We start from the raw sequence: 72089 nt of genomic DNA on the forward strand, positions 1-72089 counted from the left end.
ATTCAATTACATGACTAATAAAATTCTGACAAAATCTGGTTAGAAAATCATAAAGTGCTAATAAAACTACAGTTGCAATAATCAACTCCCATTATTAACGATACAACATCTCTCATGCACTCATATGTTTGACAACCCAAATCAAATTTTAGCGTTATAAAATGAGTCCAAATTGCATGTTGATGGGCTCGTATAATTGTATAAAGGTATAAAAATGCAGATAGGTTAACATAGGGAGTCTTGTGTAATCTCATTCCCACACAAACCGCCACAGGGTTTCTGTCTGTTGGCCACGGTGCTGTCTCTGGCTTTCATTTGATTTAGGGAGCCGAGCTTCTCACCTCGAGAATGTCTTTATATCGCACCAACGTTTGAGACTATGCTTGCAGAAATATAGACTGACACATTATTGATATTCTGTTGCGAGGAAATACCCCTAAAATTAAATGCGGAGAATGTGTTCTCCATAAATGAGAGTTGAGTCAACTGAAAAAAAAACAAAAAAACAGATTGCATATTTTTTTTTTTTTTTTGGCCTAAAATTTATGTAAAGCCCCTACATGCTATCATGTAGCATTCATTATTTATGAGGTAGTGACATAACAGAATGGCATTGAGGAATGCCTTTGCAGTCCAGGCGATACCGTTTCTCTACTGTAGACCCGCTGTGAGTAAATAAGGCTGATGTCCTCCATAACTTTTGGTTAAACTCCTTAGTTGTGTATTTCACAAATTAGAAGCTACATTTATCTAGTTGTTTTTGCTATATAAGTATGTGTTGCAAAAATATTTTGGCAGAGCAGGTTTAATTTGATTCCAACTTAAACTAAAGTAAGGGGGAAAAAATATAATAATAATAAATCCTTTCAGAATCAGAATCAGAATCAGAATGAGCTTTATTGCCAGGTATGTTTACACATACGAGGAATTTGTTTTTGTGACAGAAGCTCCGCAGTACAACAGAATGACAGTGACAGAACATAAAACACACAATAAAAGAATAAAAAATACAAACAAGTAGATAATTTCAGTTATTCTATCAATTATGCTACATGAAAGAATACTTATAAGATATTTACTCTAGATTTCCGTGAGTTAGGACTATTCAATACTTAATTCCCATTGCTCAGTCACAGGATGACTTCATCTTTCCTGCCTGAAGGTATATTTCAGTAACTACAATAGTGTCAGTCAATCTCGCAATTATAGATGATTTTCTGGAGGATTTAGAAGAAGATTCTACTGCCGAACTTTGATGTTTACCTGAAGTAGAGATGAGGTTGCATCAGTGGCTATAGTGTTCAGATCTCTCCATCATAACCGTTCAGGCTTTTCTGAGGTCATGTTTTCATCTAAATAGTGTATGAAGTCACGAAGCAAGTCTTTTTTATTACATGATGACACTAGTTTAAACTCGGCATGATATGGAAGTAGTGATCAACTTCATGTTGTGATGTACTTCAATCCAAAACAGCTGCAGAAAAAAAAAATAGTTAGTTCCAAATGTTCAAAATGTTACATTATTACATTGTTAGTGTGTGTGAGTGTGTTTATACATATATATATATAAATATGTGAAAAATGTAATTTCATTCTGATCTTCATCCACAAAATTCATCCTATTTAATTTCTTTAGGTTTTCTTGGAATTATTAATTGTGATTCATTAGTGCACTATTCCAAATTGTAAAAGTCGGTCATCTTCATTCTGTGATACTTTATCAGTATAATGTAATAATAACATTACATAGCATGTTATATATAATATAACAATGTAATATTTGTGCCACCTCTGAAATTCCTTTCTGATATGTAACACCCACTTTTCAAGATCCAGTCAATTTCAATGGATAGCATCAGATAAGTTTTTTTTTCCTTTTTTTTTTTTTTTACAATTTTATTCAGAAAGATCATGTTACAGTAAAATAAACTGAAAAGCTAATTTCATGTTGACTTCTCACCATACTACTACTACATAATATACAAGATACAGAGATAAAGTCATTAAAGATCATCAGGCTTAACATTGTAGGTCTGACTTTTATTTGTCCAAGTTACTTAATGCATTTCCTCCCAGTGAAGCACAGTCGACCGATCCAACCCGAGCAGTGAGCATCGTCACATGACCTAGTCGCCCTTCTGTGGTTATGAAAGGAAGCTTGGCTTTCTCCACTGCCTGCTGGAAAGATTCCTGGACCTTGGAACTGCCAAGGTCTTGAGCTTATCATGAGTACATTCCCAAGTTACAAAGAATAAATTAAGGAATAAAAAAAAGTTTCTGAAATTGTACATATGGTTGCCTTGGTTGTGGAAACACCAGATCGGTCCCTTAGACGCGTCTGAATCTTGAGATGTCAGGGAGGAATGATGGACTTGAATTAAACAGGGAATGCTGTTGTCAAACGTGAAGGACACGCTTATTGTTTTCTCAGAGACAGATGTTGATTGAAGCACAGACTGTGCAAAGAGAAAGCACTCAAAGCTTTTTTTTTTTTTTTCACACAAGCAATCTTTTTGTTTTAATAATATATTTCTAGCTAAACAGAACATCTAGCTTGTGAATAGAGCAATGTGTATCTGCTTTGATATATATATAATATATTATATATAAGCGTGATATATATAAAACATAATTATATACCCAAAGCAACTAGCAAGCATGTAATTTCAAGTCTTAAATAATGCTATTTGAGAAAACAAAACAAAAAAAAGGTCTGCTTTTCCAATGCAGGTGCTGAAATCAATTAGTAATTAATTAGAGCAAAGAAAAGAAGCATAATAAATGGCATCCACCTGGACCAAGCCAAGGTATTTGGGCTGATAATTATCAATCATGAGAAGGGAGCTGACTCTGAACGACTATGCTCCGGTCTGCTCACACAACATGGTGTTTTCTGCATAACTGTAGTCGCGAATCTGCCATGAAGGATCATTTTTTCCTGTCTAATACAATATGTGCGTATTTTCTGGTTTATGCATGCATAACATGCATGTGTATCTATTCAGTATTTCTCTTTTCAACATAGCAACCTCTAACGGTTAGCTAAAGAAAGTATTTGATGTTATAATCCATTATGGTGTCATATAAAAACACTGCTCCGTGGTAATTACTTTTAGAAGGGGAAATATAAAATGAATACATTAACATAACATTTAATGTTGTTTATGTTGAATGTCAACAGTAGCAACAGCATTTAACTATTAGTCTGAAGCACACTTGGTTATGAATCAAGCAAGGATTTTGCTTCACAGAAATTTATATATATAAAATAATAATAATAATAATAATAATAATAATAATAATAATAATAATAATAATAATAATAATAATAATAATGTAGGATAACGTTTAATACATTTGGATACAGTTGGAATGTGTTTTTTTTCATAAATGTATATATGATTTTAGAGAATGTATTATCTTGTAATAATATAGTAATTACTATTGTATTACTTTTTTTGTTGTTGTTGTTGTTGTTTGTTTTTGTTTTTGTTTTTCCTAAAATGACATGATCCCCCCTTTCAAAAAAAATGGATAGATGGATAACCTGTAAGCTATTTTCAGGATGGAAGCAGTTGATATTCTTTATCGAGGGAGGGAGGGCGGTCGAAAGCACTTGTTATTATGGCTCCCATGTAATGCAGACTATGAATTGTGAAATTCCAACTCTTGCTATGCCAAATTATGGAGAAGTGTTGTGACACGTGCAGCAAGCAGAAATAAAACATCTCTATCCAGCTTGTCCTCTAGTCCTAGAACATGAGGAAAACATACTGTGAAATAAGATGAACAGAGCATTTCATGAACACTTGGGATAAATAGCAGAACTCAGGAATGGGTTCATCACACTTGTATGTACAGTTTGCCAAAATAATGTTTTCTCTTCGGCTTGAAAGATATGGTATATGATCCTTTCTCTAATGTTACAAAAACTTTGTATTACGACACACAACACAATGGTTAGGGAACGTCAGCAGATCCAAAGACCACAGAGCCATGCCGAAATGATTTATTGAGATTTTTGACTTACCTTATTAGTCTTGTTTAGATAGTGTGTGCTCACCCCGATAAATGAGGTCATCAGAGGAAAAGATTACTACATTTTTACTAACTACTCTGGAGTTTCCATCACTGATGGTGATGTGTGTGTGTTCTGCTCTGAAGTTCTTTTTCCTCCAACACTGACTTGAGCGATTGTTGCTCTTTTAAAGTCAAGGCTGTAACTTATGAGTCCAAAACAAAAGCTCAGTGTAGATACATCTGCATTCTAAGTCGTTTAATACAAAATTAGAATTATTTGCCAGAGCATATAATATAAAGTTTATTTATTTTTTTTATTTTTATTTTTTTTTTTATACTCTATATGGCTAGCATTTAACGTGCAATTGGAAATGAAAATGTTTTATGGTCAACAAAGTTGGAATGCATGAGGCAGCCATCAAATGCTATTGATTTAATCAGTGGTAAACCAATGGCAAACTATTATATTACCAACATCTCTAGGACATGACAACAGAGGGTTGCGCACTTTATTTATGACCTCTAACGTTCATCAAGTAAACACACAGATAGTGTGAGATTGCGTAGTGTCGTGTAGTGCATTTCAATAACTTTTGTCTACAAACATTTTCCCTCCAAAATGAGCTTCTCTGTGTTATATTTATGCCAAGGTGTGTTTGATTTTCTGAACAACTGTTTCCAAGATGCAAACATATCTTTGTATTTAATTACAAAGAGCCCAAACTTCCCTTCTGTGGTTCAATGCACAATATTAATGAGGTCAATGATTATGTTAATTGGGGAGCATTCTACAGCATGTTTTAATTAGTTCTCTGTATTCTGATTTAATGAAGAGCTTTCACTGGATGCTTGAAATGCATACAGTTCTCAGCATACACTCTTTGAAAAGACATTTAAAGAACATAGTTTGCTAAAATTATTTAAGATATTGTTTTTGTTGTTGTTGTTGTTGTTGTTGTTGTTGTTTTTTTAAACAAACAAAACCCCTCACAAAATGTCCTTCTTGCAGTTTACAAGCACGATGTGTCTTATATTAAAAAACACGTTTGCTCACAGAAATTTTCCCAGATGTGATGCTGTCGGTCTGGCCATCTAGTTTTTCATTTGGAAACATGCACTTTCTTATGCTCAGCCTTTAATGTCTGGCCCATGAAATGCAAAAAGACCCGATATTGGGCTATTTTATAAGTGCATTAAGTTTACAAATTACTTCTTTAATGAATAACCTTCTGAGACTCCATTTGAAGGGCCATTATCTGAGTGTTCCAATCTATTTCCTCACCTCTAGACTTTAACATTTATTATACTGATGAGATGCAATTAAAAGAGCAGATGTCCACAAGCTGCTCTCATCTGAGACGAGTAAATAAAATACCAGTCCTCCCAATAACATAACTCATAAAAAGACTTTGCCTAGCCCCACGACAGGTAACCAAAGAAAAAAAAAAAAAAAAACGTATTTATTTATTCTGCAAACGTGCAGTCTACTGATTTATTATTTTGAATTCATATTTAAACTGTTATTTAAATATTTTGAGATTTATACATTTCATATATTTAGTATTTGCCTGTCCTGTATGTAGCCGTAGTCTTTTAATTTAAGCTTGAATGTTTTATGTCTGCGTGGACACATGCGACAGTGGATAATGCTCTTTAAATTAAATACATTGATTTTTATGGATTTCCTATTTTGTTATTTCCCCCCTAGACTCTGGGACAGTGTGTGAGCATCCCTGAAGAAGTCCAGCCCTGTCCCAAACAACTAATTGGAATGACCCCATTTAGCAACGTGTCAGGGGAACACAACAACATAGACAAAGTCAGTGCCTCCACAAATCTTCTGTGGTCCAAACTTAATAGCATGTCATGGTGTCCACAACTAATGCTGGAGGGGTCACAAAAACCCTTATGACTCATGTTAGTTGACGGCTCTTTCTTTAGCAGTGTGAATCCAAGCTGTGGGCAGAGTGAAGAAAACACAATATGGCGTGTGCATAGCACATATACTCAAGAAACATTTGGCTAGGTTAACCAGACATCTCTTGTTGGATCCCAACAGAATACATTTATTCGCTAGCATTCCTCTTACAGTGTCCATGTCACACGTGTAAATATAGAATGATTAAAATAGTTATAATGATGATAACACAGGCCTATATATAACGAATGCAATTATAAAAAAATTTTAGCTACATATAAGAGTGCATTGTCTATGCAGGGAGACTAAAATTATTATTATTTTCAAATGTTTACTTTTTAGAGACTAATTTGCGGTCGCTTAGTTAATGTAGCTACTGTTGCATTATGATAACATATGTTAGATTTCTCTGCATGCTCCCCTGACATATCAACACAAGAAAAATCACCTATTCGCATGTCTTTGTACTACCAATATATATTGCTTTCTTTACAAAGCAATGATAAATACTCTTAAAATAATCATCCATCTCAATGCGAAATAGCAGTCACACTCCACAGACTTTTTTTTTATATCCTGCTCTCATTGTAACATTTACCCGAACAAGACAGCGCTGAAGTCAGAGAGAGGTCAAGCGCATATGAATGAAAGCGAAAACTGTCAACTACTTTTACATTACAGAGAAAGAACAGCGATGCATCCATCTCTAGACAACAGCTGTGCAACAATCACAGAAAGTTCAGCAGTGAATGTAAAAGCAGCTCAATATCTGGCTATGGAAAGCACACTGAGAGGCTTAAAATTATGGAACTAACTGTTATTTAGGGCTGTAGAAGTGCAGGTTAATGTTAATAGTTATGTAAGGCTCGCCTTGACTGTTATGTAACTTGTTGGAAAGTAGCTACATTGTCATTTTTCGTTCTCAAGCGAGACGCACAGGAAATAACACGGCTAACGATGACATGAAGGTTCACTCCTTGAAGAAATATACAAGAAGGGGATTTTTGTTTATTGTTCAAATGTCGAAAAGCTTTGACTTATTGATTTTAATCGCGCTTTTACGTTCAGGCTGCATTTCAAAATTAGACAAAACTCCTTAGTCTTGCTCAAATTAAACGGTAATTTCATTATATGTTTTACAAGCAATGGCATCGAAAAATGCAGATTATTATCAAAATATTCCGTCTTCTTCTTGAGTATTGACGGAGAATTCCTTTTGTTTTCCAAGCAGTCGGCAAGTTATATTCAATAATTTTCAATGTATATATTTTTGTGTTGCCCATGTGGTATTATTATTTTTTTTTTTTTTCGTAAAAAAAATATCAAATATTTATTCTTGAGACAATGCATACGCCTCTGCATTATGTTAAAATCGTTAAATATTTCCTAAAGTATTTTTTTTTTTTTTGTGCTATAAAACAATGAAAAAAGAGAGAAAAGATATAGCCTACGGCTATAGCATTTTATATTCTCTGTGCGCCTTTAATGTGGTGTTATTAGGCATAATACGTGTGTAATACCTAAATGGATTTTGAGTTCTTTTTTTTTTTTTCTTTTTTTTTTTATAGCTATTTTTTCTTAAAGTAAATTTGAATATTGGGGTTGCCACAACGGGTTAACTGACAAAACAGGCGCAGATATCTTAGTTAAAAGTCATATCCATCAAATAATCTAACATAGCCACATTGTAATGGCGTTTTTCCATGGATTTGATTGTTGTGCTTTTATTTTCTGGGGGAGATGGGAGTAATGAGGATAACAGGCGAGTGAAACGACTTCCTTCAAAAATGTGCATTCCATTGTACGGATCAATACATAACACTTTCTACTACTACTCTAACGGTGCATGAATGAAAATGTACCAGAACGTTTGAATAGATAGAGTGTTAAATAGAGTCGAACAATTCATTTTATTACCATCATTCACATATCTCAAAACCTAATAACCCGTAGAAGGAGAATATGAACATATTTCGAAAAAAAATAATAATAATAAAAAAAAAAAAAAAAACTCAGACATAATGCATTCCGTATTCGCCCCCACTGTTTGATGTGCCAATATGTTTATATTTTCCCGAAGTCAGTATCTCCTCCTGTCGGTGGGCTATTTCTCACGCGCATGCATGCACGCGCACGGCAGTCTGCCCTCGCGCCTGCACTTGTGCACACCCCCAAGAGGAACATGTAAACATTGTAGCGTATATCGCATTTTCCTTTAAGCTCTAAAGCACCTCTTTGCAACTAGCATGTCGTCGGATCACATTTGAAAACAAAAATACATCCAAATGGCCACGAATTAGAAACACTGCAATGCTCGATTCATTAGTTTCATAGCCTTGGGGCACAGTTTAAATTTGCACATGCTAATGATCTTGTGTTATCTGAGACACACACACAAAGTTGCATGCATGCATAGTAGGCTACTCCTAATAGTACAGACCGCGTGCTTGCCTGGACTTACTAGTGCTCAGATGGCCCCCCTCCCTCCATATGTAGAGGTCTCCTCTCTTTTTCTGGAAAACGTTGCAGTTTCTGACCGTTAAGAAATGCACAATGGTGAAACGATTTATCATTTTTTAGATTTTAATACCCAAACAGCATTTTTTGCAGTTCGCAAAAATCGCTCAGGGAGAATTGTGCACTGGCGATGATCTTGATGTGCCTAATGGGGCGATCAAGCAAGTTGCAACCAAGAACAAAAGCCCAACAGTGACTCCCTTCTTGGACTGAAGTCCTTTGCTCCTACTATATACTGGTCCCAAACAAGCATAATTATGTGAGGCCGTGAATAGAGTTAAGTACTGCAAACTATTTAAATAAGACCATGTAGAGAAGCGATTTCGTCACGATTTGACATTTTAATGCATTAAAACGATACTCTGGGGACTTGGTTATTTTATTTTTTATTTTTTTCTGACAATAATGAGGGGTACAAAAGTGAAATTAAATTACTTAGACAATAATTCGTCCCGCTGAATTAGTGGGGCAAAATCTAAAAGCAGGCGCTGGTTTTATTTAGGGCTGAAATGTCATTTTGATTTGTGTAATTCACATTTCCTTCTTTAAGCGTTAAATCCTGACTCTTGTTAACACCAGGGGTTATTGTTGCTGTAGTTATGCAATGATTTAATTTAAACTCAGTTTATTTCGAAATGATAAATACATAGAAATAATAAATATGTTAACTTGTGGAGTCTCCCCGTTGGTATTTCTCAACCCTTCAATTCAATTGTTAAAACCATAGTCAAAAAATAAATATTGAAGGCATTTTGTTGTTGTTGTTGAACGTTTAATTCTTTAATATTGTACGAAAAGTAACCAAACATTATTTTGTGAACTAAATTTTACATACCCTACGAACGCATTTTCCATAAATACCGATTATCTCTAACATGAGTTACCGGTCCTTTACATGCGGATAAATATGGGAAATTGAATTATATACAAGTAATAATTTCTTGCAATTGCCAAAAGCAATAGACAGATAGTTTTATATTTTATCACCTACATAAACAAGATTGACACGGAGCTTCAGGCTTTCACTACACGGTTTATCGACATGACATTAAATAACAACAACTGTGTGCTACTCAGACTGGACTGGAGACGAAATGTTGCACTGGATACAAAAGCACATTAATACTAATCGGTTAGGTAAACGTGTAGACTGTGGTAATACTGGGTAATTCACATTTGGTACACATAATCTATAACATTCTTTTCAGTCAAGACTATTCATCGCAATATTCGTAAAACCATTTCATTTTCCATATATCTAGGGACCACATTTTTTTTTTCTCACAAATTCCCTTAAACTGTATTATGACTATTTACAAAATAAAATATTACATTTTAAACTAGGTGAATCTTTATGTACAAAAAAAAAAAAAAAAAAAAGTCTGTGACCTGCTGGTAGCATGCAATTGGAGTTCTCTGTGCAGTCTTCCGAAAATATGAATAATAATAAAAAAAGACATAAAGAAGAAAATTGCAAAAGAAATAGAGGGCAAAAATCAGAAAAAGGCTGTCAAGAGCGTTGCACACCCCGTCCATGCACTGCTCTCTCTAGACAGCGGTTTCAGAAAACCTCTCAGATTCTTCACATCGTGTGTGTGTATGTAGGTCCACGCGAGAATAGGCTGACTTTTGAGTCTTGGTTCCAAAGCAGTCTTAATTCTGCAGTCTTTTGAAAATATTTACACGTACCATTCATTAAAATTTGACGAAAGGGTGCTGTGGCTGCTCGTGTGGTGAACTGTGGATGATGCTGGTGATATGGAACTGCTGCTCTGGTTTTCTGTGGAAGGGGACACGATGGTGGGCGGCGTGGAGGACTCGTAGCCGGAGCTGGCTGCCGGGGAGGGTTGGGATCCTTGAGACGACGACTCGTGAACCTGAGAACCATAAAACTATACTTTTACATGTGCCTCGTCATTTTACATCTTCAACTGTGCCAACCGATTGCGCCCGAACATGTCTGTCAGATTGTATTCAGCTTTATGTTTAGATTATGGCGGCAGATTTAGCGTTAGCTTTTATATCAAAATCACATATCATTTTGGTGCATATTACAACATTATCCAACACATTAAAAACATTGCATAAGATGCCATAAATAAAACTTTAAAAGCAATGCAGAAATGAAATGAAAAAAAAAAAGAAGAAGTAAAGAGTAAAAAAATAATAATAATAATGCACAATAATGCTTTTGTTACCTTCATGTGTTTCCGGAGGGAGCTGGGGTGTGTGTAGGATTTGTCACACATTTTGCAGAGATATGGTTTGTCAGAAGTATGGACGTGCATGTGTTTCTTGCGATCACTGCTGTTCGCAAAGCGTCTGTCACAGCCTTCAAACTCACACTTGAACGGTTTTTCACCTAACAGAAACAGAACAAACATCTCTTAAAATACGCATTTGAGGATGCCAGCACGTTTTGTTATTATTATTGTTTACATATATTGAAATAGTTACATTTAGAAATACATAAATACACCAAATAAATATGAGCAAATATAAACGCGTTGAAAAAAAAAACTTCCTTTCCATATTCCACTACGAAACACGACTCATAAAAAATATATATCTTTAAATTTCACCCGAATTGTTGAAGTTATTTTGCAACGGTTCTGTAGCCTACTTCAACGTTTAATTTGTTAGATATCATATAACCTATATCGAATAGAAATAATAATTCGCGTACCGGAATTGTGCTTAGCATGAAATTTGTCAACAGGACAAAGAAACAAATAATGAAATAATTACAAAATAATACTATCATTATTTACTTGCCATTTTAAGGCTCATAATTACAACATATACACACAAAATGTTACCAGTATCATATCAATGAATGTACATGGGGGGAAATGCATTTCTTACCGGTGTGTGTTCTTTTATGGATTTTCAGATTTTCCGATCTGGCAAATACTTTTCCACATCCGGGGAACGGACACGGAAACGGTTTCTCTCCGGTGTGCACTCTGATATGATTCACAAGTTTATACTTTGCTTTAAACGGTTTCCCTTCCCGGGAACATTCTTCCCAAAAGCAAATGTGATTCGACTGCTCTGGTCCCCCAACGTGCTCCACCGTTAGGTGGGTCACGAGCTCGTGCATGGTGCTGAAAGTTTTGTTGCAGGACTTTTTCGGATTCGTCAGCTGCTCTGGTTCGACCCATTTGCAGATGAGCTCTTGCTTTATGGGCTGTCTCATGTACCGAAAGAAGGCCCCTGCCCCGTGATGGGCAGCCATATTCATGTTCATGGGGCCATAGCCGTGCAACTGCGTCGAGGCGTAATGCTCAGACCTGGGGCTCGCGACGTGACCGTATTGCTCGGCCCTCCCATACATGTCCCCGGAAAAGCCCAGGCGCATCTGACTGTTCACCACGTTGGAGGACGCGTGCGTGGCCGCTTGCTCGTGCAGTCCCGGGAAGAGCAGGTGCCCAGCGGCGTCAGTGTGTCCATGTGGTCCGGCGAAACTTCCTGCGGCGGAGGCGAACAGACTGTGTTGCGCGCTTGTGGCGTCTCCGAAGCCCCGATTGCGAAAGAGAAAGTCCCGAGTGGAGTTGAAGGCGGCGGTGGAGTATGAGCTGACATGAGTGGGGTGATGATGGTGTCCCAAGGCAGCGGCGGCGGCGTAACCGGGCGCTTGCGAGGAAAACGCCGTTTGCCCAGAACCGAGGTCGTGGGAGCTGTGGTTGATTTTGAAAGCGCCCATACCGTCGGCGAACGGATTGATACCCAAAGCCACTTCTCTGTCTGCAACTTCGCCTGTTGAGTGATGCCTGGTGGAGCCGAAAGTAGTCACTCCAATGGTGGGATACTGTGGTCCTGCGTCCAAGAGCATCTTCAGTCTGCAGCGGAGGAGACTGAGAGAGGAAGAATCTCTAGCAACTGTCTCTGCTTGCTATTTCTCTGACTTAAGTCTGTGCGATGCGAACTCCGATCCCCTATTCCTATTTACTTTTGGTGGAGAGGAATTTCCCTCACCTGCTCATCCGATGCGCACGCAAATCATGTGCAATATTGTCTTTTGCGGTTTATCTTCCTGTGGCGCAACTTTCACCTCCTCAGTCAGGCGGTGAGCTTCAGACTGATAGTTGCAATCATTCCTGCAGATAAATGAATTGAAAAGACAACACAGTCCACCCCTGATGAATGGGGAAGGAGGGGGGCAGCACGTGACCCCGTGCTTGGACCATCATTGGAGAGGGCGCTCTACCCCTACTAACATTCACTCACCAAATAACAGCCCGCCATGCCTCAGCATCAGTGCGATTGGTCGGTTTACATCATCAATCTGTGGGATTGTCGGGAGGTTGCTGACTGGGATTTTGCTCTGGATGTTGAAATTCAGGAAACAGAGTTTAGTGAATGCATGACCGAATAATAGCTTTTGTCCTAGACGGAGTACTTCCACGTTTGGCCTACTTACGTGTAAGCCTGATGCTCTGAGAAGAACCTGGCTCGCATCTAGTAAACACTGGCGGAAATGTGATAATAGTGTAGCAGGTTCTTGCATGCATGGAACTCGTGCGTTTCATCCTGAAAAATGTTTTTCCATGCTATTTTGAGAAAAATAAAAAATAAAAAAATAAAATCTATGCTTCACTTTTCTTCTTATTCTTCATAATCGTATACGAGTAAAAATTGCACCCAGCAATATTCATGCTATGTGCAATTCATTCATTCATTAAGTTGAAATCACTGGCATGCTATTTGCATATTAAAAAGAGAGAGAAGAGAAAGAGAGAGAGGGAAAAAAAACTTGTCAACGGTGCAAAATAATAAATATAAAGCTATTTGTTTTTGAAGATGCAATGGATGGGGCAGCTGGGCTAATGTCATGAAGTTTCTGCCTACTTTAGCAGTTGGCATTTCATGTTTGTTTGACTTTCTTTACGTGCATCTTTTAAATGAAGTTTCCACTTCAGAGATGTCTGAGAAAGTCACAGATCTTATGCAAAACACTTTTGTTGTACTGTTGTTGTAATTTAATAATTGCTTTGACATTTACATTAAATATTTAAACGAGAAACTCCATGCCTTCCAACTATATTTTTTTGTGTGTTTCTTTTTTTCTCCCCCTTGTGTGTGTAAAAGTTGTGGGTTGTGGAAGTTGTGAAGTGGGATCTCTCTCTGCAGGAAACTTCGGCGGCTGGAGTTCAAAGCCGCATGAACACCCGAACCATTAAAATATCATCCAGACTGCAGCCTTCAGCTCCATACACAAGCGAACTCCTTGTGTGTGTGTGTGTGTGTGTGTGTGAGAGAGAGAGAGAGAGAGAGAGGGAGAGAGAGAGAGAGAGAGAGGGCCAGGCAAAGCCGTTGAGTTGAATGTTTTGTCTGAAGGACGTTATCTTTATAAAAGAAATCTGGACGATGTCTTCAACAGGTGAAAAACGGTAAGACTCGTAGCGTGGGGACGAAATAATTTTGGAGGCTGGAATCATTGGGAAATATTTTCCGAGCACCATTTTTTTGTTATTATTATTATTATTTTTTTTTTTTCATTCACAACAATTAAATACCTTAAAAGTCTGGACACATTGAAGTGGTAGGTGTAATACGGAATAATGTAGTATTTTTAGTAATAATAATAATAATAATAATTATATATATATATATATATATATATATATATATATATATATATATATATATATATATATATATATATATATATATATATATATAATATTAAATAAATAATTAATTTATATCTACTAAAAGCATCAACATGCCAAGAATGTTCCACGAGAGTGTGTAAAATAGTTATTTTAACTGTCTGTTAATATGTGTTTGAATTGACGACAAAGAGAATTTCTTAGAAATTGGCCTTTTGACTGCATTGGAATGTTTAATTAATGTCAATGATTTTGGGCAATAGCTGACTTTCATTCCCGAGTGTTATGTTCTATTGTCTTTCTTGTCAAATTAAACTCGCTTTGTATCTTGTCATACGTTCCCCTCTTCCCAGCAAAAAGTAGCTGAAAATAAACTTTTCGTTACGTGCTAAAGAAATGCCCCAAGAATGCAACTGCGACCCATTCGACCCTGAGCCCGAACCACTTGACTAACATCTTCACTATTCTTCATAGTCCACACAATGTTTACTTATTTATAACACGGATGGTGTCTGACAGATCAATTCATGACCGGTCTCAAGGGAATACCAATTTACTTGCATCAATAATTGAATGCATCTTGACCCCGATTAAAATAAATCCGCCTAAAGTTAAAGAAACGTCCAAGGTCACGCTTTTATTTTTTTAATAGATTACAATTATGGGTTTTAGACTTAAGTTTTGTGTTCACGTGTGATCGTAAAAGGCCTGTGTGAACATAAAACGGTCACAATGGCCTTCAGATGAAGTAGTGTTTCCGTGAAATGCTTTTGCAGACTTGCAATCACAAACTAAAAAAAAAAAAAAAAAAAAAAATGAAGTTACAATACAAAGTAAAATGGGGGTGGGGGTGTTAACTGTTTCCATTTATCATGGAGACACATGAGCACCAATACTATCTAAATGTCTCCTTACTCTTACATATAATCCGCCTAATCCCAGTGGAGATTGAACAGATGATTTTTGACATCTAATACTAACTGTCTGACCTTTTTAGGTCCGTTCATCCAACACTTCCTAATTGTGTCCGGCTGGTTTGATTAGATAAAGCTTCAAACGGTTGCAATTACGGTAATACTTCTCTATTTGTATTTTGAATTAAAACGTCTATTGTGCAAGGAGGGAAACTTTCACTTCACCAATACTGTAAGAAACACATTGCAATTCACCAAAGCTTATTTCGCCTCCTCATGATGGTATAAACTGCTTTGACACAGAGACTTTTTATGGCTTATGTCATTGCATATTGGAAAATTACGTTCAGTGCCATACAAAGAAACAAATAAAAGCATTAACTGTTATTTACAAGGTCAAAGAGTTTTGAGCAACACTATAATTTATGCTATTTTTTTTTTTTTTTTTTTTTTTTTGATTAAGAAGTCATATATTTTTTTTATAAAACTGTTTGGTTGAAAAAAAAAAACGGCAACATGGACACAATTGTTTAAACATTCTTCATATACCGGGAAAAACAGAAGTTAATTTATTGTGGAAGATCAACACTCTTTAGTCTGTTTTCATGAGGTGGCCACTGTCCATTTGCTTCCAAGCTTTCTATAAAAGACAAACGCAACAGCCGTTTGTTGAATCATGGTTGTACTTTATTTGTAACAGGTGCACTGTCAACAGAATGTTTATTAAATGTCGGTGGGTAATCTGTTGTGATAAACTTTTACGCATCAGAAAGACTGGATTAGATCTGTATTCAGATTTATATTTAGCAGCTACTCAGCTATTTTGTCGAGACTTCTTTGCTGCCCTGTACACGTTTGATGAAGCACTACTTCCTCCGTGCCTTATCCGCCGCCGCTAAACAACTGAGGCCGAAAATTACCCCGGATCATAACAACAGGTCTTTGCGTTACTTTCACCCCCTCCGGACAATAGGCGACCTTCGCGCTTTTCACAAGACACCGATCCCATGTCGACGAAGAAGCACCGTAAAGACAAAAAGGAGGCGCGAAAACTTTTTTTTTTTTTTTCTCGACAAAAGGGTTAAATACAGAGAAATCAGATTCTGAACAAGCTGCATGCAACTGCAAACTTTACCTTTTTGCTAACCGCCGTTTTCGATGTTTATTATGGAGCCCCTTCAAATGTGCTCTATAACGGACTACTAGACAGAACCTATGTCGCATTTTTATCGCATGCTAGTCCATCATTGCGGTAAGCGGCTAAAAGCGCAGTCGCTGATTTTCCACAGCTGTAATATAAAGAAAGGTTACATTGCTTCGATGTAACTTCGACATTGCAGTTAAAAGTACAATAACCTTTGCATAACAAAAACATTTTTTTTTTCATCCGCTGCCCGAGGCTCGGCGCATGCGCGCTCTCTGTTTGCTGTCACTAAAACATTTTTCTTCGCATTGGAAACTGTCACGAGTGACGTCAATCACAGAGCTCTGACCAATTAGAGCGCTCGGTGATTGTTTGGCTCCACGGGCTGCAGCGCCTACCATGAATCTCTATTCAGTATATCAAAGCGTCCTGCTGCTGCCTCTCAACCGAATGGGATTCCACGTAGGCACTGAGATAGCAACTAAACTTTAGGGGAAGTTTATTATTATTTTTTTTTTCTTTCGTATTCTTCAAAGCGATTAAAATATATTTGTCATCATCATTATTATTATTTTGCCTGCTGTCAAGTTATTCTAAAATTAGGAGTAATGAGCGTGGATGCTTTGGGAAGCCCTGTGATGGACCCCGCGTTTTCCAAACGGAACACGACGCTGAGATTAGTTGACTTGGCAGGGGCTCACCACCATCACCATCATCACCACCATACCCCTCAGAGCGTGACAGGCTTCCCGGGGTTCAGCAGCCATCCACACTCAATGGCTCACTCGCACCCTGGGGAGATGACTGCGGAACCCCGCCTGGGGCCGAGTCCATTCGGGCCAGAACACATGGGGCACTCCGCGGCCCTCAAAATCAGCCCAACCCATCATTATCCCCACCACCATCACCACCACAATCATCATATTGCAGGCCACAGTGAAGTGGTCTCCAGTCAAACGGGAGCTTTTGGCCCGGTGCAGGCGGCAACGGTCCCGTACTCTATGTCTCACACGGCCCAGGCGCTATCCGCAGGTAGGGACTTCCTCATTCGCCGAGATTTGACAGCTCAAGCCATGCCCGTGCTGACCGATCAGACATCTGGTTCAGCCTCTCACCACGGAATGTTTGTCTCAACAACAGGTAGCTATCCGGGACACTATGGTCATCACCCCGACCCCGGGAACCATACGCTCTTCCCTGGACTTCATCACGAGCAGCCATCTACCGGAGCACCAGGTGGCCAAGCCTTGAACGGACAAATAAGGTTAGGAATACCTGCCGAAATGTACGTTCGGTCTGATCATTTGAGTCAAGTAGCAAGCTCCAGGGCAGACCCGTTTGCCGCTTCTCCTCTGCACGGATACGGCGGGCTGAATCTGAACATGAATCTCAGCGCACATCACCACCACGGAGCTGGCGCGTTTTTCCGATACATGAGGCAGCCGATCAAGCAAGAGCTCATCTGCAAGTGGCTGGAGCCCGAGCACTCGGCGAAAAAACTTTGCTCCAAAACTTACAGCACCATGCACGAGCTAGTGACACATGTGACGGTGGAGCACGTCGGAGGACCGGAGCAAGCGAACCATATCTGTTTTTGGGAAGAGTGTCCGCGAGAGGGAAAGCCGTTTAAAGCAAAGTACAAACTTGTGAATCACATCAGAGTGCACACCGGAGAGAAACCGTTTCCGTGTCCGTTCCCCGGCTGTGGAAAAGTATTTGCCAGATCGGAAAACTTGAAAATACACAAGAGGACGCACACAGGTTAGTGGCTTCATTTCTCGTCCCTTAGGACAATTTGGTTAAATGCTAAGGCTTGTAAAGCTCCTCTGTCACTAGACACATCGCAATGAAGCTGGAGTGTAAACGGGTCGATGCACAGCAACTTGTTTATTAATGAAGTGAGCTAGCTTGCAAGCTAAACTGATGCACGGTTTCAAAAAAAATCCGCTTTTAAGAAGACTGGCTTTTAAGATATTTTATGGAATTTATTCGCAGAACACTGTCATCATTAGCATCGTTGTCACTGTTATTTGGTGAGTTTTAATAGGCTACTTGTATGTAGTTTACGCTAACAGAATTTTATTTCAACAGTAAGTCGTATTTTCAAAAAAGAAGGGGAGAATATAATGATGGAGCACCGTGGACTGTTACTGTTTCTGATTTCTGGCTTGCTTTTTCTAATCGTGTGTTGTAAAAATAATGTATTCCTTACTTCATCAGATTGCTTACAGCCTTGCAGCACATCCATATGTTTGGGGCCTACTGACTCCAGTTTAGTCGGCTGACGAATATAATAATATGATAATGATAAATAAAAGATGAAGCGGTAGGGTGCTGCCTTATGTTAAAAACCCAAATTATATATTTTCCACAATAAATCGTTTATGGACAGAATCTGTTTGTATTACAATTACTCTAAGTTGTACACAAGTATTTATGGTCACATTGCAAACTGCTATACCCTACTCCTTTGCTACATTTTGGAAACCACAAACACTCGTTAAAAAACAGCACATTTGTTCAAGTACACAGTTATCCCCTCAGAGCGATCTAAAGGCGCATGGTAAAATTTTAGATAAGCTAGTGTCTTTTTTGCTTACACTGCAGCTTTTTGTGTCTTCCAGTTAGCCTACCCTTGGTCCGAAGCCTTTTTTTTTAACCCCTAAAGCAGGCTTTAGAAAGAAACTGTACAAATTAATTGCACAAAAGGACCCGATGTTGTAGTTATTTCCATGTATTTCTGAACTGTAAATAACTACGCATAGACTGTTGACAAAACTTGCAGACTCACCGCATGCAACAAGTTCTGAAAGAGTAAATCAGGCGTGACTTAGGATACACTTTACATGTTACTCAATGCAACATAGTAATAAAATGCATTAGGTTTGAATAGTTAGTTTTACTAATTGTAATGCTTTTGGGGCTATACGCAACTAGCAGCGACTGTGATATATAAATCTGAAATGAAAAAAAAAGTGTATATATATATATATATATATATATATATATATATATATATATATATATATATATATATATTGTTTTTTTTTCTTTCTTTTTTTTTTTTTTTCATTTCAGATTTACAAGAGAAGGTCGATGCACGCCAGTAATATTGTTCTTCTTTTTTGCTTTTTTGCATAATAAGTAAGGCTGCTACGTGTAACGTTTGACTGGAAATTGCATCTAAGATAACAGTTTTTCAGTTCTGATGTGAAACCAATCACATATATTTTCTTGCTTGGGCGGTATTCGAATCTTTGGTTATGGATGTGGTTTCCCAAGGGTCTCTTCCTTGCTGCTTTCTTGTAGTAAACTAATATTCTTGATTGGCTTTCTCGGCCCAACAGCTGAAGGTCAAATTGATATTCAGCAAGCAACTGTAATTAGACAGCAGCAATTACGTCTTATAAACTCTTGGAGCTTATGTCCTTCGGAAATAAGCGTGATGTGATTAAATGTAATTAATTCAAACATTTCTATTGCCTGGCTGCCTTCTCCAGCAGCTATTATGGTTACAGAGGGACGGGCCTAATAGCAGTTTAGATGGTGGGTCATATGTATTTTATGAGATCTTCATGCTCTACATTCCAAAGGTAAATGAAACTACTACGAGGGCACACGCTTTAAAGGACGGATGCCAAATGATCTGTAATTGTGAAAAGAAATCATTGCTGAGAGTCCAAGTCACAAGGGGCCTGTCATGAGAGGAGACAGAGCAGTAAAAAGATAATCACGTCATGGGGCTCATGTGACGTGATTTGCCCTGTACAATTTGATATGCGTTCGACTGATGCAAATTATATTTGCTTATGTGCTCAATGTGTAATAATGTGCTTTACCTGTATTGACCATTGTCACAACTGTTTTGTTGTTTTAGGTGAAAAGCCTTTCAAATGCGAGTTTGACGGCTGTGACAGACGGTTCGCCAACAGCAGTGACCGGAAAAAGCATTCCCACGTACACACTAGCGATAAGCCGTACAACTGCAAAGTCAGAGGTTGTGACAAATCGTACACTCATCCCAGCTCTTTGAGAAAACACATGAAGGTGCACTGCAAGTCTCCACCTCCGAGTTCGGGTTACGAATCATCGACTCCATCTCTTGTTTCTCCTTCATTGGACTTGGGAAGGGAGCCAGCTCCCTCTGCGCTCTCCGAGCCCCTCTCATCATCGTCCCAGCCGGCCAATTTAAGCGAATGGTACGTGTGTCACAGCTCCGGTGCCAATGGCCCTCAGACCCCACCCAGCGGTTCATCCACACCGGGCCATACAGAGGGGCCAACGTACGGCAATCCTGAACGGAGGGACGCCTTCTAGCAAAATGTAATCTTATTTTGGCAAAGTGACTAAAATGACTTTCACATCTTATATTATTTGGACAGTCCGTTTTGGACTGAATGCTCGCAGGCTGACGCCTGTGGAAGTCAGTTCAAAGAGCAGGCTTGTTCACTTTTACTGCCTTACTGAAGGATGCACTGGCCCTTTGACAGCTAATGTCACTGCCTAACCACCAGTCGATATAAAACACGTCCCGAGTGTCCATGTTTCTAAATAGTGTACCGACCGTACGCATGTCACTGTATTATTTTGTAAATTCTGCTTTGATTTCAATATCTTTTTTTATTTATTTTTTAATCGGTAAATATTTTTTTTTTCTTTTTTTTTATTACTGAACCAAAGTGCTTAATTATTAAACATGTACAGTTAATGTCTATGTGTAAACAGTAATTTTGTAAGGTTTTGTCGTTCAGCAGTTTTTAAATGTTTGCTACTATACTTTGTACAAAAGTAATATTTGGGATATTTTGAATTTCATAAAGACGTAGACTCTTTCCTCCTTTTGTGCTTTCACCAGCCAAGCCAATTTGATGGAAACGGTGTTATTGTATTTGATATGAAGGTTCATTTATGATTAGTCATTAATCAATGTGGTTATTTTGTGATTTTGTAAAACTTGTCAGCAATCCATTTTTATGAAAAAAATATTAATTATCAGAAGAGACCTTAAAATGTGTACCGAAATGCCTTGTAAGTTGTCAGTATTTTGAATAAATTGTGTATGATTCAAAGCTAAAAGAGCTCCTACATTTCGCTTTAGTAGGAATATATATACAGCAACTCTTATATATATATATATATATATATATATATATATATATATATATATATATATATATATATATATATATATATATATAATTTTCAAGTTATACGTTATTTAAATTAGGCATCGTCTAATAGAAAACACCTAAATGATTACAATATACACGATCCTAAGTGACTCAAACGTAATAGCTATTAAACACCAGCCAACTTAAAATGAATTTAATTATCTTAGCGATAACTTGTTTTTTATCCTTTTGTATTGCTTATGCACACAAATATACTCCAGCTTTACACTCCAATTACATGGGCAGCAATTGATGAAAGAGTTGCATATTTTCACACAGACTTCAAAGAGGCTTTTATACAAAGCGACATTTTTTTTCACGACGGTGAATCTTCATGGTGAGTTAAGAATTCAATAGCAAAAGCCGAGTCAAATTTAAATAATATGGGCGAAGGGACGTAGATCCCGTTTTCTCAGAAAGAAATGTAATATCTCCTCCAAAGAAAAATAACAGTAAAATACGCTTTACTCTCATTTAAATTGATATTTATCAGTTCGTTCATTAGTTCGGTCGGTTTCATTTTATTGGTTTGACAAATATCAACAAAGACCAATGTAGGCTATATATAACCTAAACGGATATTTGTCTTTATTTCCACTTGATGCACAGAACGATGTTCATTGTTTTACAATAACCTAAACTATATGGTTGTTGCATAACTGAGCAAGTGCGCCATTTAAAATCAACAAATGGCTCGATCAATAAATATTTCTTCACGTTGAGTCCTCGTCCAACGAATGCAGAAATCTACCATTACGAGCAGCCTCAGAACTTCCTTTGTATGGTTATATTCTCATGTGGCTTTAAAACGTTAACCTCAGTGTTAAGCACCAGATTTGCTCAAGGGTGTGTGTGACTGGGTATATAGCGCGTTTAGCTTTCCAACTTTTTTGTTGGATATCGAGTCAAATAAATACAGCGGGAAACAGCCAAACAGTGGCGAAGTATAGTGTCAGAGGGTCTATCAGAGGAGAGAGATAGTTTGGTCTCAATTGAAACAAGGATCCTTTGAAGTGTTTTTATTATCAGTGGGATTCTTGCATGTCGTCTAAACGACGCTGATGACACGGAAAGGCCTCTCTGTGTCACCATTTTGATCGCGCAATCTTTTCAATCGTGTTTGAAGCTTTTCATTCAAGTATACAGATGTATTTGACCAGAATCAAGTACTTCCAAGTAATACAAACTATCCACAAGCTGCCTCTCTCGGACTCCTTGTGAGTCACTCTAGTCCGTGTGTCAAAGTATTATTCCCATTCTCTTTCCGGTAAACCAAGCATTCTCTAGTTAGTAGGCCTATAAACTGTTGCATCCAGCAGCGTTTAACTTTTTTGGAAAACACGATTACACATAAGGAATTAACCATTTCACAAAACAGCCTTAATCATCTCCCTTAAAGTAACTTGTTGTAGTGCAAAAAATACGACAATTAATATCATAATTATAATAGGCTACTCGTATTATTTATTCTTAATAATGTTCAGAATACATACGAAGCACTTATACGTGTGAAGTGAAACCACTGACGCATCCTAAAAAAAAAAAAAAAAAAAAAAAAAAAAAAACTTTTCACAATATGGTGGACTTGGCCTAACTATGAATTCACATTCTGATTAAATCAATCAACAGCATGTCTCCGTAATGGAAGAAGAAGAAGAAGAAGAAAAAGAAGAAGACAAATATTCTTTGTTAAATTGAAGCCAGGGCTCATTTGAGAGTGAAATATAATTTCTTTGTGAAATAATTGAGGCGATAATCACACTTCCGGAAACTGTCCTGCATTATTTAACAAAGCTCTTTTAATAGGGGATTAGCGGTTCTCTCCACACCATTCAACGCTCTGTTTAATGTCATAATTACATGACAAGGGCTGACTGGAATTCGCATGCAAAACGACAGGACAGGTGCAATGGCAAATAAATAAATATATAAGTTAGCCAAGAACAAAAAAACAAGTTAAAACAGATGAGGCAACTTTTAGGGCAAACTCTACTCTACACTAACTGGCGCTGACCTTTAAATAGTTAAATAAGTGAGTACCTCCTTATCACTTAGCTACTAGCGTTAAATACATAAATAATATTCTATAAGCCTCAGCTTTGACAGTTTGATAAGGATTTGGTTTTGGTGAAATAAGGTTTCAGTTCGAAACGAAGGAAAGCCAAGACAAGTAAATTGTCCATTTATGCGTGTTATATTGAACATTGACGAAATGAATATTAAATGTTTACAAAAATAAACTAAACAAACAAATATATACATATATATAGAGAGAGAATTAATAATATACAGAGGAAACGGTATACAAACTATTTTTAAAGCATGAGTTCAATTATGTCCAAACATTTGTTGAATTTGAGTATATTACGCCACAGTCCACCATTTATGTATTTAGTTAGTTGCAATAATTTACACTGTAATGCAAACGCAATTAATTGCAGTATAATATTACCATATGTACATACTAACTACATGCATATATGCTAATTACAACACAAACACTGCTATGGAAAAAGATGTAAGATCCTTCCTGAAAACTATTTCCTAAATGAGCTCTACTTTGCTTTGGTAAACTTCCCGGGTTTAAACGTGAAAATCGTACCAACACAAGAAGTTTCATTTTGAAGAAACATTAAACATAAAGTTTCAGCACCTGTAGAAATGCCAGCAGCTGGATCCCATGTTGTTTCAGTTTTGTCTCACGTGAAACAAACTTGACACATCGTGGCATCACTTCCTGCACCATTGCGTTTGGAGGTGGAATGGAGAAGAGAAATGTTACTGGCATGGACTAAATGAAAAGAAATAGCAAGAAATGACTAATAAATTGGGAAGCCTGATTGAATACGCTCCTAAATAGTCAGATTACCGCAGTCTTCTTATTCGGTGGCGCTGAGTTATTGTACTTTCATGGATGAAGGAGTTTGTCTGTAGTGAGAATCAGCCCCTATAGTTAGCAGAGTGAACACTGATCTCTAACAACCTTCAGATAATGTAGCAGAATGTACCGCACTACTTCGCACCTGCACTCTGAATGGGAACCTTCTTTCAATGTAAGATACGCTTGTTGGCCTTGAATCTCAAAGCAGCTGCTTGAATGAGTCGAGCGACCCGTGCTTATTTCGCTTCCTTTGATCTCTGATCTCTCCCTCTCTAATTTGTTCGTATAGTCTGCATCAAGGACTTTCTATTTGCTATTAAAACATTAGAGTCTATAAGGGCCGCATGAACAGGATAGATGCCATGCAAAGCAGCACGCTATGTGGGGAGCATCCTGCACTTCCACAAAAAAAAAAAAAAAAAAAAAAAAAGGTTTCATGCATTAGTCAGTGAAAGCGCATGTCGTTTCTGTTTTATTTAACGGAAGGATCCAAGAGAACACTGTTCAAGTCAAGATAAGATGCAATACAAACGCAGATGTGCACTGTGTGTGCTGCAAGAAATGCATAGTATGTAAGCTGCCATGTTTTACCTGCAATTATTTCATTTCTGGTTCCTATGCATGTTCACCACCAACCTTTTCGCGTGACTAAAAACAAAAACTAAACAAAGAAAGAACATGGCGTGGTGGTTCACATTTGCCTAGTGAGCTGTTATGAATGTTTTATTAGATTTTCTAGTTTTAGCTGAAATATTGCCTTCTTCTAGGCTTATGCAAATCAAAAAGAAAATATTTATATATTGGTATTCCAAAGGGAAATGCCTCTATATAGTAAACATTGTTAACTCAGTTGGGTTTCCTTTAAGGACTCACATATATTACAGTTTAATTCAAAGTACAGCATTCAGAGTGGTCCATCATCGCACAAACTGACACTGAAATGCAAACAACAGTAACCAAATTAACTGAATTTCCATATTTTCAGTGCTCCCTATGGATGGTCCACCTTAATCTCTAGATGCCTCAACTGAATGGTCAAAACTGTGCTGGCAATAAACCATGTATAGTCTCCTAATACGAAGATACAAGAGGCATCAATCAATGCAACTGCTCCAGCATTAAGCGTGCGATACAATAGAGTAATGATGATAATGAAAAGTAAAAATAATGAAATCGTTTTTATGGGAGTATCAGATGTATTTAAATGGGCCATACATCATCACCATGGGCAAATGATAATGAATTGCAGAATGTGCCCTTCAGCGATTAAGTATTTCTGAAATATAATATATCATCTCGCGGTTCATATTTCATATTATGAGCAACACATGAGGCGGTTTGTGCAGAGAAAGGCAAAGAGAGGCGAAAACGTTTTTCCTCTATTAAAGTTTGAAGCAGAGGAGGAATGTGTTGTAGCCAAATATCCTTAAGATGGGTACGTCGAATTGCAAATATTAATTATTCTGTGTCATAAAACCAAAGCAGGCTTACTCTTAGTATGTGACCGGAAGACAGTCTTGGCATGTGATGGCAAAATACTCGGTTTCATCTGGATTTATCTCATTTGAACCGTTGGCGTAAATTGTGTGACGTCAAGAGAATGGTTGGTAATTCTATATGTTCAGTAAGGAGGTGGACTTCTATATGACAAGCTGCCACAGGCTTCCGTTTGAACATCTGCACTAACCGGACATGAACCTCTCGGAAACAAACCAACTGCTATCATCATCATCATCATCATCATCATCATCATTATTAGTCTATGCCTTCCTTATAAGCAGCCTCAGCAACAGGTTGTGAAATGGTTTTGGATTGTGCAACTTTCCGCAGGTGTCAGGTTTCAGAAGTCTGGGAGTATCAGTGGAGATTGACCTCTGGTCACCTGCACGAGGCATGTTTCAGAACTCTGCTGTGCGAGGAAGAGCCTTCGCACTGAAACACTGACACCCGCCATGGAACAGATCAATTTACATTTAAGGTAAAGTAGCGCAGCCAACTGACTGGAATGAGAACTGAGGTGAAAACACTGAATAGAATAGAATAGAATAGAATAGAATAGAATAGAATAGAATAGAATAGAATATATAATGCTATGTTGCGAGTTTTCGAAAACAGAAGCACAAACAGATGAGGCATCATGCATCATATTTCAGACATGCAAATGTGCATTGCCAATGTGATGTTTTAAGTCATTGGTTTATGTGCACTATTTCACACGACGGCTCGGGAATGTGCTGTTCACGGTGAAAGCACAGTTTGAGCAGGGGGAATAATTCGTGTGATCACTCTAGCAGCAACCCCGACTTTGGGTCATTTCTTCATCTCCCGCAGAAAAGACATTACGCCTCTGATATTTACATACCCTGTAATATTTGTCAAACATTCATAAATTACAAATTAATGAAATGTTCCACAGCCCTCTGAGATCACTCTAATGAAGCTATGGAGTATTATGGGGATTTCTGACACATCTTTGTTAAGTTTAATGTCTTTTGCATCATCACGGTCTATTAAACAGTATTATGTCTGTGCTGTCAGTGACTATATGACCTGCTGAAGGTAACAACACAATCCCGAAACAAATCACCCACGGCCAGAGGAACAAAGAGCTACATACCTGATATTTATTTATTTATTTATTTGTCTAGTGTAATATAAAATAAAGCTTAGTATATATTTGTTTACTTATCTGTGCTCCTTAAAATTTCTTAATTTTCAGATATTATGTGAACATGTTGGTTCATTAATATATGTATTTTCTCAATGTAAGGTATCATTTTACTGTCTTCATTTTATTATGTGTATTTATTTATTTTTTTGCTTGCTAATAATTGTCGCGCTGTTTAATTAATGTATTGATTTAGCTCGTATAGGATATTTATGCGTGTGTGGAATTTTTGGAGGTGAGGTTCCGAGTGAAATGTCAACAGCCACCTGCGTGTTGTTAAAGCACGACGCTTGAAGGGGGTGTGGATCAATATTAATTACCGGCAAGTAAAGTGTCATTCAACTGCAGTTCATTTCCGCTAAGGCATTCTTTCTCTCCTTCTTTCTTTCTTAGAGCTCCAGACGCGTGGCAAGGCTTCCAACATCGACTTTTCCAATTAGACACACACAAGACAAGTTATCTCGATATATGCACTCTCTGTACTTGACAAATGACAGGTTTTCAAGTCTGTCTTGAAGGAAATTTAAAGGTGTAAATAAGAGAAAGAAATGCCTGATGAGTGTCAGTAGCAACCTTTTCTGATGTACGTTAATAAAACATTATTATGATGACTTCTTTTGTTCTTTTTTAGACAGAAACAAAACAATGATGTCATGTTTACAACTGTGCAAAATAATATGATAAAAAATAAAATGCATTAAAAATGCCAAGATTTGAATAATTGTAAAGGATTATTAATAATAATAATAATAATAATAATAATAATAATAATAATAATAATAATGCTATACTACTACAGGTTAATCTATCGGTGTTAAGCTAAGATATGAAATTCATAAACATGGTTGTTCACAAATAAGAAAACTTTTTTTTTTCTTGACTTAAATCTAGTTTTAATTGTCGCCGACATTTCAAAAACATTTCCGTTACCACATGCTGCATCTAAACGTCTTGATCCTGACACAAAAGCTGATGATCTTCTTTTGTTCAGTCCCAAATCATCATAAAAACGGCAGAATTATGTCTAGCGATTTTTGTCCCCCTTGTGCACGAGTTAATTCATCAAAAGCAAAGTTTTCTATAAGATTTTTTTTCCCCTCTCCCCATATAATGAAAGCTTTAAATAATAAGTCGACCACTGTGACATTCTTTAGACTAGGGCTATTTTTCATAATACGCTTTTGTGTGGCTGAGGAAACTCCACAGACGAGGACTGGGGAATAGTCTGAGATTTTCCCCATTATTTGCACAGATTCAGTGTTAACAGCTAGTTAAAATGTGTGGTTTCAGACGCTGGCTGTACCAAAGAAAGGCCTTTTTGACATAAAAATGATCTAAGAGACCAGGTAAGAACTATTTTATTTTATTATATTATTATTTATTTTTTAAGGGACCAAACCAAAGATCACAAACATGGCTGGCTGACCACAGAAAATGCATGTAGCTATTTGCCTTCACGAGACACGAAGGAAACCAGAGATTGATACAAGCGTTCTTATGACGGACCAAGATGGTTTCCTTTTGAACGTAATTAACTATATGCTTAAAATCAATTGTTTCCCGTGCCCAGTAAGGGTCCCTGGCTGCAAGCAGAGAGAGAGGCCTATTTTAGCACGTGTGGAAGCAGGAAGTAGCTGTACCTGTCATTCATTAAGACGACACAAACTCAATAGAGAGAGGGGAAGCTAGATTGGACCTCCTCGTTATACCTGCCGCGCAATTAGTCTTACTTGTTTCTTTAATCCGTCTGTATCCTCACAGTTAGAACTGAACTTGCGGAAAAAGAGGGAAGAACGCAACCATCAAAAAACGAAAAAAAAGAAGATTTTTTTTTTTTTTTTGATTTGATTCATGTTTTACCAAATTATAAAAGGTATTACAGTAGTTTATATTTATGTGGGATGCAATGCACTGAGCGATCTTGATTTTATGGCTTGCAAATTATAACATGATTAACATTATCATTTCCCAAACCAACAATGCCATAGGCTTTTCTTTTTTCTACGGGATGGGATGCAAAGTATACAAGTGGCCATGGCCATTGCCTTCCGCTGCCATACAAATGTGTCTTGTAAGTGGTAAATTAGACAGACAGACAGACAGACAGACAGACAGATAGACAGATAGACAGATAGACAGACAGATAGATAGATAGATAGATAGATAGATAGATAGATAGATAGATAGATAGATAGATAGATAGATAGATAGATAGATAGATAGATGTACCCATCATCAAGTCTTTGATTCCCCTTTTTTAGCGGCAGGCTGCAAACTTACAGTATGAGAGATAATAAAGCTGTGCCCCGTCGACCTGTAGGTGAATCAGCACACACTTGAACTGGAAAGGGACTTGACCTTTGCCTTTATGTTGTGCTCCAGTGTTTGTCTAAATGACAATCGGTCTTTATAAAGGACGCGCGCAGGCCTGACACCTCCTTTTCATCAGATGGATGTTCGAGCTGAGAATGAATCCCGTGGATGTGAAAGGCTTCTAGATGTTTGTAAACGTTTTTGTGTCTGGTCTCTGTTTTCAATCAATATTAAGACAGTGTGTGCTCATCAACGAGGATTATACTTTGTGAAGAGGCGGCAGGGTGAATTCATACATGTGGTTAAAATGCATATACGCCACTGCTATAGCAGGCATCTGAATCATATTTGATAGTCAGTATTTTAGGAAATGGGATTATGATCACCACTGATAAGCTACTACTAAATATTGTATAAACTTAATTTTCTGTAAAGTTGGTTTACAATGATTTGTATCTAAAAAGCGCTATACAAATAAACTTGAATCGAATTATAGTCGATGTACGCGCTAAGAAAAAATAAAAAGACCAATGACTCAATAATTATTATTTATAATTATTATACATATTCCAAAATATCAAATGATAAATGATCATTTTTATTAAGCAATATTAACGTTGGGGGCAAACGAGAAACGCACTTATTTGAAACATTTGGTGAGGTGTCCCCTTTAAATGGGGGTGGACTGAAGATTTTGTTCTCTAACACCCTAAAATGAAAGTAAAGCGGCGAGTTCTAAAACAACAGATCAATACAAATATAATATGCTATTTATTTAACCTGAAGTCCAGTCTTTTCGTTAAATGTAAAAGTTTTTGGAAAGCACCGATAATGCATAACAGCTGTGGATACTAATACTGTCAAGTTAACTGTTATCTCGCTTTTGGCTAAGTTAAGAAAATCGGAATATCCCATGAACAACGGGGGCATAACAACTATTTTGTATTAGGCTGCTCAAGAATGTTTGGTAGTTGAAAAGTACGATTTCACTCCGTGTTCCTTTTTTTGAATAAATTCAGCAACAAGTCCAGTTATGTTCGATTACATTTTAACATGAATAAAACCTGAACGCTTCACATAATACTGATATTTTTTGATCAGCAGTTACATGTTGTTCTCTGACTTTTTAAACGTTTAAAATAAATAATAATTATTAAATTGTATTATCATCATCATTATTATTATTAGAGAGAGGCTACATTTAAGAAAGCATGTTTAAAGGAAAGTGAGTGAGACTGGGAGAGGTGAGGGGGGGTGGAAGGAGGTTACTTGATGATTGCTCATGTAATTCAAACAGAGAGCCATGAAAGTTGACACCAGACACATAAAAAGCCGCTTCTCGAAATTAATGCATGGTCCATATTAAACACGCTGGCCAATGGGGACCAGATGAAGCTCTGGATTCCGGGATCAGATTAGCCATAATAAAAGTTCATTCTGACTTTACAATTACTTTTACAACGACTTTGTATCATTGTACTAATGTATCTGTCTTCATCAAGTGGTTCATCTTAGATGTGCATAATTTGGAAATTCTTAAACTGTATGGCATCAATCATCAATTATCTGGTTTTCCACATTGTCCAGTGATATTAAGAACATCTAAAAGCCGGAACACAAAAGCCCCTTCTCTCCAGAACTTTGTTCTTTTCACTTGGTTGATCAAAGAGCTCTAAAATTGGTGTCCAGGAGATGAACATTGTTGGGGTGACACGATGACAATGGGGAGTGAAAGTGTGCTGGAGCAGATATGTCAATGCTGGAAAGAAAAGGGACGGGAAAGGGCTCTTTTTAATTCATAGAGCATATGAATTTGCCTTGGCTTACTGAGGGAAATTAAGCGTTCCGCTCGCACGTCACTATATGATTACACAACACGTTGATGATATACAGTAAGTGAAACATTTTGCCTTCTATGGAAAATTAACGATTTTTTATGACATGCTTATGTATAGATTTCCAAAGAAAGAAAGCAAGAGGCCTCCTTCAAGTCTATATTCTCTCCAGTGTACAGAACCTGCTGCTCCAACAAAGAGTTGAAACGTTGAAAAGCAGCTGAAGTGACTAGAACGTGGACATCAACGGAATCAACAATATTTGTATTCATTTGAGAAACGAGGGGTCTGAACAACAAGACAAAACCAGACAAAGACAAAAAAGCGACCATGAATACCGCCATTGTCCGTGGCTTTGAGATTCTGATTCACCATATCATAACCCCCGCGACGAAGAAAACATCAATATTCCCAGGGAAAGGAGATGTTTCTATGGAAAACCGAAGAATTTTAGCGAATAACAGATCTGGTGTAGGGACAGGAGGGAGAAAAGAAAAAAAAATGAAAGAGATCAAAGGGTGAGCTCTTGGGAGCGTGGATGCGCCTGTGAATCAAAGATAGACGATGTTGACTTTTAAGTACTTGGCAAGATTTGGAAAGGCGCCCGAGCCCCGTTTCCAAGACACTCTCCTAAGAACATCCAAAGCAGCCATATACTCTCAATGGAGAGAGAGAGAGAGAGAGAGAGAGAGAGAGAGAGAGAGAGAGAGAGAGAGAGAGAGAGAGAGAGAGAGAGAGAGAGAGGCCAAGTGCAACTGTATACAAATTAAAATTGAAAACATTTCAAGGTAACACACTGAATACACATTGCTGAATAGATCAGTATCATATATTGAAATGTAAATATAAATAAATCGAAAATAAATGAAATAGCAATTCTAATAAGATAACTAAAATAGCATTTATTTATTTATTTATTTCGAATGGGGTTGCGAATGGCATAAAATGAAGAAAGCACTTCTTGAAACTCAACTCGCATGGCAGATTTTTCTCCAAGGCGTTTTAGCCTGCATTTGCAGGTTTGTAACACATGCGTCTTTAAGTCGTTGCTAAGTAAACAGCACTGAACCTTTTGTCGGACCACAACAGCTGCCCGGCCCACCATTGTACCGAGATAGACTGACCGCAGCCAGCTCAGTGCACAAGAACACAGAAGGATGTTCAACCTTCACCTCCTCCGGTGAAGAGACTGTCCGTGGAGTTCACAATGTCTTAGTAAAACAGCCCTCCAGGAGAACCGAGTGACGGAGAGCCTCGAGATCGAGGACGGATGTACACACAAAAGAGCAGGCCGTGTAATCTCTGGCCCAAGTCAACATGATTTGCATGAATAGTCAGGGAGTTATTGAAAATAATGTATATGTCATGTTAGACGGAGCCTTCAAAATCTGCTTAAAAACCAAATAAATGAATAAATAAGTAAAAAAAAAAAAAAAAAAAAAAAAAAAAAAAAAAAAATCTGTGTGGCTTAATACTTTCTATTAAGCCTACTTTTAACGAAAAATAAATAAATAATTGTAATTATTACACAAAATGCTACTGTTCACATATAGCCACATAAAAGCCCCGTGGTTTATGATGTAAATTGGCTGTGAATTTGCTATCATTTATTATATGAATTTGTCTGCGTTCCCCGCGTTTGTGTTTACTCGGAACTTTGCGTTTCTGCTTGATGAGGTAGCTACAAGAACACTTAATGCTAATGCGGTTGGGTACAAACAAACGCCAACAAACAAACACAAAGTATTTTCCATGCTCAATTTAACTGCCTGACACAGTTTCAAGAGTTTCACGGGGAGATAAAAGGACAGAGTAAAAAAAAAACAAAAAAAAAAAAAAAAAAAAAAACAGCTGCATTCAACATGAAATATTCTGAAAACTGGCCAGATACCGAGCAAATATGCAGTTTTACAAAGCAAAACAAGTTTTGTGATAACATTATATCTACTGAATATGATCAGATGAGTTTGATGATGATGATGATGATGATGATGATGATGATGAAGTGCCTTATTTAAAATATACCAGAATATTTTATGACAATAAATGACAACAATGAGATTTTTACCTTAATTACTCAGGACATTCCTGTGTGTCTGTACCTACTTAACTGTATTACTCTGACAAATTTATAAACAAATGTGAGGTTAAAAAAAACTCCCATGTTCTAATTTGTACAACTAGTTTAAACATAAAGTTTAAAAAGTATACTTAAAACTGTAAAAATGCTGAAAGATTTCTGTGAGTGGTTGGGTTAGGATAAGCTAATAAAATGTATAATTATCTGTATATAAAAACAATAAAGGTCTACATGATGTCCACATTCAGATAGCTAGGCAAATTTGTTTGAGATTCACTTTTTAGAGTAAGCTAATGAAGATTTGTAACCAATGTCTCCACTCAGCAAACCTATCAAATTTTTAAACTAAACTTTTAAAGTGACTTTTAAAAACGGTCATCTAATTTTCTCTTCTGAAATGAAACCATAATAAGGTCATCAAAAAAGCATGCAGTCAGTCTTGCCTTCATGGCAGCAGTGGTGGGTGTAGGAGCGGGTGGGTGTTTGAGACTTGTGGGCACAATGAATAGCAACAATCGTGCACTCCCTGAACAGCAGTGACAGGTATATTAAAGCTGTGATGACTTGTTGAACGTTGTTGAGCAGGTTTTAGAATTTACACTGATGGAGAAGACGTGTGGTGCCTGGTTCCGTATGGCACTCCTCAGGCGTGCCCCGCTCCAGCCAGGCCTGGAATGGTGCCCCATGCAGGGACTGGAGGTCCACGCACGACAGGGGAAGAATACGACCCTGTTGTTTCAGAATGGCCTCTTGATTTATGTTCGTCACAGTTTAAAGGGCTTGTCATGGGAGCAGACACATAGGTGTTGACAGCCATACTGAACTGAGTCGCGCTCATACTGTTATAGTACTGTTATGCAATAGTAATGCTCATTGCAGGGTGTTGCTCAAGCCCAGTCTAATTCCCAGAAGGCAACTTATTCAAAACAACACACCATCTAATGGAAAGCAGAGAGATTGTGCTGCCAACTTTTCATCACACAAATTCAAAAGGCGCTTTTGTTGTTGAAATGTCCAAAAGCAATGCAATAGAATAACAACTAGCTAATCTTTATGAATCCACTGGAGATGAGGGATATCATTTTGTTGTGCACAGCCATTCAATAGTGTTTGTGTTATGAACGCAGTGACCATTTGACTGACTTAGTGAGGCACTGGAATTGTGACGTGCACAAAAGCAAATTTGTGACGGAAATATCTTGCGATCTTTGTTGACCGTGCATTCTAAAGGTCGTAGTTCAAGAAAGCTCACAGCTTTTGGAGCTGCTGTCTCAGCCAACTAAGCATTTGGCTGAGGCATTCAGTTGCCCCTGAGATGCACATGCTACTCCTGAAACTCATGGATAAATATAAAAGTGAGGTTTCCAGTAACAGATTACGAACGGTAGAAGCAAAGTTGGGCATGTAAGCAGAAGTGCAATAATCTGAGATGATCATACGTGTGTGTATACAAAGCATCATGGATGGCATCTCATGTAGTGGATAAATTGCTGATCTGAATTATAGGAAATGTTGTTCCGCATTCATATTTTGCACATGCTATCAGTCTGTTGCATTAACATATAATTTTGTAATTGAAAATGTTTTGCATATTCTATGTTATATTTAATAATTTGTTCATGTTGAATTAAAAAAAGTTAGTTAATACCACACATTTGAACCTATTTAAATTACACAGTCTTATTCACTGGTCAAGTGTAAGTGTTGTAAGTGAACACTTACTTCAGGCCTTTACTGCTTAGAGCACATGTGAGTGTAAAGAATCGTAATGGTGTTATATAATTCCATGCATTTGTAGCACAGCTCATGTTGGCATTGTGTCATTATGACACTGTCACTCCTACTGTAAAAGTATGCACCCTGAGGTGGACAGTATATCAAAGTGCTATGTTTGACATTTACAGAGCAAAGGTAGTATAATCGGGCCTTATGCGATTATGAGCCCCAGTATTTATGCAGATGTATAATGCCTCATATAACCTAGACAGGTCAGGCTTGCAAATAATGCTTTATTGTTTGATCCGGCAGAGATGGCAATGAAAACGTAAGGGAATTAAAGACCCTTCTGTTTGTAGGGACACAAATTGTAGAAAGTTTATCCTGAATCAATGATTTGCACAAACACTACATGTGTTTCAGTGTTTTGCCAGACAAAACAGCTCTTCTAGCCAAGAAGATCGATTCTTCAGTCTAAATTTTGTTGTTACTCTCTTACGCGTGTCAGAGGCCCATACTATTAGGTTTTCATTGATTTTGCTTTCACTTCCCAATGCCTCCTGAAGTCAGTAAATGCTTTTTGGCGTATGAAGCACGATATTTGTAGTTTGTAAAGAGGGTCTTGGGGGATGGGAGTTGGGTTGGTTTGTATGGATGAGTGGTGAACACATGAGGGGATCAGTAGGGGCCAGTCCTTCCTGCCCTCTTCTTTTCCTGCTCAGGGGCCCCCCTCGCTGGTGGGAACAGCATGATGGGTATGCATGGCTGCCATGCGTGGGCCCCTGCAACTCACATATGTAAACCAACAGGCCGTGGACCGAGGCCTGAGAGAGGTTTGCTTTATACATGGTGCGCCAAACATGTGTTGCAGCCAAAGTTGCATCAAAGGTCAGGGAGCTATGCTTTGAACACTTCAAAGCCTTAGGATGGGACTGTAGCTTTTAAGTTTTATGGCAGGTGTAAGCAGGGGTTGCTGACCAGCCCAGGGTGGTCCGTGCCCTGGTCTGGAGGAGTCAGAACGGAGGGGTGGGAGGGGGGGACTGCAGCCTGGCTGACCAGACTGTCCAAAACTGTCCATTGTGCGACAGGGTACATTTGGAGCGTCAGTGAGGCTGGAAGACATTGTGGACTAGCTGGACATTGCAGACGTTCACTTCAACAGTCTCTGGTTTCAGAAGTTCCCAGCAGGGTACAGCCAAGGCCTATGCCTGTCCCACTCTAAAAGAGATACATCAGGCAGAGGGCAAGCCCCGCTGCTCTTCTCTCGCACTGGCTCCAGTACTGTCGGCGCACAGCTAGAGTCCGGCAAGTTCACCGGATTCGGCATTCCCTGACACTTCCTCTTGTTCTGTGCTGTCTAGAAGGAAAAACATTAAAGGTGGGCTTTAAAACAAGTGGTAAATGCCAACACGTTTATGCCAGGTTGACACCTATGTATAATATCATTTTGTAGCGTAGATTGTAAGTGCAATTCAAATCTTTAATTGGTTATTGGATGGATGAAATCCCTCAGAATGTTTTTTCAGCTGACTAAAGCTTCTCTGGACATGGTGAAAAGCATTCAGAGCAGGTGTGACTGAGGCCTTTCACAGATGGTGCTGAATTCAGTTTGGTATCTAAGATTCTAAAAACACATTAATTAAATGAAAAGTCAAATAAATAATTCAATTTAACTTATCACATCTAAAATGATAAACTATTTATATATATATTTCAATAATAATTTAAGCCCCGTACTTTATTTCTATGGTCCTGTTCAGAACTGTAACCTCGGCACTGTCAGAGAGGCAGAAATTTAGCTGTCACAGACAGTTTTGCAACATAAGCAATATTATCTTCCTCGAATGCAATGGTGTTTTTATTTCTTCTTCTTTTTTTCACTCATCTGTTGTGACATGAAATGTATAGTGTCACATAGAGATGATTAAAAGAACATTACCTGAGCCCTGTGATTCCCTGAATGAACAGCTCTTTGCTAAATTGGTTGCTTTCTGTTCTTGATTAATTGAACTTCCAGAGTCACATTTCAGCATGCTCTCTTTTTCTTTTCTTTTTCTTTTTTTTTTGTGTGTGTCCCCAGTCATCTCTTATTATTAAAGAGAAATTCACAATCTCTCTCTTGGAGTCCAATTAAGGATTTGCATTGTGTCTATATTTTTCACTTTAATTACTGAATATAAAGTGGAGGATTGACTTATTTCCTTATTTATCAAGCAAGTGGAGAATAAGAGAGTATTCATCAAGTAAATAGATGGCTGCACCTATAATTGCTTGCGAACACACAAAGGAGATATGAACATCTAAACATTTTCATGGACAGTATAATAAACATTAAAGTAATTACATTTAGCACAAACGACTCAGATGTCAAATACTGGTAGAAGCAAGGTGCGCTTATTCCAATGTAACCATTCGATATCGGACAACATTTTGAGAATAAAAAGGAGCTAGAACAAAGAGCAATCATAATAAACCCCCACACACTTAATCTGAAAAGGGCCATTGTTATCCAGATTGTCATGCAAACTAGCTGGCTGGAGCAATCGCAAAGTCAGTGTTTGGTATCATTAGATTCTTGCAGCCAGTAAATCTTCCCCTCCGAACCCTTAACATTAAACTGCCGGAGTTATAAAAATCTGGAAGGCCTCATGGGAGTTCCCGGCAAATGCGCAGTCGACGTTATTAATTCCATTATACCCCACGTTGGGAAAACAGTAGGACTCGCTTTATAGTCATGGTGGCGATGTAAAATGGCTCTTTGTTGGGCTTGCCAGAGAGAGTGTTGAAAATGTGGTTTACAGTGATTCCTTGTGATAAATGCCTTAGTAGGATCTAAACCGGACCAGGCCTCAAAGATTCCAGACATAGAAGCAGTGTAATGCTGTTAAATCTTAATGGCTTGAAATTGTTACGGTTTCCTCAGAGGCTCTCAATACTCTTGCTTTCACTCTTTTTCCCTTTCGTTTAGACCCTGAACGCACAGCAACCCAAAAGGGTTTTCTATGGGTCCATGACATAAGGTAAATACTAGGAAAACAGCTACTATAGCCGTCCCCTAGCCGAGCTCTTGTTGATGGGATGGGGAGCTCGTTTTGCTGATGACAGCAGATGAGGATGGCCTGCAGAATTTAGTTCCTCGGCTTCCTGCTGTACGCCCGATTTTCTTTGCCACTCCACACCAACTCCTTTGTGTGACCCTGCAAATATCCTCTGGGCCTGCTCATTACTCTATGCAGCCAGCACAGATCAGCACTCCACTTAATTTGGCACCCCTGGATCTGGTCTCTTCAAAACGGGACTGTAGATGAATAAGGGAAGGCAAACTCCCTGGTGCTTATAATCACACAGTCTCCGATACATACCATTGTGCATGCGAGCATATTGTTCTTGGTTTTTTCACGTCCAGCTTGTGCGTTTTAAGGATTAGGAAGTGGCTTGTTGGTGTTGATAAGCTGATCATGTAACACTCTGGATTGCTAGGAACGGAGCAGATTGCCACAAATATGGCTGCGCAGGCCTGTTTGGCACAGCGTTCCCTAATTTACTTGACCAGAACAACCAACCAATGGGTATCCTGACTAATCCCAAAGTGGAAATACGCTGAAAATCAGTGTCTCATTCTCTTGTTCTGGGAATCCCAACTTTATCAAACTTATTATAAATTTGATACTACACTTGCTGCCGAACTTCGCTTTTTGTGAGTAGTCATGGGCACTGTGCCCTGGCCTCTCTGCTGGTGGCTGGCATGATGAGTCTGGGTGTGACATGTGCCTTCATCTGAAAGAGCGCAGCAGTGGCATCGCTAGACAAGAGGTGTCCATTCACGCCATTGAAAATGGAGAACCCTGCAGAGTCAGTGCTCTCTTCCTGGCATCGGCTGTGGCACCAATCACTGCTGATGGCGTGGCAAGTCACTTCGGAGAACAAAGCTCTATGGGTTGAGTTTTCGAAAGAAAGAGCAGAGATGGTTTGCTTAATAAAATGTAAAAAGCTCTATTTTTGATTTCTCTTGCTTCATGAATATCGAGTCAGAGTGGTGTCAAAAGAGTTTTCTCCACTGAACAGTTGTTTATGTGTCTTTGTCTTCACTGGGGTGAAAGGATTGCAGGTGGACTTCATCAGAATCAGTCCCATCACTAAATTAAGATGCATCCATAAATGTAAGGAATTTCCAGAGTGGTCTTCAAAGGAAAACTCAAACCATGGAGCATTTATTTTCTGCTTCCTGTAATAAGATGCTCTGTAATTTTCTCGGTTATACTCACTGTTTCTGGGTTTATAGCAAGGAGTGGATCCCATACGAAACAATTAAGGAATGAATCCCAAAAAGTGAATATCTTTTGAATAATCACAAGTGGGTATTTAAAGTGCATTTGTAAATTTCCAATTGGATTCACTCAATGGGAGACTGTGTAATTTTTGTGTTTAAATGAACAGATTCAGAGAGAGCGAGAGACAGAGAGTGAGACACATTAAAACAAGTCGATGTGACCCAATGTGTCTAATATAATTTTGGGCTTTCTGCTGTAGCTTACTCTCTGCATGATATGGTCTATTTTTGCTGGAGGCTGGCCAAATCTGTCTGTTCACTGGAAAAGTTGCAGGGATTGGGATTCTCTCCAGACTCCCTGGAGGAAGTAATCTACATTGCAGAGTCCTGGGAGCGCATGAGCTTTAAAGGAGAGGGACGTGGGTGTACATTCCTCCTTGACTGTGCTTACTCAAATGTCACAGCGCAGCCAACAAGTTTATGGAAACTGAAATTGAAATGCTGATGTTTTAATTAATAGGCAACAGGATCGTGCTGGTTTCAAAGTCATTGTTTCAATGTCAACTTTATAAAACCTTGCAATAAAATGTGTTAACGGCATTATTCTAAAAAGGAAGTGGTACTAACTTCGACAGTCGAAGCAAAGCACAATGACAGGTGTGAAGAAGGCTGACCTCTTGGCAGGATCTTGACCAATTCTTACCATCAACACTTTCCAAATTAGTCGACTCACAATATGCCTAGGGTATCTGGCCAAGTACGTGTTGACCTCTGCTAACAAACAATCCTCGAAAGGATGTCATTGTACACGCTCTGACTCATGATGATATTAGTCGTGGGGCAGGATACATTAGGTTGCTGTCCACTTGAGGGTAATGAACCTTACATTGCATGTACATCACAGGCTTGGGTTAGTGAAGCAGATTGCTCATTTAGGACTCGTATAAAGCATTGCTCATTATGTTAGCCGCTAGACTCCCACAGAAATCAAAGATTGCTGGATGTTAACTCTTGAACAACGCTGAGATGTTCATTCCACAGACAAATAAGAGGTAAAACAGCGTAAAGTTTCCTCCAAGTCGTTTCCATCAGGTCGGATGGAGGAGTGTAACTTTTTAAACTGACCATTTTTCTCGCTCAGCGCTCTGAGACGCGGGGGGCTGGGGGTTTAATCGTCATAGTGAAATCATAGGTCTGCAGATGTTTTCAAGATGTTTTTCTGTCAGTAGCAGATTATCCCCTGTAGCAAAATCTCATTAAACTGCAATTTACGGAGCTGTGCTGATGTTGCCATCAACCAAAATTAAAGGCATTAATTTTTCAAAAAGAAGTTCACAAGTCCTCGCAATAAATGATATAACACTTTGAAAGACTGATTTGCCCAGGCATTATTTGTAAAAAATTAACCGGCATTAACAGAGTGAGGGAATTGGGTTTGAGCGGTTCAGGAAATGTGCAAATCCGTCCATTTAGTTGGAGAGGCGCTGCACGGAGAGATGTGTGTATTAGGGCTCCCATGCTGGGCCAGATGAGGGAGGAGAGGAATATGACACCCTGGCCTGGGTTATGACACAGACACATGCAGAAATGAGTCCCCATGCATTACTTCCCCCTCCATAACTAGGGGAGAGCAGCACTTCACAGACTGCCACTAAAACTAATGTTGCACAAGATGGTGTGGCCCAGTGTAGGCTACATTTCCAAGCCAAGGTTAATGGGGAATCTATTCAAATATGTCCTGCAAATTATGCTCTCATTCATCTATACCAGTAAATCTAAGAGAATTCTCAATCAACTCAACACCGGTGCATTGAGTTACTGTTAGTTATTGACTAATTGGGCTCTTAAATCTTTAACAAATATTTATTTTAGCTGTTAAAATAATTAAACCTTAAATATATATTAAAATAAAATAAAAAACCTTTAAATTTTATACATTTTTATCAAAGGCCTGTTGGCCATGGATAGATAGATAGATAGATAGATAGATAGATAGATAGATAGATAGATAGATAGATAGATAGATAGATAGATAGATAGATAGATAGATAGATAGATAGATAGATAGATAGATATTTAGTATGCATTTTATTATATATATAAACTAGGCAGTATATGAACAAATGCAATTGAGGCAAGGGGAACAGATTTAAGTTCATAAAATAATTACACGACAAATCTTATTATTTGAACATTACAAACTATTTGTTTAGTGAAAATTCCCTTAAGCATTTAAGTATAACTTTGCTGGATGTTGGTCTTTGATTGTCATTCTTGTTAATATTAATTAGCATCAATGTCCATACGGTTTTTTTAATGTTCAGGTTTTTGAAGCATCGGACAAATATAATTGTTTATATATGATGACCCATCAGACGGAACAAGATCACATGTAACAAAATTAATTATTAGATATATAATTAACAGATATATAATTAACAGATATATATTATATTATATTATATTATATTATATTATATTATATTATATTATATTATATTATATTATATTATATTATATTATTGTTGCTGTTGTTGTTAATCTTTTGTTGTTACAGCTTCATATAACAAGGTAATATATAACAATACCACATTAAAAGAAAAAAAAAAAAAACAGTAATATCAATGTTGTAATTATTTTGCAAAAAAAAAAAAAAAGTTACTATTTCAGCAATATGATGAAAATGTAATAAAAGCAAGAGATTTGTGGCACAAAGTAAAGTTAAATACACAGCGCTAGAAGTGCATAAAATAACTTGAACTGTGATGTCTTTAAACGCTTGATAATTTCAAACTGCTCCTGGCTTTCAGTAAGGCACGGGGTCCTAATCTTCACCACAGAGCAGGAAGCTCCCGGGAAGTAAGTACATGATTTATTGGGAAGGAGAGTTACTGCAGACCGCGTCAGGAACGTAAAAATACAGGCAGAGTATTGTTATGCATTGCTGTGATTTATACGCGCATTTATGATAGGGAAACGGCGCAATTAACATTCAAAGACTGTTGGTCTAATAAACGCACACGTGCACGCTGTACACTTACACGGACATAACGTTCATGTTTATATCAAATAATAGGATAACACACACACACACACATATAGTACATTAAAATGTGGTTCAGCAAACTGGAGGCGTTTAGAGATTCGACTCCACACAGAAATTAATCATTCATAAATTACAATTAGTGAGTGTCCTTCCACATACGATAAAATCATATTTGCATTAAGTTCCTAAATAAATATAATGGCTTATTAAATAGTATTAGCTACTTTATTTTTTAAAACATACTTTATTATTATGGCTTATGTAATAACATAACGAATACTTGCAATATGAACGTATTATTATTATTATTATTATTATTATTATTATTATTATTATTGATATTATTATTGAAATAGTAGTTAGCAGCTAATGAGGATATGATAGCAATACTTCAAGAATAAAACACAATACAGTAGAAGACTACCCAGGGTTTTTCTAACAAAAAAAAAAGTTGATGTAAATAACATTGTTTTACACTTGAGGGACTGTTTGAAGACAGTTAACCAAAGCCAAACTGGTAAAGAATATGAGAAGAGTCTCGGGTGGATATATGTTTAATTAAGTTAACTGATGAAAAAGATGGCACAGCATGCTACTGCAGAACCCATGCAAGCCTCTCTCAAAGCGATTCCGTGGGCCCTTTTCGCCGGGGCATTATGCCAAATGTAATTAACTAAATACGATTGGACTCGAGCTGAATCTTAGTTTTTGTCCTCGTTTTCTCTGTTTCTCTTTCTCTCCTTTCCACAACCACCTGCTGATGAGGGTTAACTTCTTCAAATCCCTCTTCGTTTAGGAGCTTGAAGGCACGCACACATCCTGGACCAGCGCTTAGAACGGCATCTTCGTGTTTGTTTCATCCTCAAAACGGAAATCATTTGCAAAGAAAATTATAGGCCTCAAGAGAGTGGCTCTTTTGCATACTAATTTTGTTAGACTTATCTCCCGTGGACCCAAGTATACGGGAAAACCATTAGGGAGTGTGTGCGCATTCATTTGTTCCTTTTGTTCGTAAAGAATGAGTGGCCCCTGTCTCATCTCACCTTGACGGGCCCTCTGGAGAACAATGGACAAGCAGTCTTACACATGAAAAGACGTCAGTTTAAATAAACACATTCTTTTATCAATTAGGGCTGCAGTCAATCTGCAGTGAATAATTAATTTCAATATACATTTTTATATGGAAACCGTATGACTGATCCGAGTTGTGTCTCACATGCAGGAAATCTCCAGACCCCACAGTCAATTTGAACAAGAGGTATACAGACACAGTTTTCGGCGAACCATTGTCTGGTTTGAGCCCCCCTTTGCACCACTGAGGGCACTAATGCCACCTCCACCAGTCTGAGACCACCGCTCACCAGCATGGAGTCCAGGCAGCTGTAGCCCTTTAAAAACATCAAGCCTAATCTCGCTTTTAAAAATCTTATTATTATGGTGGGAAATATTGAGAGCGACGGCTTGCAAAAATCATTTAAAAGAAGCACATGTCCAAAAATTGTGCTTTGATCAGCCGTTAATTAAAATATGTTCTAAAATATGATTTTTAACGAATTATAAAATGATTTTAACAAATGCAATTGATATCATTAATAATTTCTTTTACATTTGAATTCCCTGCAGGAGACGAACATTATTCAAATTGTGTCGGCAAGGTCAATAACATGTATACATCATAAAAACAACCTTTCCAGTTATTTAACTTTAACAATAATGTATACTTATATATTTAAAAAAAAAATAAGAATAAAAAAAATAAGAATTGTCAGAGTTTTTGGTTTAAACTTGTCATTTTAGTCAGCTAGCAATTACATTAATTCAAATCATTAAAACACATCACTACATATTTTTGACGCCATCACATTTTGACAAAATTACATTTAAATTGTACTTTAAAAACAGGCTGCCTAAACTAAAATCACATTTACTTTATTTTTTGTTTTGTTCATATTTTACAGTGGCAAGAAATTCCACCATGTCGGAACGCAAAGAAATCAGGAAGGAAGACCAATCGAAATTCACTATGCAAATATTGCAAGAGTTCACTGCAGCCAGATTTCGAAAGGTGAGTTAAAGATTTATAAACTTAATTTTGAATTTCTTAAATGGTATAACTGATAGCAAATAGATGGCAAATAACAAAATGTTATATATTTCGCATTGATGTCTTTAATTCAACGCTGTTTTACAAACACTGTAAAATAAATGAATGCAATAGCGCATAATGTAGTTTATGCATTGCTACGATAAGCGACTAATCAATATTATATTAATTATTTCAATGAATGTTTATAGTAAAATCTCTTATTTGAATTAGTTAATTTGCAGCCGAATTGGAAAGTGAACGATAAATAAAACCAATAGCCTACATTTCCTTTTACAACGGATTCTGTCGTGAGGCTGTTGATGGTGAATTCAGAGAGAGAGAGAGAGAGAGAGAGAGAGAGACTGCTGAGGGTGTTTTTTAAGTGGCCACACAGGGGGAGAAATCAAAAGAGATTACCAGCAGGTGGCGGCAGCATAACGTCCCAGCTGCCCCACCCCTTCTGCCTTCCAGACCACTGAAAGCTCATGGCATTTTCAAATGATTTATCATATTTACCTAGCCAAATTATTCACATTTCATTGTTAAACATCGCTGTAGAAAAAAATTAGCCATGGATCCTGTGCACTTATACAAACAAAAGCTGATGCTGTATTGCAACATAAATTCACCATTTGGGTCAAACAGAAAATTCAGGTCTTCTTTCAGGGCTTTTTTTTTCTTTCTTTCTTTATAGATAGATAGATAGATAGATACTGTAATATGCCATCTTCAAGTCCCCCCAGACATTTAGAAGGTTTAAATGCACAGAGGAGCTCTTCAGCAGTCGTTGTTTTCTGACCTCTGCAGTGACTTTCCCGTAGTGACGCTGGTCCTGATGCTGTGCCCAGGATGCATCTCATCTCCATCAGTCGGTCCAGCTCTCTGCGGGTCGGGTGTGCACAGGATGGCCAACCCGCAGCAGGTAAACGGTGTGGCATTTAAGACGTGATGTATGAGTGTAATTAACAAGACAGGGCAAGAGAGAACTTAGGTCACTGTGCAATTTAGAATAAAGGTATAAAGAATCGATGACATCGGGTTCTTCTCCTTTTGCCGATCAGACACGTGGGCACGTTTTTGTTTCCCTGACTGCACTGATTTGAGTGATAGTAGGACTACACATCTCTCTCACTCTCACACACACACATACACACACACACACTCAAGATTTCTGGATCCCTGCAAATCCTTATTTGACATATGTGCTGCTTATCAACACGTTTACAGACAATGCGTCGGATCACACGTCTATTTCAGTTTTTGGTCCCTTGATTAGTTTCAGAAGATATTAAACATATGTTATCGCTCTCCTCACCCTGACATGGTGTAACAACAGTAGAAGGTCGGGGTTAATTACGGCGGTATGGTGTAATAACGAGTTCAACCGTGGTCCTTTTGTTTCAGCACCTTCTGATGGATTGACAGGAAAGGTTGTCCTTGTTCCAGCTCCGCTTTTAGTATTACTGTACAATATCTGTTCCATCTCCAGAGGTCAATTATCTTTAGACTAGCTGTACATCTCATATGGAGCCCCGAGGTTGAAAGCTCACCATATGTGGCCTGACAGTTAGGTTTTATGTCACAATATTTTCAAGATCGCAGATTTAAACAGATTGGAGCGCATGAAGGTGAGAGTGCAAATAACGCGGCGAGGACGTTACAAAAGAGCAGTTTATTGAAAATTAAGCAAAAGCCTAATTGCGTCGAAAGCCTGTTCGCTTCCTGCATCCCTGAAGGAACGAGAGGACAGCGTGTCAAGAAGATTAAAAATGAAGAGTTGAGGAAAGAGTGGATATGGGGGTGCCAAATGAAAGGAAATAACCCCAAATTTAATAATGTGCCGGACCACCTCTTGTGTGAGTACAAGAGTAGCATCTGTGTCAGATGTTGTTAATTAACATCAGTGTGTTCCTCACCGGGGCTCGGCTTCCTGTCGTCCGCACGGGGGAGAGCCTGGTGTCGTGGTGCACTCACACAGGGGTGATGTGTGTGTGTGTGTGTGTTGGGGATAGGGGAGTGCTGTGGTAATCCCACTCATTAGAATTCCAATCTGTGACTCATCGAGGGACAGCTTCTGTTGGGGACCACCACAGCAACTTATCAATATGTATTTTCTCTCTGTACCCCTCCTTACAAGGCCACGGCGGGAACGCGTGTGTGTGTTTTGCTGTTTTTGCAATTACAGCTCCAACCCATGGCCATCAGAAGGATGACACAAGATGCAGAGTTTAAATTTAGGGTCATTCTCTTGGTAGTGGTGTGAACCATGTGTGTCATTTCATTTAAATCTCCATTCTGTTATTTCTGTCTTTACAGTTTTGTGCAGAATTTTTGGGTTAATGCAAACTAACGCTACACAATAAGCCGTTTTTTTTCTATCCACCTGGCAAATATTATATACAACATGGCTATATATATATATATATATATATATATATATATATATATATATATATATATATATATATATATATATATATATATATATATAATCATAATACATTTATATTATATTATCTTTATAATATTTGAAAATGATTTTATTAAAAATATATATTTTAAACAAGACTTATTTCACAATATTTACCTAAAATCCAAAACAATAATGGTAAAACAAAAACAATGTTTTCTATTCAAAAGGATATTGGTTATTTTTCTAGACTGCCCACTTCTGTTAATCAGCCAATAAGGCACACTGATCAGTAATGTCACAATATTAGCCTTACACGGCAACAAACCAAATTTGATATAATTTAACTCGTTGCATAAATGCATTTTCTATATCATTTCATTATTTGATTGAAAGCCTACACAATGACAGTTTGGCATTTTTATTTTTGCTTTAAAATGAGATGAGCACCATCACTTATTGCCATATTTATCATCTGAAAGTACTGACACTTGTATCATTTTGGCTAATACTGATTGATAACTTCTCATGCTGAGCCAAAGACAGTCAGTTATGAATTATTACTTCTGAATGAGTCAAACAGGTTTTGATGAAGCAAGAGTTTTCAGCCAACTCTAAAACAACATAATTTATCCTGTCAGTCATCGTGATCAAATAAGAGACATTAGCCATGACAACACACTCTTGATTGATCTATTTTAGAAGTTTGTAAACCCTTATAATTCCCTCGCATTTGCAATTGCTAGGAATTTTTAGTCAGTCTCAATGATTGATCACTCATTTTAGGATAGAAAAATAAAATGAATAAAAAAGCTTTAAAAGTACGATCACAGGCTCTTTGCAGTCAGGTGAAGTTTCTCCTTTTATCAACTTCAGCATTACAGCCGTACTCGAACTCGCTAACGTGCACCTCAGCTGGCGGTTTACTCCTTAAGTGTTTCTGGGTACAAATCAGGAGTTGAAAGTCAGTAAATTATCTTTAATGCTGGCAGAAAAGCAAGAAAACGAATAGGCTATTTTCTAAATGATGTGCTGCTCAGTCCTGCGATCATCGGGATGTTGTAGTCGCCTCCCTGTTGATCTGATAATTTGCCGAGCTGTGCACCTGGTGAGTCTTATAGAACGGCAGACTCTGGAAGCAGCGCTAAGCTATGTTATATGCATGAGACGGAACATCTAAAGACCTGCCGCTGACAGTGTTTGCATTAACATTCCATTTAGAGCGGAATAAAATCAGCGTGGAAACAGATCGAGGATGGTACAGGACCAAGATGGCTTCAATGTACCGTCGGCCGTGGGCAGACTGCACTTTAATATGGATACATTCATGATGTGAATGGACTACTGTAGTTCCTCCTCGAGGGGCCTGTAACCCTCAGTCGGGACTGGTGATAAAGCCAAATGGTTGTGGCTAGCAGATGGTGGATGGCTTCGAAACAGCAACGAGAGTAAAGGGCCCCTAAAGCACATAAACGTGACTGCTTATGAGTCAGACTAGAGAGCTTTCCTTCTGTTTATCACCGCCGCTGCTCATGTTGGTATACAGTCACGATGGAAGGGATCTCTTTTTTTTGGGTGGTTTTGGTACGGCTTGCCAAATGGATGTCTGTTGAGGCAAGCCTAGAATGCGTTTTGGAGCCACGCACCTCAGCACTAATTTTAGGGTTGGGGACCACAGAGTGTGAGCGTGCTGTTACCATGGCGACGGACGACTAACCGCGCAGTGCTCTCTGCACTGTTGGCCCCTCCCGATCATTAGCCAGACCGCCGCCGGTTCATACCGTATCTCTGTAATCCCCATCACGAGTGCCATCAACCTAATTGTACAATAAAAGTGATGCACTTATTTATGTCTAATTGCCGAGCTCGCCACGCTTTCGTAGTAATTAAAAGTTCAAGGTAAATGTACAATACTATTAATATCCTTTCCAACCGCATAATTTCGGCTCATCAGCACACCTTCCCCCTGGGAGAAATCTATTTGAATTATTTTTTTATTTTTATTTTTTGCTTTTTGGAGCAAAATCCAGATTTACCGCAACAAGATGAATGACCATAATAAAATGATCGATCATGGAGCTGCGGAAGAACATTTCAGAATTCAGTTTAACAGTGCTGAGTAAATTAGCAGTTTAATATAAAACTATGTTTTTAAAATCAAACACAAACCACATAAACCCTACAAGGAGGCAAGAAAACAGCTCTGAACTAAAAGGAACAGATTCTGCCATTAGAAGCCAGTCATTTCGCGAGCAGCCCTGGTGATATTAGCAGTCAGGCTGCAGATAACCGCATGAGCACTGTCTCTGCTCCCCATCATTCTCCTTTTGTATTTTTAGACGCTCCTTTATGTGAGAACAATGGCTTCCATATCAAACATTTTAAATGATGCTTGAAATACCAGTCACTTGACTTTGATGTCACAGGCAATTAAATCCGACCTTCCCCTTCTCTGTTAATAACAGCAATCTCGCCCAGTCTAGTACCTAATTAATATGTGCTATTTGTCACTCTGCATTGACACGTGTATTTCAAAAAGAGAGAGCCGTGGAAGGATAGTGCTGTTGGAAGAGACCTTCTCTATTATTAGAAGAAAGATGTCACTCGCTCTAGTCTTTCTTCGTGATCTGCACAGTCTTTCTTTCTTTCTTTCTGTCTTGTGCTGCCATTTTGTAGGAGAATGCCACAAGACAAGCGTGTGGGCACGGATGTGTGACACATGATGTCTGAAGCCATTTCTTCTGTGTGTTTGTCTGCTGTGTGCACTACAGTGTTTGTAAACACGTTTAAAAAAATGCTATTTGTTCAATTAAATTTGATCTTGGCATTTTATTCTGCCGATAACAGATAAGAAAAAATCTTAAGAAATATTCCTGGTTAAATTCTACTTAACCTCTGCTGAATAGTTTCAACTGCACAATACTGTACAGAATTGCACTCACAATGGAAAACTATGGGCCCTCAAATTATTAGCTCACAATAGTTAAAGGATAATTGGTGATGTCATACTACTTGTAAAGAGCTCAAGACATTCTTATTATAAATTATTAATTTAAATAAAGGAGTCAGGGGGAAAGTGTTTAAAACGGCAAATTCTTACAACTCTTTTAATTCATGTAAAAAAAGTTTCAAGAAAAGTTTAAAATTTGAAAGTCGTTTTAAACAAGTTTGTTCAACTCCGACACATCACCACCCAGGATGTTCTCCATCATCAAATTCCAATTTGTGAATCTTCTCACTTCAGGCCTTTTCTGCGTCTTCGTTCATACATGCACCGATTCTCTTGTTGACTCCACTGGTAAATCACTATACATAAATGTTTTTTGTCATCTAATTTTTGTTATTCAGAATTAACAAACAGCACTACACTACTAGTGCATCTGCAGAGATGGCAGCCAACCAATGAGTGCAAAGATTATCAACAGCGTTTGGTGAAACACGCAGGTCACGCTGATACGTCACATCATTATATATGATTAAACACTTCTTTTTAAAGTACCTTCATGAAAATTAACCATGGTTTTATATAGTAAAAGTATAGTATCCATTTATTAATTACTATTTGTATAACCAAAGTTATATTACAAATACCATAGTTAAATTATGGTTGGTGTAGCAAAACCATGGTTAATTGTGGTTACAATGGTTTAACTACATCAACAAACATGTTTTTTGGTTTCATTTGTACTAAAACCAAGATACATTTCTGTAAGGGTAGCTATAGCCTTAATATTGAACAATAACATTCAATAATGTTACTCTTTTAATTAAGCTATTTTCGTACAATATGAGGACAGTTATACGTTTTTAACTTTTACCTCTCAAAATACCAACATGAATTTAATTGAGAAATTAAAACATGCTTGTTATAGTGCATTTAAAGGGTTAATTCACACGAAAATGAGAATAAGTCTGTGTTTTACTCACCCACGAGGCATCCTAGGTGTATATGACTTCCTACTTTCAGATGAATCCAATCAGAGTTATAATAAAATTTGTCCTACTATTCCAAGTGTTATCATTGCAGTGGGCAGGTGTTTCTGTTCAAAAGTCCAAAAGACATCAAATAAACTGTGTGCATCCATAATAAAATGTGCCTCACACTGTTATGGGCATGAATAAAGACATATTGAAGCAAATCCATGCATTTTTGTAAGAAAAATATTCATATTTCAAATGTTATAAACACTTTTATCTCACTTCCGCTAACTGTCGTACACGGAAGCCATTCCAGGTGGATGACGTAGGATGTATGCGTAGTGTGCCTGTGAGATATGATAGTCTTGCAAGTTTGTTTACAGGAACAAAGGAAGTAAAGTTTCCTCACTTTTGCAAAGGAAAACCAGTCAGGCATCCTAACCAGCTTACATCGAAACCCTCTAAAATGTTACTTTACAGATCTTCGGTTTGTACTTCTAAGTCATGGCCGGCACTACAGGAGGCTGTGTGAGGCACGTTTTATTATGGATGTGCACACTTTTAGACTGGCGTCTTTTGGACTTTTCAAAAGAAACACCCACCCCCTGCAATGATATCACTTGGAATAGCCAGGACAGTTTTCAATATAACTCCGACTGGATTAGTCTTTTCATTTTTCCATTTTTCATTTTTGCGTGAACTAACATTTTAAGTGACTGAAATTATTTATTTATTCAATTGATAGATTAATAAAACAAAATAATGAGTCACATCATGTCATTGATGAAAAATGTACAAAACACATTATCTTGCCAAAAATTAATTTATGTGTTTCAACATAGCTAAATTAAAATACATTTTACATCTCAAGACCAACTAAACCTGATATCCATATGTAATATCTTTCTTCAGAGAATGATCTGTCCTGCCTTTGATCATAACACACATGAATTCAGAGGTCCATAGCAAAGGATTTGAGTAAATTACGTTGATATAAGCCCATAGATGTATGAACAATTAGCATAATCCACGCATGTAACCAGGTCTATCAGGATCGAGGGAAGTCAGACGCAGTAATATAAAAAGCATGGGTGACATTCATTAGACTGTCTCTTTAATTAGAGCAAGATAGCATGTGCATGTGTGTGTGTGCGTGTGTTGACAATAGCAATTTCAGCACTGACGCAGCAGGTGGTAAAGCAACATTGTGGACAAAATCAGTGATACTCCATCTCAGAGATGTGACCAATAAACTCCCTCAAGTCCTCGCTTGAGTGGATCAAAAAAAGACATTATAGTTGGACACAGGGCTTTGAGATGATCAGTTTGAGGCAACTGTAGAATTTCAATGAGCAACACTTGTACAGCTTCCATACCAGATGTCATTGTGGTCACGGTCAAGAGAGTGTCTCATCTGTTCTAGCCTTTTCCCACTCACTTTTTCTCACTATTTCTATCTCTTTTTGTCTCTTTCTTCCTTTGCCCATCCCCGCTCACACATGCGACTCGCCCCATGCCGCTTTCCGCCAGAAACGGGCTGCAAAATGCTGCCAGACTCTCACATCTGTGCTGCAAATGAATAGTTTCCCTGAGCACTGTGACTCAAGGATTCACTTGTAAAGAATCCGACTAATGTACCATGCAGTGTAGTAGCACTAGCATTTTATGCCACATTGGTAGAGCCAATTAATTTGCATAATTTGGTGTGCGGTTGCCATGACTCTAAGGAAGTCACGTCTGCTCCACGTATTCTGATCGATTCATCATTCCCCGCCATTCAATTAATTACATTTATGACAAACTGAAGCCTCTGCCCACCCGTAGGCCTCCGCGGTTGTCCTGTGATATTGCGCCTTCGCTGGAGCCCTCTGATTTACGGAGCACCTTCGCACAGCTCCAAGCCTTAGGCTGAATAAAATTAATATTTTGTTTCCCATCTGGAAGACTCTGTAAAATTAATGAGGGAAGGAGGCCCGTAGCTAGAGCAGGACCCGGGATCAATCTATCTGTGCGTGTGCTTCTCGATGTGTGTCTGTCTACACGTCTGTCGTTTTGCTCAGTGGATAACTGGACTGTTGTTTCTTTCTTGCTTTTGAAGGCATGTAGACACAATTACTGAAATAGGAAATGGAGACTGTCTCGTAGATAATCCAACATCTGGAGTTTGCAGGGTTGGTCTTTAGGGCTGAACACTGTATTGGCACAATGTGACACTAAGCTAGCATTTAGGGCCACTTCATTCTCTTTTTTGCACTCCCGGCTATAGCTGAAAGAAAATTTTCCAAAATAAAATGGCAATTTTCAACTAGCTTTGCTTCAGGATCCAGATTTCAAAGAGGGAATCATGTGGTGACCCAACACAGTATCAAAATTGTTTACCATAGATGCTAATTGGTTTGTTGTGTAAAAATATCCAGTGGTTTCTTGCTCTTGGTAGTGAATAATTTGTACATTGTAATTAAGACAACCATTATTGCCATATATATATATATATATATATATATATATATATATATATATATATATATATATATATATATATATATATTTATATATTTATATATATATATATATATATATATTTTTTTTTTTTTTTTTTTTTTTTCTTATGTTTTCAAAGGGAAGGACAAGGCACAAACTGTATAGGTTAGCATCTACCTAATAAGACTACCTTTTACCAAGTTACGTAAGAGGTTGGGATATAAACTGTTGAATTGATTTAATTGGATCTTTCATTTGTTTTCCTGTTGTACGTGACATTATTGGACCCACTGATTTTAAGTACATAAAATAAACTTTTATTTGATAAAAACATATAGTTCAGACTCTGAAATGTGACTGGATGAAAGTTGTAAAATAACAGATACATGCACATCTGTGACCAGACATAAGTTTACTTCTACATGTGGTATGTCTACAAATGTGCAATATTATTTACAATTAAGACTGAAATTTACAACTGATTAGATACATGTCTTTATAGTGGTTTATAACAGCTTAGTGTAGCCATCTAACAATGCACTTTAACTTTAGTAAAATCACTGGAACACTTGGCCTCTTGTATCTCATTGCAGTTGGTGATCAACGTCATTTATTGATTTGCGCTTTTGTGTTTGACCGGGCCTCTGTGTGAAACGACATGTTAAAAAGCTCTCTATATGCTAAACTCTGTAAATCCTCTGTAAATCAATGCCTGTAATGTTCCTGACACTTTGCATTGACCTCATTTACCCATCACGTCAGTTATAATAATTAGTCTTAAATGTTGATAAATGATGATAAATTCCCCCCAGTGACATTAATGAATATTAATGAAAAGGTGTGAGGTCTACATTTCAACCCCAGACGTTTCTTTGTCAACACATTTTGTTGTGGCATTGCAAATTGCTCTGTTTGAGATGATAACAAAAGCATTTTTAGTGTGGCCAGGCCCATTTAAATACTGCCTGCATTATTTACAAGTTAAAACTTTTGTTTTAACATGCATTGAAAAGTGTTGTCATCCTTATGCATGTGGGAAATGTCATTGAAGACAGTCATTCCACAACCAGGAAAATGACTCTCAATACACATTTGTGCAATGGTGGAAAAGAATACATTACATCAGATCATTTGATTTTATTTATCCATTTGTGGCCTCGACGCAACTTAATGTTGCATTTGTGTCACTCATTTAATGAGTGAGAGGAGATGAGAAAGAGGGACAGAGCGGGAAAAATGATGGGATGGATATGGAGAGAGCAGCTGTAGGGGAGATGAGACCTTCCCACAGAGCCGTCCCTGTCTAATCAAATGGACACACATACTCACATGCACACACACACTGGATGCTGTCCCTCTCAAATGGTCCCCTCTTTTTCCACACTCACACACACAGTATCTAGTGAAGGTGGTGGTCGTCGCTTTGAAGTATCACTTCAATTACGGGGTTTAACCCCACAGGTCAGCCCTTGATTATTTACACAAAGCCGGTGTAATTCTGTTGGAAAGCGTTGCTTTCAGAGCCATTACAAAGCAGGGCTGAGCGCTGGTGGAATAAGTGTCACATCATTCCCCTTCTGCTTTTGACCTGTGTGTGATAGGGTTAGACTGCATCTGAAAAGCTGCGTTTTCTCCACCTGCCAAAGCACACCAATTACACCCATAACATCTATACTTTAACAAAATAAACCTTCCAAATTTCTTGTTGACTGCCCTGCAACATACTTTACAACAGTATGTGAATGAAACTGACAAGTTATGCAAGCCTGATTTCACTGCATTCTGAAATGTGTCAAAGCACAATTTGTAATTCAATGCTAGATGCATTCTCAGCATAGCCGTAAGGGGTGAAATAGTTAATAAAATGTTAGCATTAAATGCTAAGTTAGTTGAAACTTTGCTAATTAATTAAATTGTCAACATAAAATTACTAGCTAATTTAAACGTGGCATTACTTGCAGGTAAAATAAATGAAATGAAAGGCCACTTAAGTGTTCTTGAAGAGAGTAAGCTTCATGATGAAGTGCATTTTCTTAAGTATATACTATTTATATAAAAAAGCAATAATGTAAGAATGTCAAATAATGTAAATGTCTTATTAAATGTTTCTTTTTTAATCTTATATTTTAAATGTAACATTTATTAAATGTAAATTTTGTCATGCTTTAAAGAAGCACATAGCAAGAACTTGATTATAATTTTAACTGTAGTGTGTGTGTGTTATTTCAGTGGTTCCCAACCCTGGTCCTGGGGGCACCCCAAAGCTGCTTATTTTGCATATATCGGACACTTCCTCAGAGTCAACACTTTGGTGACGTCATGTAGTGCAGACCTATAGGGCCCTTGGCGCGAGTCCACGAGGTCGCATTGAGAGGTATTTTTGGGACAGACTCGATCGTCAATAAAGGTCTGGTCTGGTCTGTTGCTTTTGCTACCTGGGCATTAGACAATATATACATGCTTATTTAAATAATGTATACAGTTTTAATAATACATAATGTTCCATTTGAACTAAGATTACAATTTTAACACATAATAAACTTGTGCGTAAGTTTTCTGGGTAGTGCATAAGGATTCCTGGGTAGTTAAAGTGTGCAGAGCCTGCATCTATCCGGGCTTTGCGGAAGACCGCTTCAAGGGTAAAAAGGGGTGCTGCTGAGCGCGCTGCTGAGCACACTTCAGAGCGTTAAAATGCTGAATGGGATGGCCTACGGACTCGTAGACTCTGCGAGCATGCACAAAAAAAAGTCCACGAGACCGAAAGTTCACATGAAGTGCGCCATTTGGGACAGGGACATCCTTTCTCTGACGAACCAATTTCAATAAGTATTTTTTTAAGCATCCAAAAGTAACTTCTTATTGACATTAGGTTAATTAACTATAAACATGTTCATCACTGAATTGGCATTAGTATAAAATGTCATGCTAGAGAAACAGCTCTTGCGAACAGAATCTTGTGAAGTTAGATAAAGCTAAGCTAAATTATGCAAACCATCAAAATGTTTAGTTACTGTATATGCCAGTTCACTTACAGTCGGTCACTCTTGGAATCATGTCGGTGATAACTGACGAATTGGGACCTCGCCAGAGAGACTGATCCACTCAAAGTGTAGCTAAATGAGCCAAAGCACATTGGCATGTGATTATTGCATCCAGCTGCCGCTGATCACCGCATGAGTATAAAAGGCAGCAGGTGCACCGCATTCATTCATATTTTTGCTTCAGAGCTGAGTGGTGGTGCATCACTACTGCTTTCCTCTTCGAGTGATTGCAAGAGCGAGGGCATTGCAGCGGTGTTCGCGATCTCGCTGAGAAAAGAAAAAAGATCATCTTTTGTGCAAACAGCCACACTTGGAGTGTGTGGTGGCCAGTTCCCCGGTATGCTTCAGCACTATTAGAGCAATCTCTAAAAGAGCAAAATGGGGGATCAAGTATTTCTAAGATGTTTCATCACCAATGCGTTTCTGGCTGCAGTTGCTTTCTGGCACCTCGAGATAGTCATGATCACTATCTCAGGTGTCTGGGCATTGAGCAAGTGTTGAGCATTCATGGAGCATTGAGAAAACGTTTGTTGATGGTGCATGTTCTTTTGGTGGGGACATGACCATATCGAAGTTGCATGAAAGACTCAACAAGGGTGGTGCTGCTTCTGGTGGAGTCAGAGGTGATTTGAGGATCCTGGTGATGGCTTACCCAGAGGGAGTTTGTCACGTGGGTGTTCACGACCACGACCATGAACTGCGTGCTGCAATGAACCTAATGCTTCGAGCGACAAATGTGACCACTTAGTCTCTGGGTCATGCGATGTCCATATTAGTTGAGCAGGAGTGCCATATATGTTTTTTTGTGTGCATCATTCCCCAAGATTGGTTTGCAGAGATCGACCTGAAGGACACATACCTTCATGTCTTGATCCTCCCAGGGTACAGGCCATTCCTGTCAGTGCAAGGTCCTGAATTTTGGGCACCTCATCCAGTTGGGTCTTCAGGCCAACTGGGAAAGAGCACACTTGTGCCAATGCAGAGGATCTCTTTTCTCTTCGTTGAGTTAGATTCGGTCAGTTGGTGCTGAACTGCCTCAAGACTATCAGGCAGGACGGTGGTCTAACTGAAATTCTTTCAGAGTCTTCTGGGGCATATGGCTGCAGCTGTGGTGGTATTTCTGCTCAATCTGCTCCATATGAGGCTCCATGAATCCTGAAGTGGGAGTGGCAACAGGGTACTCACCAGGTACAGTTGCTAGAGGAATGCCTTTCCCTAAACCTCCTCAGGTAGTTCCTTCAGGGCAGGGACATTCTGGTCTACATAGACAACACTGCGAATGTTGTGCATATCAACCAGCAAGGTGGTTAATGCTCCCATTGCATGTCACAACTCACCCGCCACCTCCTCTTGTGGAGTCAGATGCATATGAGATCCCTTCGTGCTAACTCCACCAGGAGTGTCACGTCATCCTGGCTTGTGGTGCCTTACTAGCAAACTTTTGTAGAGCTGTAGGCTGGGCGACTCCTAACACATTCCCTAGGTCCTATAGCCTGCATGTCGAACCGGTTTTATCCTGGGTTATCATCTCAATTTGGTAGTGGCACTGAGAGGCCCAGTTCAGAGTTAGCTTGCGGTGTCCTGGACGCCTATTTCTCCAGAGAGTCCCCTGACCAGGCACACCTTGTCAAGTCCTCTAGCACTCTGGTGGCCAGATTTGGCAGAGCGTCCAGTGCCAGGCCTTTCAGACAATGAATTCCTGAATGAATGAATCTGGCATGAGGCTAATGCCCAGTTGAGTGACATTTGGATCCCATATGTGTATTTCCACGGTACAGTTACCAAGGTTCTCTAAATGATGCAGCCATGAGCCATCACAGAGACTTCCGTGTGTAGTAGGGCCCCTCGGGGTTACTCCACGTGAGTAAATGTCAATAAACCCCTTCTAGGAGGAGGTGACTCCGCAGTGTGTCCTCTTCCAAATGAAAGGGCATGACTTTCCAGTGTTGTCCAAGTTCTACTGTTGGGTCACGAGGAACAACTGTAGTCAACCTTTTCTGTGTGTAGAGCCCAGTCCTATTGTCTGCCTTATAGGAAGTAATAGGAGGCCTACACAGGGCACTGGAGGGGGCAACACCTGTGGCGTGTTGGTAGGGATCCCAATTTGTCACATATGTAACCCTCGTTCTTTGTAGGCAGTGACGGAGACATCATAGTTGCAGTCGACACAGTTGCAGTACCATCGCTGAGCTGCCAGGTCGCCGGCTCAGCTCCTCAGCGAAAACATGAATGAATGTGGTGCACCTGCTGCCTCTTATATCCACGAGGTGAACATTGACAGTATTTGTACAACTGGTGGAGATACAAAAGTTTGCTTGTTGAATTTAATTAATCTGTTGATAGTTTAGCCAATTTATAGTAAGGGTTAGGCTTGATTAAACTATCAACAGGTTAACAGCTTGAATACTTAAGATTAGTATGAACTGTTGGATTTCAGATTGTTAACTTGGTTATATCTAGCCACATTAATAACAGTTGTCTTCCTCTATGGTAAGTTTTCTCTTTCAGAAGACAAGTTTGAAGGAATGTTTTGCTGAGTAGCTATTGAAATGTCTATAAACAGCAACCTGTAAAATAACATGTGGTTTGATGGCATGGACCTTTGAAGAAAAGTCTGTCGCCCTCTTGAGTCCTGGTGTTTGTCACGGTCACAGCCCATGACAAACATTATGTACAATGAGTTTGTGCATCATACCAAGTATTTGCATTTGCATTATCACTAAACATATGTTTCTAACTTAATCCACAATCAGTGTGTTTTTTATCAGCACTCTTTAAAATTGATCTAGTGCATTGGTACTGAATAATGGCCTAGACTGTGTGTACTTACCCTCTCTATGATTTCTGAACATCTCCTCACAGCTGGGGATAACCTATTCCCCACTTTTATTTTTCATGAGGACAAGAGAGAGAGAGCGTTGATGGCCTCCTACAAATACATAAAAAAGAAAAAGGAAATAAACGACTTCTCTGTTAGTTTATTCCGTGTTAGCTCACCCGCATCAACTCAAGATGCAAGTCAAACAAATGGACGCCATCACTGAGCAGAGGGATCCGTCTTGCTCCCTCATCTCTCCTTCTTTTTCTCTTTATCTGCCTCCCTCTTCATCTATTCCTCTCTTGCTCTCCCTCTTGCATGCTTTCATGGCCATGGAAGTTGTAAGTCGCAGCTCAGGTGGAAAAATGTTTTTGGAGTAAAAAATGTATTCAATAAATAGCGGGAGCAGCATGGGGTCGGCCCAAGTGTGCATGAAACGGCAGTTTGGAGATTGGAATAATGGAACGGGAAGGGTGATGGAGCATGAGTGTACATTAAACAGTGGAGTTCCACACCCGTGACAGCCAGGCATCCGCTGGGAATACAGCCACTAACTATCCTCATATTCTTTCAATTTCAAATAACGGCCTCCACTTTCATCAGGGTGCTTTTTTTCTCCCCTTGCCCTCATCTCTTTCACTTTGTTCAATTGTATTGGTGTGAATATTGAGAGAAACCTCGTTGTCATCATGAAATAGGAATGGCTCCGTGCTGCTCTGGGTTATTCATGTTTCATGACCCCTGTTACAGTGTTGTGATGCGTTCAATGTTCTTCGCCACTGTAGAAGAAAAAAACAGTTGTGAAATCATTAAGACTACGAATGCTAACAGCGCAACACAACAAAACAAGATTGCACGCATTAAAATCAACGAAGCTCTCTACACTGCAAGCGCCCTTTGCGATGTGATGCAGCTTACAATTGAAGGATGCTTCTTTCTTTCTTTCTTTCTTTCTTTCTTTCTTTCTTTCTTTCTTTTTTTCTTTCTGTCTGGTGCTGCCATTTCTCTGTTTTTTCAACACTACAGATGGATGAAGTGAAAGTTAAGATTATGGCATACTTTGCTTCTAATTTCCTTTCTGTTTATCCACAGTTGGGGTTAATATTATGTGTGAAATGATTTCATTACTCTACTGTCAAAAAGTTGGATACAAAGTTACTCTGATTCCTCCTTACCTGGATTTTTTTTTCTTCAAAATAACAAGAATTCATAAAAAAAAAAAAAAAATCAAATAAAAAAAATAACATTCTGTCCCATTTTTGAAATCTGGCTATACTGGCTATACGTGTTTGATATGGAACAACTGACAAATTGATCCCTAATGTGATTGTGCTGCACATCACCCACCTTATTTTTAATATTGTTTCCTGAGGAAAAAATGCTAAAAAATAAAAAATACTGATATTTTATATATCAGTTGATTGATTTGAAATGTATTAGTTATATATTTAACTCTAAAATGCATATAACCCTTCAAAAAACTATAAAAAAATCCTAACAGGGGGACAAAATGCCTCTGAGATGAATTCAGTTATTTTCTTAAAAGAAAAAATTATGCACTGATTTTATTTATATATTTTTTTCAGTAATGTCCATTTGTAAATTTTCCATGCACATATATAATTATAAGTTCAGTTCAATATGCACAACTGTAGCTATAACTGTTACATTTACTGAGTAAATTGTTATGATTTTTTGAAATTGAATTGAAATCATTTTCTATCAATGCCTTGATTTCCCATTATTTATTTTTTGAGAAAAATAAACTTTTCTAAAACTGCTAAACAATTTGGCATAGACTTTCAGAACACAAGATTTATTCCTTCAGACGTATCCAAACGTTTGACTAATTTTACACAGCAAGTTTGTAAATTACATTCTTGTGGATTCTTTGAGATATATATATATATATATATATATATATATATATATATAGAGATATAGAGAGTGCGCACAATCTCTTTCATCTGCAATGCAATCAGAGATACATGTACATGTGTAGATAAAAAAAAAAAAAAAAAAAAAAAAAAGCATCTCTCATTGGCTGTGACACACACACACACACACACACAAAAGCCACATGTTCATTTAACACCTTCAAACAGAACAAATCTGCTGGCTGACCCCCTCTCACATTCTGAATGTTTATGCATAATTGAAAATCATTATGTAAAACATTTAGCATTTTCTAGAGCGCCTTTTGTATATCACGGGGAAGAAACACTTAGACAGGCATGAGTCCTTCATCTAATCATCCGTCTCTCTGTGGTCCTCATACTCTGTAATCTGACTGGCACAATAAAGGACATTTAGCCCTATACAAAAGCCTACCAGTCAGAATGCCTGCCCTGCCTCCTTATCTCTCAAGTGCAGCCATTACCATGGCCTCTTCTTATTGGACACAAGGCATCATTTCAAGAGCATAAGTGTGGGATCATCAGGCATAAAATACTGCCTTTCCACCTTGTGAATGTACTTTACCTTGGAGGGTCAGGAGACGTCACTACCAACCCCCTTTTGCTTCATTAGACATATTTAGATGAACGTATTTGGTAGATGCATCCAAAACGTCTTGCATAGTGTTCAAGCTATACATTTTGGAAGCATTCGAATCCGATCTACTGATTGAGCTACAGAAACTTTCCTCTATGCTAGTACAGCAACAAAGACACAATAGTTGCATGATGAACGGGGCCTTCCTGCTCAGAGAAACACAGCAAAGCTATTCAATTTGCCGCATCTGCACCATTTCAATAATTCATGGTGTTTGGTGGCATTTTAATGTTTTATAAGTAAATTGTGTACTCTTATGGAACATGGAATGGCATTTCATTTGCAGCTGTTGGGTGTTCACTTTATCTTTCATAAACAAGCTAAACACGGATGCTGCCGTAATGCGTTTTTGCACAGCCTGTTAACCCTTCGTTGTGCCTGCCTGCATCAGTCGCCTCGGTCATTTCAAAAAGTAAGCGGTTCAAACCCATTTGTTTTCACATCCACGGTTGGTCTCCAAAGATCCCTTGTGTTGACGTCATTCTTGACACGAGGCCACACTGTGAGCAGCTCCATATGAATGCTACAATTAGCAACTACCTCGCACGGTTTTTATAACTTATAATTTAGGATGTGGCTAAAGACAATAAAAAAAAGCACGAAAGGGCACGACGTCTGCATCTCCGTCTTTGCGTTCCATGATTCCATCATCTGTGTTTGCGTTCAGCTCTGTGACTGATTATCATTACCTTTTCTTGCAAATATCTGGCTCATTATGACTAGCTAGCTGCCAACGCGAGAGCACCAAGCCCATCTCTCTGGGAGAGGAGGAGAGATAGGCCCAGCCTAGCCTCCTGCATTTGGCTATTAAACACAATGAATGTGCTGCTTTGTTATTAACATCTGTTCATCAGGGATGGAGGCTGGATAATCACCCCTCACACCTTCTGCTTCTACACTCCAACTCCGGCAATCACGACCATCATTTGGCAGCTGGTTGAAGCCACTAATGTCTCTCTTTTCCCTACATTCTCTCATTTCTCTCTCTCTCTTTTGCTCATTTGCTACGGCTTGATTTTACCCTCCATAACCCTTTTATCCTGCTTTCCTGTTCACGCTAACAATGTTTACATTCAAAGATTTTCATCGATGCAAATTTTGTTTAGTCTGATTGCAGATTTTATACGTAGATAACGTTATTTACTTGTAGCACAATATCCCACCTCGTTTTACCTCAGGATTTTTGTAATACCTGGAGTAAGCTATCCATTAGCATTTCCTTTTATCTACAGTGGTTGGGATAGATTCATTTTTGATTGGATAAAAACTGTCACTACTGTCTACCTGTCAAGTTTAAATGGAAATATTGTAATTATGAGTTCCAAGCTCACGAGTGGCCACACGTATATATTCACACAGAAACTCAGATTTTACATGACACTTTAATTGTCTGTTATATGACTCGATGCTCTGCTATAGAAGACTTAGAATGCAGTGCAAATGTGGACTGGGATTTATTTTAGTATTTTATTTATTTATTTTTTTTGTAAATAAGAAATAATGCTTATTTGCTTAAGGTATGTTCCCAATTATTATCAATGTTAAAAACAATTGTGCTGATTCATATTTGTGAATAAAAATAAGCATAAAATTTGCTCCGAACCATTAGTTATAATTGATCACAAATTGATAATATTAAGTAGCACATAGTATAATGATTACTGAAGGATCATTTGAAACTGAATATTGATGTAATGATGCAAAAAAAATTCAACTTTAATCACATAAACAAATTACATTTTAAAATATATTTAATAGAAACCCACTATTTTAGTTGTAATATTTCATAGATTCATAGTTTACTGTATTTTTGATTAAATAAATTCAGCCTTTCAAAAAATAAATGATCATAATGTCTTAATTATTTCAAACATTTGACCACCAGTGTATATTTTACATAATGCATGTACTAAATAGCAAATTATACTTTTATCATGATAGGCTACAGACACTGTAAATGAATGACAAAATTAATAATTGTCATTTTGAATTCAGATAGTTATTTGGAAAGATAGATTCACTGGTTATTTGGTTTCATTGCTCAAAATACATGTTTGTTGTTTTGTTCTAGCTTCTTCAGTGTTATGGATCTAACCTGAATGCATGACACGTTCACGTGACTTCTGGATGCACTCGGAGCTTCTGGATGCACTTGAAGGCAGCAGAATTATGGTTAGTCGCATTTCTTTCTTTCTTTTGCATGCAAATAACTTTAAACACCGCCTGCTGCTGAGAAAATCCATATATTCATGCATTAGAAAAATTCCAATATTCATGCACTTAACAAAAGTATAATTTTAGTGTCAACTTTATTTGAGCAGCTTAAGTCAGCAGACTAACGAAGTTAGGCATCTCATCAAGGCATCTCAGTGCGTAACTGACAAGTTTGCCTTTCTGCCATTTCTAAAAATGAGGTGAAAAAGGTTTATTTTCATACTGCTAGCTTCACTTGGCAAAATGGAGAAGATTTTGAAACAGGTCAAAATGTTATATTCTGTAAACAGAACTTATTAGCCAAACTTTGCCTAATAATTAGACATTTCTGAATTAGATTAAAAGTTGTCTTGCACTGTTAAAATGTATCATTTGCTAATTTCAACCTTGATAGCAGTGGGATTCAAAGATTTACTTGGCAAATATATGTTTATTTATTTATTTATTTATGCATTTATTTATTTATTGCTCTATTTAAAAGATATTAACATAAACAGTGTTTTTATCTATTTATTATTATTATTATTATTATTATTATTATTATGTTCTATTCTATAAAACATTTTATTCTGATTAATTATGGTTACATTTTTTTTTGTTATGATGAAAACAAACCACTGGTCTTCTTCGTTTTGCAGTTCCTGATCACAAATTATTTTAGCACAGTGAACTGAAAAACAGACTTATACCGTATATGACACATTTCCATCTCACAGTTGTTTTATGATCATCATAATTGTTGTGTCGATGAGACATCTCAATTACTTTCTGGGTTGTGTCAAGATCTGAGTCGTACATTCTTGGGCTGTAACATTCTCACGCAGACACACGGTCGCTGCACACACAGTTGGCCTGACTGTAAGTAACTTGTCTTTCTGATGGTGGTGCCGTTAGATTTACTGATGGGGTCTATGTGCCTCTCACTGGGTGGTGGAGCTAAACTTGCTCCGCTGCATCAGCCGCAGATGTTGTGAAGAGCAAAGCAGCTACAAGCATGTGTGCGGCGTTCAGAAAGGGAGAGCGATTCCCTCTGAGACGCCAGATGACATTTGGGTCAATTTAGCTGTTAAATAAGAGTGAGTCCTCTGGGGGATGCTTGTTACAGTTATTTCTGAGGTACTAGTCACAGCGTTTCTCAGTCGCTTTTGATACCAGCTATAGCAGCAATGAGTAACCAGTCTCAAGATTGAGTCATCATGGGTTTGTAAATGTTTTAACAATGTTTCTGAGCTGCATGAATCGGTTAACGTGAGATGGAACATACTTCTCTGTGTGTTGTGTGTATGTCGTTTGATGCATGTCTGTCTGTGGTGTGTGTAGTTGCTTTCATATGCTGCCTGCATTTAATGTTGTAATGTGGGGTATATATATATATATATATATATATATATATATATATATATATATATTAACACTAATATAAATAATTTAAAGCGTTTATAAACATTTCAGAAGTTTTGAGATCAGTTGCTTTTGAAAAAAGACGACTTTTATGCTTAGCAAGGCTGCATTTGTTTGTTTAAAAAAAACGACAACAGTATATTGTAAAATATTATTACAAAAAAAACAAAACTGTAAATTTTAATATGTTTTTAAATGTAATTGATTACTGTGATGCATTGCTGAATTTTTGACAGCCATTACTCCTGTCTTTAATGTGTCAATATACTAATTAACTGGTCAGGAAATATTTCTTATTATTATCAATGTTGAAAACCATCGTGCTGCGTGCTTCCTTACTTACTTAGATACTTAAGTGGACGCCATGTATGTTTCCAAAAAGAACAATTATTTAATAATGATATTATAGGAAACATTATTAATATATTTTGTAACAAATGTCTTCACTGACACCTTTGATCAGTTAAAATGTTTTATTAGTAGTGTATGTGTAAAATTCTATATTATAAAATGATAAATTCTATATTAAACTGTTTCCTAACTTTAATTTGTATGATTCACATTTTTAAGGACTTTACTGTTGTTAAATGATAAATAATGCAATAATTATAAATGATTCTGCTCCACAAAAGTTCTACAGTATTACTATCTAGCATCACCAAGCTTCTTTCTAAGGGGTATTTCAATATGTATACATTTGTGGATTTATGTGTCATATGGCCTACTACCCTTGTTTATTTATTTATTGTATGTTTGTCAAAACATACGATGCGTGTTGTATGCTTATGCTCATGCCAGTGCGCGTGAATCGCAGGCAGGTCTGAGTTTCGCCCGGCGTCAGCTCCGGCCTGGCTGCTTGGCGTTCTGCTTCTCCTTCTGTCATACACAGGAAGAGCTTGACTCCAGCATCTGTGTCTCTTTTCGTTATGTCTAAATCAGCACTCTGCGCTCTGACAGAGGACTGGAACAGAACATAATGTCTTCTCCCTTTGTGCGGGGCCATGGCGGCCTAGCGCCCCTGCGGGTGGGGGACGAGAGAGGAAGCCGTTCTCGGAGGACGTTTTCAAACGGCTGTCAGATCCTTCCTCTAGCGTTCGGGAAACCTGTGCCATGCACCATGCTGATGTGTCACTCAAGATGGCTGACATGGCTTGTTATTGTATGGAAGGTTGAATGATTTTTTTTTTTTTTACACATCTTTCTTTTGACTGTTTATTTTTTTGCTAGCTTTACTTTACACCAGTCTTGCAGAGAGAGGCAAAGAGTGCATGAATCTCAAGGGTGACCATATGCAGGATGACTGCAGCGTTTCACCATATGTTCATAGCATACATGGCGTCTGGGGTGGGGGGTGGCTGGGCTAGTGTTGCATGATGGAATATGAGGATGATATCATGTGTTTAACTGTATATATCCCACATAACTGGTTATGTACCATTCAATACTTTCTAAAAACTGCCTTGTGACACATTCATGTGTTTATGCATGCATTTCAGTTTAACTACACGAAAACAAATTTGGCTGGTGTAACAGTATTGTAACAGACGTGTTTCATATGCTGCTGGATTTTATTATAAGCCATTACAAGAAAATATAATTTTAAATCTCATCAAAAAACAATGAAGTCACTTTGTGTAATAAATAAACCACTGGCATAAATGTACTGTACGTGTACATGGGGTTGACGTTAAGTCTATTAGAGTAGTTAAAGGTACAGTAAAGTTCAAGTATAAAACTTAATAGTATTATTGAAGTGCGCAAATAATATTAAAATTGTCAATTATTAATATGTAGAGTTTACTTAAAAAAGTCTATATCTATAATATACAACTATTAATCTAGTTGTTGAATGAGAATATATGTCAAAGTTTATATTCATAAACTAAATTGTTGAATAGAAGTATATAGTTGTTAAATTCACAGCATATCTTTAAGTTCATTTACAGTATAGTTCACCGTATAGTTGGAATACAAAAGAAAAACTAAATGATTGGAAGGGTACTCGTTACATTTTTATAAAAGTACATTTTTTGTAAACCGATGTCAGCCGATGTAATTACAAGAAAGGAAAGGTTTTATTTTTTATTTATTTTTTTAAGCATGCTTACTGTATAAAATATACTTGGAAAACATGTTGACTTCTGTTATTTTTTTTTTTTTTTGTCACGTTTTAGTTTTTTTTTTTTTTGTTTACGTTATCATGTCTTTTATTTTAAAGTTTGTCATAGTCATAGATGCATTCATGCCATGTCATAATTACCATAATTCTGAGATGTCAACGTGACTTTCTATTTGTACTCTGAATTATGCTTTTCTATGGCAAGACTATAAACGCCCAAGCACTCACATGCTCCAGAACTTGACTCGTCATTACTAACTGTAAGCTCAGAATGTTCTGAGAGCTACTGCCTGTTCCACATGACCGATTCAGATTCATATGTGACCCAGGAACACAAAACGGTCATAAGGTTTTTTATTTTTTATTTTATTTTTTTTATATATAAATAAGGTGTCCATTGATGTATGACTTGTTGGAATAGGACAATATTAGGCTGAGATACAACTATTACAACTACAACTATACAATGCATATTACTAATCAAAAATTAAGTTTTGATATATTTATGGTAGGGAATTTACAAAAATATCTTCAAGAAACATGATCTTTCCTCAATATCCTAATGATATTTGGCATAAAAGAACAACATCTTCGGCTGTCTAATTAGTTAACTTGCGACCCTTTTCATCTAAACTGATTCCCTCTTAAGCCTGTGTTTTGGTTGCCTTTCAGGTCTGAGGTTTAGAGCCGACAACTTGTAAACTTTTGTACGTCATTCATTTAAAAGCCTCAATGATTCCAATTACTCAAATCAACAGCATAAGTCTTACCCACCCCAATCACATCTTTTTTACATTTCCTAACCACATTCATCCATGCAGAGTTGAAGCACAATGTTCTTCAAGTTACATTGTGTTGCTTTAAGATCATGAAACTGCTTTTCACTAATGAATTCTTAAAGAGCCACACAGATGGGAAATCAAAAATTACCTGTATTACAGTGTATGATGTAGCTGTCCATCAGTGTAAACAATGTGCAAAGTAATTAAACCAAAAAGTACACGATTTATAAAGTTATTGGCTTCTAAAGTAAGGAGTCAACTCTGAATCGCTGAAACGAGTCGTTATAGATTTCAAATCTTTTGCCCATCTCTATGTACGTCACTAGAACACTTTGCATAATAATCTCCGCCTACCGTCTTGGGAGAAACGGAACTCTGACCTCCCCCCCACCCCCCCCCCCCTCCACACACAGACGCTCTGGTTGGTGTGAGAGCATCATGTCGAGGAGACAGTGTGTTTTTAATTGTAAAGGTAAGTTTGTTTTATTTTCACTGCCAAAGAATGAAAATCAGAAGAACCAATGGCTAAAATTCATTTTTACCACAATACCAGAGCAGTACAACAAATCCCTTTTGTTGTTTTCACAACATTTCACTGATGACTGCTTTTCTAATCTCGGTGAATAAAAGGCGGGCTTTTAAAAGCGTTTGGCCATAAAAGAGGGTTCATTACCAACTTTATTTAGACCAACAAGCATCTCCAAATCACAACGCAAAGTATGATTATGAAGTTATGTGTTTGTTTTCTCCCGAGTGTCTTATCAGTATGTGTGCTGTCTGCGCTGATCTTCATTTACAAACACGTCATTAAAATGAAGTGTAACAAGTGCTGCTAAGAGATATTCTGTGATAAAGTAATCCATATGAAAACAACGTGATGTCCGTTTTTCACGTCTCCCTTCATTATATCTAATGTGACCACGCCCCCGCGATGAACGCGCTATTCAGATTCAAACTGAAGCGCGGCTTGAATACGCCCACACAACAGAAGACAGCGCAGCCAGACTGTTCTTCAAGTTTTTTTATTTTACTGTTTGCATCGCGAAGAGAGGAATAAGACATAATTCACTCCAAAAAGATGCTAACGCATTGTTTACCATGAAGTTGTGTGCGGAACAACCAATCAAAACTGACTATGTTAGTTGACCAATCAGAACACAGTATGCTACCGAAAGGTGGGGTTTAAGGAAACTGAATCTTTTGAACAGCTTCGCGCGAACCGTTTGGGGATCTCTGAGAATTGAGGTAATTTTAAAATGATATTCTGACAAAATGACAATGCTTTTTAACCTTGGATGGATTTAAACCTAATGTACAGGACTTCTAAACAGTGATAGGAAGCTTAGAATTTTCATCTTACTGGCTCTTTAAGGTAAGAGGGTTGACATTTTAAGCTTTGAAATAATTATCGGTTTATAAATGTTCACTGGTAGCCAAAGCAGGGCACTCAAATGGTAAAAAAAAATATAAAAGTAGAAAACTAGTTCTGCAGTTCCTCTCACTAGAGTCACTGTCCTGAATGAGAAGCTGTGTTGACCTGCCAAAGGTCAGCTTCAAAAACACATTTAGAAAAAGCTCCCAGGCACAAAGACTTCCCTGATTCTGTGTTGTTGACTTTAACACACAGCGGCCCCTGGCTCCTGAATCGGCCGGCCTTGAGGGAGGAATCCAGCAATGTTTCTCGAGTGAAGTTCTCTCAGCAGGTGGAACTTCCTTTCTGCAAAGAAAATATGTTTGAAAAGTTCAGATGCAAAAGCCTCTAAGCGCCATCTGCAATTTTCTTCTAAAATGAACATTTTCATTAGGCTCTTATGTTTAGGTTCAGTAATTGTGCTCTAATGACGACGCATAGGTGCTTTTTCTATGCAATAAAAGTGAAATAACTGAACATAAATATAGGAGCCTGACAAAAAATGCTAATTTTAGAAGAAAATTTCAGATGGCACATAGAGGCTTTTGCATCTTAAACTCTTATTTCTTATATACCGTATGAATGATCAATATATTAATCGAGATATAATGAATAATACACAAGGAATTGCTGTATGTGACGTGAGATATGTGACAACATATTTACTCATATGTCATAAATTACACACACACACACACACACACACACACACACACGATAAGATATGGTACTGCATGTGTAAAAATATATTAAATATATATTCATGCATTATATAGTGACACATAGAAATATCTATTTCTTATATTTAACAATCATGTATGATATACATGTTTCATATTTAAAAATACAAATAGCTTACAATAGCATGTACACCTGCTCATAATAAAGCTATCACTATGCTAAAAAGGGCACTACAACTACTTTTATTGTTTTTTTTTTAAATAAAGTGACATAATTTAACAGTGTTTGGCCAATCGTCATCCTGACCACAGACATTACAGAAACCCTTTTACATTTCAGAATAATGCAGCATTAAACTAACAGATATCCCTCTAATATTGCAATAGTTTACAATATATGGAAATGTATATATTATTATATATTATCCTATATACATTATATAATATATCTTCATATATTTTACAGTATATTCCCAAATAGTTTGTTCCATAAGAGTTCAAACAAGTCTCAAACCAGGAGGCCGGCCAGGGCTGTTGTGGGGGCTGTCCCGGGTTTGACCCGCTGGAAAAAAAGCGGGCTTGTTCCACACAATTGCAGCCCCCTACGTTAAAATAACAGCATAACGTCCAGAATCACCACCCCCCAAAACACACACACACACACACACACACACAAATGCCTGGCTTCATTGGTTCCTGCCTTTGAAAAAGAAATGCTTGAGCTGCAATCGAATGTGTCGGAACTAGACCAGGACAGTGTGTGAAAGTGAGGTTTGTGACATCAAAGGTGTGAGATCATGAGAGTGAACAAGTGTATTTGATCTTAGACTGTTCCTATGTTTTGCATAAAATAAACACCTCCACATCCAAAGATGAACAACAAATACATTCCTGTAGTACTCAGTTAACATATTTTAAGGAATGCAATGATGTCCATGTAGAAGATGACTATCTTAAAAGAGCCCATCTGTCTTTTGTGGGTCTCTGATTCGTGACCCAAAGTTGACCCTTCTTCTCTGAAAGAGTCATCAGAATGAAAACATCCTGAGTGGGGTGGCTGTTCGATGCCTGAAACATGTTCAGGAACAAGTCTTTCCATCTCATTGGCTCGATTTCAAAAGGGCCAGTGGAATGTAAAACATGTATCAAATGTGCTGAGCAGACCAGAGCAGGATCTGCTGGATCTGCTGGAACTTCTACTGAGGAATCAAGTGGAAATGTGAGCTTAAATACAGTAAGCAGTTTAGAAATGGCCAAATGGGGTTAAGAGATAGTTCACCCTCATGCCTACCCAAACCTGTATACATGGTTTCTTCTGAGCAACACAAAACAAGATTGCTAAATGTTTGTAGCTTAGCCATTTTCGTGGCTGTTGGCTTCCACTGTATGAAGAAAAAAAATGTCCATAAGAGAAAGAAAGTCACATAGTTTTGCAATGACATGACGATGAATAAAAGATAATAAAATTTTATTTATTTTTTTATGATCTATCCTTCGACTTTGGGCATGTCCTACAGCAGAGGTGACTTCAAAATATGATGAAATCCTGAAAGAAACCCCTTTGTTAAAAATGAAAGGTAGCTCTTTGTTTTCATGTTTAATGTCCATTTTTTTTTTTTTATTGAATTACAATAGTAACTGCCATAATTTATATTGTTTATTTAAATCTGACTATAATGATTCATTGTCAACATAACTAATGTTGATCACTATTAGATGAATGTCAGATGAACAAATATTGTAGACACTAATCATGAATCATGATTTCTATATTTAGAAATAAAATGAAACTTTAATAAAAAAATCAAAAAGAGTCAGAGATTATTGAATTAAATTGTTTCTGAATGTGAATGTGTCTGTTAAATGGGTTGTACTGCTTTCTATTTTGTTGACAGTCATTCAGGCGATAAAGCATTGAACAAATGTTTGACAAAAATGTGTCTTCAATCAATTTCCAGTGCATGCAATTCTTTGGGAAATCTGTGAAATTTAGACATTGCTTTGGACACTACAAAACTTTACTAGATGTAAATGTGCAAATTAAACGGCATGCTTTTAAGATGTACA

The 72089-nt window shown here is 37.7% G+C and overlaps 2 protein-coding genes across 3 annotated transcripts; one reads left to right on the forward strand and one right to left on the reverse strand.

Moving 5' to 3' along the window:
- Nucleotides 1–8781: 8781 nt before the first annotated feature.
- Nucleotides 8782–12578, reverse strand: LOC113042246 (zinc finger protein ZIC 1). The gene is made up of 3 exons (XM_026200917.1): nt 11321–12578; nt 10654–10817; nt 8782–10332 (listed from the first exon to the last, which is right to left on the reverse strand). The coding sequence occupies exons 1-3, from the start codon at nt 12288–12290 to the stop codon at nt 10135–10137; spliced, it is 1332 nt and encodes a 443-aa protein (XP_026056702.1). The 5' UTR covers nt 12291–12578; the 3' UTR covers nt 8782–10134.
- A 2923-nt stretch (nt 12579–15501) lies between these two features.
- Nucleotides 15502–21197, forward strand: LOC113042245 (zinc finger protein ZIC 4-like). 2 transcript variants are annotated; one of them, XM_026200916.1, is made up of 3 exons: nt 15502–17160; nt 17269–17889; nt 20006–21197. In XM_026200916.1, exons 1-3 carry the CDS (start codon nt 16737–16739, stop codon nt 20443–20445), a joined length of 1485 nt encoding a protein of 494 aa, XP_026056701.1. In that variant the 5' UTR covers nt 15502–16736; the 3' UTR covers nt 20446–21197. The 2 variants fall into 2 exon arrangements, with proteins under 2 accessions (XP_026056701.1, XP_026056700.1); XM_026200915.1 differs by having other exon boundaries at nt 15502–17889.
- The last annotated feature ends 50892 nt before the right edge of the window (nt 21198–72089 follow it).

This window comes from Carassius auratus, chromosome 24, assembly GCF_003368295.1.
Source record: "Carassius auratus strain Wakin chromosome 24, ASM336829v1, whole genome shotgun sequence".
Classification (NCBI taxonomy): domain Eukaryota; kingdom Metazoa; phylum Chordata; class Actinopteri; order Cypriniformes; family Cyprinidae; genus Carassius; species Carassius auratus.

Coding starts and splice junctions, on each gene's coding strand:
- LOC113042246 (XM_026200917.1), bottom strand. CDS start 12,290: ATGCTCTTGGACGCAGGACCACAGTATCCCACCATTGGAGTGACTACT. Junction 10,818..11,320: donor CCATAAAAGAACACACACCG/GTAAGAAATGCA, acceptor TGTTTCTGTTAG/GTGAAAAACCGTTCAAGTGT. Junction 10,333..10,653: donor CCCTCCGGAAACACATGAAG/GTAACAAAAGCA, acceptor TATGGTTCTCAG/GTTCACGAGTCGTCGTCTCA.
- LOC113042245 (XM_026200915.1), top strand. CDS start 16,737: ATGAGCGTGGATGCTTTGGGAAGCCCTGTGATGGACCCCGCGTTTTCC. Junction 17,890..20,005: donor ACACAAGAGGACGCACACAG/GTTAGTGGCTTC, acceptor TTGTTGTTTTAG/GTGAAAAGCCTTTCAAATGC.